This window comes from Watersipora subatra, chromosome 8, assembly GCF_963576615.1.
Source record: "Watersipora subatra chromosome 8, tzWatSuba1.1, whole genome shotgun sequence".
Lineage (NCBI taxonomy): Eukaryota > Metazoa > Bryozoa > Gymnolaemata > Cheilostomatida > Watersiporidae > Watersipora > Watersipora subatra.
In genome coordinates this window covers 54,843,354-54,915,442 of record NC_088715.1, presented here as the reverse complement: position 1 = coordinate 54,915,442, position 72,089 = coordinate 54,843,354, and the positions used below count along the sequence as shown (strand labels likewise).

Genomic DNA, 72,089 nt, shown 5'->3' with positions numbered 1-72,089 from the left:
CTTGCTGTAAGACAGCAACCATACGAGGGGTCATTAACCTATTACATGCAATATTTCTACACACAACAGTGTGTAATGGTTGTAGATAATGGAATGACTTTATATCCAACAGTTCATAATGCAATTAGGTATACTCTGGTGACAACTAGTAGCAGGTGGACAGTAACGGCAGCCAAACTACATTATCAATCGATCAGCCTTGTCATAATGTAATTGCCATATAGGCTATGAACAGTCATGATTCATATACAATATGGAGGGCTGTGACCTCTGTCAAAGATGGCATCCTTGGGAATGATGACTTTAACGTCATGAATTGTCTTTCAACATAAGAAATGTTGTCTAAATAAGTAATTTAATCTTTGTTAGTAAACCTGAGTCTAAAAATAAAGAGTGGCTTTAGGTTAACACAACGATCAGCTCAGATAAATTGCAGCTAACAGTACACTGATTGTTGGATCGTTTCTAATTAATATGTATAAGCCGCTGTACATGCTATCAGTTTAATAAAAACAGGTTGATATACTAAGAGATAAGAAGTACGATCACTGCTGGCCCACACAGACCAAAGGCCAACATCAGCCAACAAAGATCAACAGAAATTAAATCAAAAGGAATGCTGCTTATGATTTTAGAAATAGATTATGTGAAAAAATATTACTATTGGTACAAATATGGGGTTGAGCTTTCCATTAAAAATGATGTTTCAAAGTGGTGGTAATTAGAAACTGCAAACAACCAAATATTCTTCTAAGTAATAAAACCAAAACATTTATCTGCACGTTTGGAAAACTTGCCCATTTAACTGCACATTTCAAAACTGATGTTTTAGAATGTGCAATTAAACAGGCAAACTTTCCAAGCGTGCAGATAAACGTTTTGGTTAATTTAGACAAGGTGAGAAGTTGGGAAAAAAGATTGCGTCATATGTCATTTAAACGCTGGACATTCAGTACAGCATATGGAAAAGCAAACAACTGAGCCAATTATCCCTTATTAGCAGAATACTTGTGTATGTAGTTATTACACCTGACTTTCTGTCACTCTCTGTCACTTTACTAGTACCCTGGCACTTAACTTAACTGCCAGGGTACTAGTAAAGAATAATGGGCTGGTGATACAGTCATGACCAGCTTGGTTAACCCTTTCTAATTGTAATTTCAAAACTGAGGTTTTGCAAGTCTAGAATCAATGCTATCAATGGCTCTAAAAAGATCGCTACAGCCATCGCTTCAGCAATTGTGATCACATAGGTTCTGGCTACTTACAAAAGCTATTCAAAGCTTTTGAAGTGAGCATATACCCCCAAAAACAACTTCACAGATGTGAAGTGAGCTCATGCAGTTTATACAATTATATTCAGTTATTTTATGTATGATGGTTGGCATTTCCATGTTTCACATTCTGCATTTTCATTGAATTGGTATTTATGGATTAAAATGGAGTCAATATTTTTTCGAGGTTTGGCATATTGTCTAATCTAATGGTAGCTTCAATTGTAGCTAGTTGAACCAAATTGAGCTTATCTGAAGTCAATCAGTTGAACAGTTTCATATTTCAGTTAGTTTCGCTGCTTCACCAAATGGAAGCTTTCAAAATTTGGCCTTTTACTTGGGTTGTCATGTACATATTCTTTTAAGCCTGGTTTCCATGTGATCGTGCGCAATGCATTTCTTGGGCTGCGACACAGTGTTTCCATAGCGCTTAGGCGCCATGCTTGCAATGGACAGGGTGGGTAATTTCCTTACTTTTTTGTACAGGAGATCGATTTCTTCGGAAAACAGCCCTCTGTTGCGACCTTGCGATGTCATAGGGAAACCAGACTTACTCTTTCGTACGGGCGACCGATTTCTTCGAAAAACCCCGCTTTCCGTTTGAATTGTGGGATAAGTTGGAAAGGTCGAGCGGTGTATTGTGGGATACCTCATCACGCGCACCCGTCGCAAGAATCCATTCTGTTGGATCCTTGCGATCAGCGTAAGCACGTCGCGTGATCGTCGTGCGTTGACGTTTCCACATCACAACTGGCCTACGCATGATGTTGTGTGCCTTTTTACACGCCATGCGCTTTCATGTAGAAACCAGGCTTCAGGCTGAGACGCCATGTAGCTGTACTGCCATAGATCAGCTCACAACGCGTGCTTCAATCATATTGACATTTACCAAATTAACTTTCCTGTGGTCATGGACCATCACTATGTTTCCATGACGGGCGCATGATGCCAGAGTTTGAGCCAATCCGCAGGTTGATCACATCATGGAAACGGCATAAATCCGCAAGCTAAGAGATTCTTGCAATTTGCAAAACTGTTTTGAATTTATCGTGCTTGCAAATAATGGAACCAACAGTTGGAAATGGTGCGCATTAAAATACGGTGACAGCTATTCAGTTTTAAACATTTTCAATACTTTTGTCGTCTTTCTCGATCGAGTTTCATGTATTGGCGTTGCTAAAGCATACGCCGCTAACTGCGTTGCTAATTATTAGCTTATAGCGTACAATTCCTTACCTTTTTTGACAAGGCGCCAATATCAATCCGCATCATGTGAATGTCCATAAAAGCACTTAATTCCCACGGTAACGCTACTTAACCAATGATAGTGAATAGCATGAATTGTCTTTTAATATCTGTGTTCAAGCTCTCTGTCGTTGACACTGTACACTACATACATGTATTAGTTTTAGTTACCAACTTAGCGTGGTGGCTGAGGAGCAAGAAACAAAGAAGAAGGTGATCATCTATGTCAACATGTCAGCTGAAGGTCTTGTTTCACTTCCTTCTTATCTAAATATGATTGTATGAACAGCCTATTATTCTTTACTAGTACCCTGGCAATTGAGTTAATTGGGCAGTGAAAGATAGTCAAGTATAGTAACTATACATACAATCATGCTTAAATGCCATGAGGGACAATTGGTGTGGTTGTTTGCTTGTCTGTATACTGTACTGAATGTCTCGAGTTTGAATGATGTATGACACAATCTTTTTTCCCAAATTCTAACTTAGTCTTCAGACAGAGGGACGCGGATTTTACTATGGTAACGATTGCATGATGTACAACAGGTATAGCATCTATCACTGCGTTTCTATGACACACAAACAGGTATAGCATCTATCACTGCGTTTCTATGACACACAAACAGGTATAGCATCTATCACTGCGTTTCTATGACACACAAACAGGTATAGCATCTATCACTGCATTTCTATGACACACAAATAGGTATAGCATCTATCACTGCATTTCTATGACACACAAACAGGTATAGCATTTATCACTGCGTTTCTATGACACACAAACAGGTATAGCATCTATCACTGCGTTTCTATGACACACAAACAGGTATAGCATCTATCACTGCGTTTCTATGACACACAAACAGGTATAGCATCTATCACTGCGTTTCTATGACACACAAATAGGTATAGCATCTATCACTGCGTTTCTATGACACACAAACAGGTATAGCATTTATCACTGCGTTTCTATGACACACAAACAGGTATAGCATCTATCACTGCGTTTCTATGACACACAAACAGGTATAGCATCTATCACTGCGTTTCTATGACACACAAACAGGTATAGCATCTATCACTGCGTTTCTATGACACACAAACAGGTATAGCATCTATCACTGCGTTTCTATGACACCCAAATAGGTATAGCATCTATCAATGCGTTTCTATGACACACAAACAGGTATAGCATTTATCACTGCGTTTCTATGACACACAAACAGGTATAGCATCTATCACTGCGTTTCTATGACACACAAACAGGTATAGCATCTATCACTGCGTTTCTATGACACACATGATGCGTAAGTTTGAGCCAACCCACACAATATCCACAACATGGAAACAGCACAAATCTGCGAGTCAAGCGAGATTGGTTTCTTGCATATCTTTATCGAATGTTTTATGCTTGTAAGTTATAAAAACAGCTTTTTGAATATGATGTGCGAGAAAACCTGCGGCCGCTTGCCAATTTTAACATTTTCTACACATCCGTTCTTCCTGTTTCGATTTGAACTGCTCCATGTATTCTAAACCAGAAGGTAGCTTATACTAAAGAGTTTTTTTTTGTCATACAGATAGGAAGCTTATCCATTTGTTTGTAGCTTTTCTGTTTTTAAACATTTAGCTGTTTTGGTTGCCATAATTGAAAAGTTCCTGTCAATACATTGTTTTTTTTCTGATCGTAATACTAACTATAAAACATAGCATCATAATAAGTATGCGACAAAAATGTATTGCTGCATTCATGTTGCCAAGAAATCCTGCTGTTAAACGTGACAATACTGCATAACTAAATACTGACCTCTGGGATAGAGTTCCTTAACCTTTTTAACAATTCACATTAATCCCCTTAATCCCCGCCATTAATCCCCCATCATGTGAATGCCGCATGACAATCATGTGAACTTATCGCATGACAATGCAATACGTGCTCAACTTCAAATTCGCGTCATGCAGGTCATGGAAACATAGTGTATTTTCCATCAAAATCTGTCTCTGTTTTAAAGGAAATGTTATTATGACACTAAATTGGCTGAAAAATTATTCATTTAAAAGTGATTATTGAACTAAAAAACTTGAAAGTTCTTTTAAAAAGCACAAATTTGCATGCAAAAGTCTACATAGTATCTAGCATAGTTTTGCTAAAGTTTAACTCTTTGCTGCGAATTTTGCTCTGTATGATAAAGAGGCAAGTAAATTTAATCTACTTTCAAGTTCACAAACCTCAACATATTTATTAGATGTCTACTATACTGAGTAGGTGATACACATTCAGATTTCAGCTATGTAGTGGATAGTCAAAGGTATTCACTGTTCACTATCGCCTAGTTCTGTTTAGTACTTGATTGCTTAACAATATACATGTCAAGCTTCCTTCCTGGAATAATCAGCTGCCACTGCAAAATTTATTATCACTTAAAAGCTGGTACACATCCTAACACGACGTATTGGCAGTAATTTCACTCCATAGCTTCGTTCACAAAAGCTTCTTCTATCACAAACCTATCTACGTTTAAATCAGCAAATAGTTTGCAGCACATCATTCTCATTACACAATGCAGTCGCTAAAATGATATCGTACTAGTTCGACAGCAACTGTTATGAAGGGAAATATAGATTAGCCAATCTGCTACAGCTACACACCATTGCTAACGTAGTGCAAATTGTACAGCCTTTTGCAGATGCACTGCAAAATATTGACAAAGTTTGGCAGCTGCAGTGTTTCCCCGCCACATTGAAGTTGCCTTAGTGATGGCATACGGTGTACATCGTCAGCAAATAATTGCTGAGAGGACAATTCCAACACTGATACTGTCTGTACCACCCATTAGTGAAAGATTAGATTAATACATCGATGTGATCAATAGAGTGATAGAACCAGTGAATTATTAGAATTCCTATTTACTTATAAGGACAGGGGAGAAGCAGATATCAGCTTACAAATCATCTGTGTAGGCTGGTTCATACTGTATTGCTGTTAGTCAGCGTTGAACCGATGGCATCGACCAAGCATAGCAGACACATCGGGTTAAAACAAGTTGGTCCAAGTCAAGCTGAGAAACCAGATTTACAACCTAAATATAATGGCAACTACAGACAATTGATTTTATTCAACTCTTTCTCTGTCAGACAATAAACGGTTTTTTATAATGTTTTACATGATTTTTCTATTATTTTAGCAGAAGTAATGGCTGGCTTATGTCAAAACTGATAATTCAATTTATGTAGAAAAGTGGTACTTGAAGCTACTCTTAGAGTTAGGATTACTTCGGTGATTGTACAAAAGTGCTTATTTTTAATCATGATGGAGGAAAGCAGGCTTTGATCAGCAAAGAAACAAACATCGGAAGTCGCTTTGTGCAATTAGAAAACAAGTTTTTGTATATTAATAACACTCTCATTAGTCCTTGAAATATAGCAGTGATTGTCATCTTGAAATATCTGCCTAATTTGCTCAGCTCTCCAGAAGTAGTAGTGCTGGGCACGAGTAATAAAACTGTTGAACTCGCGGGTTTATCTTCTCTCCAGACTTGGGTAATAGAAATTTTGAGCATTTCGATATTGTGGGTTCGGATTTTTACAGGCGAGTTCAGGTTTTGGTACACGAATTTGTCGAATAAAGTGGACAAAAAATTTATCTAATGCGCCCTGCGCTCTGCAGGGCATTTAACAGCAGTGTTAACAAGTAGTGTTTAACAACCTGACTGTTAAAGCTGCGAGCTTTTCTATTTTCAATCCAATATCGGTCAATAGAGAATAGAAAAAAATAATAAATAAATTGCATAGAATTATAACTGCATTGTAAATATTAAGATATGTCTAATGTTTAAAAATTTTAAGCATAAAACCCATATCAACAAACCTGATACCCAAAAAGATTGTTGGCCAAGAAGTACTCAAGCAAAGCAATACCAGGGACCCGATTTTGCTAAAAACTTGAACGGAACCGGGGTGACTCTAAAATTGTTGGCCAAGAAGTACTCGCGCCCAGCACTAGTATGTAGCACTCAATCCATCAGGATAATGTAGTTGTTTAGTTAAATACGCAGAAGCACGAAGGAAGGAAGCTGACTCATTGCGATATCCTAATTATTATCTATTTAGGCCGACAGCCAGCTTTATCTTCAACTAGGTGAATGCCTGGCATTGCCTGGGTAATAAAACAATCATTAAACAGAAAATTTATTTTTATTTAACGTATACAACATTTACCATTTTAACTTCAAACTTCATGTTATGAGAAAAGAGTTTTTGTACAGTTCAAATGAATTAAGAGAAAAAACCACTGAAAAAGGTTTTCACACTTTTTCAAACAATTAGCTTTCAAATTTCATATCATGAAAGAAGTGTTTTGTTGAAATAAATTAGAAGAAAAAATAAAACTGTAAAGGTGTTTACATGTAAATGTGAAATCATTAGCAAGGAATAGCTAAATATAGTCTGTTTTGCTACGATTACAATGAAAATTATTTGGTATTCGATTATATGATTTTAGTTTGTTTCTGTGTTGAAATCATTAGGCGAAAATATTGTATAGATGTATAGTGGTAGAGAAACTCATATTAATTATTTAATGCAATCACTGCCTGGTGAAAACCATCAAAATCATCATCATTAAAAATATTAATAAAACAATATGTTAACCTTAGTAACTATAGTTACCTACAATAACTTCAGTGCATTTTGTGGTTATGATCTGCAAAAAAATGTAACACTACAATGTACTACATGCCAAGTTCTTACCTTCAAGACAGACATGTAACAAAAACACTGAATCCAGCTTATATGAATTCAGTAAAAACATGAATTTACTAAAAACATACTTGAAGGAAGTTTTAGTATGCATTTTAGTAAACTTTTAATCAAAAAATTATCGCTTATTTGTTTGCGAACCCGTTTTTCCCATAACAGATGCCGCTGAACTGAGATGCGTTCACCAAATTTCAATTTCGAGATAAATTACTGTTGATATTGTTTTGCAGAAAACAAATTAGCCTTAACACAGCAAAGAAAAAAGCATGGTGTTTCATAGAGTTAATAGAGTTTATAGAGTTTCGATTAATACGTCATTTAGTGTGTGAAATCGGGAAAATGGTGTAGGCCGATACAGTATATAGTAACAGCCTTGAAATGTAAAAACCTTTCTTAGACTCGTGGTTAGACAAATGGATTACAAACCTGTGGTCTCAATCTACTTGAGTTCAAATCCAGTAGGATGTGAGATTTTAAATCTGAGATAACATTTCAATAGCTATAGCCGAACATTCTGAAGACACACAAACTTTGAAATTTATATACATGTATATTGAAAGTTATGCTAAGTGATTGTAAGCTTTCAACAGCTAGCCTATAGTCCACAGCTGATCATTAAAATATTCATTAAAAGATTCAACATACTCACGTCTTAGTTTGTAGAAGTGGGAGGTATTTTTAGAAAATAATCTGAAACTAGCAAGACGATTTGCAGTCAAACCTCTTCCTCTAGTCTGGCCACGTTTTGATTCACTAAACATTGAGTCTGTGAAGTTCACAGGAGATCGTCTCTAACACTGTATAGCAAAAGCTTTTCTCCCAAATACTACTATGGGTTAATACTAACACTTCCCTTGCTAACCTTCGCAGGTTAGTGGCTAGTTTGCGTGATTAATGTTTGTTCACTCGGCCAAGAGTCTCCAGCCAATCAGCAGTTCCATTGTTTCCTATCTCAATATCTTAATGCTTTTGTTCTTCGCTTGAGTGAGTTTCACTCTTACACATCTCGCTTAGCAAGGGATCCCATAACGTTCTCTTAAATAGGGTCTTACACAAAATTTTAGTAGATTTCATCAGAAAGTATCGGTATTTTTTTAGCATTTGTGATTTTTTTATGTTTGAGTTGACCTGACTGCCAGGATGTTTCAAGATTACAACTGACAATGCTTGATCACAGTCAAAACTCTCAGAAGATAAGTGCGTGCGAAATGACATCGCCAGTTGTTATCGTTGCGATAGTTGATATCAGCTATTGCGTTGAAAATGCGTGCAAAACATTTTTACTCTGTTGGCCTCTTTCCAGCTATCGATATCATAATCGCATTTTTGTTTGATCTGAGCATTTATCTGCGATCAAGTTTTGTTTATTTTAATCGTAAAAACTTCTGGCAGTCAGATCGCCTCAAACATTGAAAGCAATCACACATAAAAAATAACAAAGATTTCTGATGAAGTTGACTAAAGTTGGTCATAAGTTCATTTTTAAGGCCGATAGCCAATGCATTTAGTATTTACTGAATGAATACTGAAGACTGAATTTTCAGTATTTCACTGCTCATCACCGATGGATAAACTGGAAACTGCTACTTAACAATTTTTTTCTGGCATTCTCATCTACTCAACACCTTTTTAGACAGTAGATTTAACCTGATTAGAAAGAATTTGAGAGTTATCTACTCAGAGAGCCTGCAAAAACTGCAGCAACTAATCGTGTTGTTAGATTCTCTTCACAATCGTGGGTTTACGTAATTTGGTTCAAGTGAAGCATTTGGGTTCCAATCACTCACTTTATATAATTTTTGCAAAAATGGAGTTGTTTGTGTTGTTTCGGGTGCACAATGGTGTATGATAACTGAGTTTTCAAAGGTCTGATGACAGTGGAGCAGCCCATGCAAGGTGATGCATCAGGGAAAGCCTTGTCCCAAGATCTTTGTAAGTATTTAAATCTGTTTAGAGTAAGATATCTGAAAGTTTGCTTTATGTAAACTGTTTTCTAAGATTTATTCTTGGATCACCAGAAAGTACAGCTACCACGCTGGTTGTGCATTGCTGAAAGCAGTATTGACATAACTCTCAGATTATTATATAACCTTAGAACTAAACAAATTGTTATCGGATACCAATTTCAATATTCCCATTAATCTTGATTTCAACCATGTTTGCTCTAGCCATAGATATATAAACCTATGGTATATAGGCCTATATATATCTATGGCTCTAGCATATACAAGTCAAATTGAAAGAGGTCGTAAAATTTTCAGTTAAAACGTTACCTGGAAACTAAGTTGGTGTTACCATTGCAATATTTATTGTTATTCACTATTGCAAAAGTTCATTAGCAGTCAAGGCCTAATATTAAATCAAGTTATTTTGACAGGATTGGGCTACCATATTGTTTTTGAAAGTAGCCTGAGTTCTTTAATGTCATGCCTAAGTTCATTAATTGTCTATTCTACATGATTCTATAGCTAAATTCATCACAATTATGCATTGTTGTATAACACATAAATCTCTCTAATGGCACCACAGAAAGTATCTTAATTAATACCCCACTCAAATTCTTCTGATTAGTGCAAAAACTTTAATCATAAGGGCAGACAATGTTTTTGTAATAAAAAACCTCTTCCATATGCAGTCAGAGGCGTTAGAATTTGATAGATATGAACTATGATCTTATTAGCCAATGTCGGTTAGAGTAAATTATACCATAAGAAAAAAACAAAAATAGTAAAGTAAAATTATAGATAATAAGGAAAGTTCTTTTAGATAACGCTGTTCTATAGTGTGTATTAGCAAGGTGTTGGTATCTGGTGTAGTAGATTTTCTGGTAAAGTGGGAGTGCAATTGATGGTCAGGCAGACTAAAGATGCAATCTGAGTATTTTAGGTAGCTCTAATTTAATAACACAGACATCTTATCAGCGTCAAGGGCATTTAGATGCTGGTTATAAAGGTCAATATTAGATAGCATTGCCGTAAAACATAATTTTTAAAAGCATTTTAATTTTCCTTTATTAATCTTTGATATAAAAGGATTCCAGCTTAGATGAGTATATGACAGAATAGACAATAAATAATTCTGTTGAAAGAGCGATAAGCTTTTTGGCTTCGATTTTCTGTCACTATAGTCCCAAGCAACAGTAGTTACTACCAACTAGAAGCAATAAAGGCTTGTCACAGACTAATGGTTTGCACTCAAAGCTACTCTCAGTGCTGAGGAAAAACACTGTTTGCTCAAGTTATCTAGCTAAGGATAAGTGCACTTGCTTTTGTTTGAACAAATATCAGCGTTTGTAGTGTGATGTCCTTACTCGCTTCCTTATAACACACATTTGCTAAGTACTGACACAGATTAGTGACAGAGAAAAAGTTAGCTCTAAGATAATGCTTTAGAACAGAAATGAAAGTCATATTATTGTTTTCATAGGCATTCTTTGAATATTCTTACTTGTACAGCCTTCAGGCGATTTGGTTTTCAAATAATTGCTAACCATAACAACTAAGTTTTTTAAAGGACCTTTTGAAAAAAAAGAGTTGTCTACGCTGCCCAAAAATAATTATATTCATTAAGGTCTCTTTAAATAGAACCAAAATCCAATTGAAGTTTTAGTGACCAAAAAAACGCGTAGCTTGTTCTATTACTGTAAACTGCCACTCTAAAATTACCTTAAAACATCATATTTACATGGCTAAAACTAATTTAACAAAAAAAAACAATTGGAATGTCTTGTGTATTGAAACATCGGTTTATGCAAACTCTGTGAAAGCATTTAGTTGCTTAGCTTCTTCAAATAGTGGAGCATTTTTGCTTCCTATTAATAATTATAATTCTGTTATTTTTGTATATTCTGGTAAACCTGATTATGTATCTGTTAAATGAGCGATTGGTTTTCTTACGCTTAGTGAATACACGATTAGTGCATATGTAAGAGCTCTACTCATGTATCCTTCACAATTTTATAAAGAAAAAAGTATTTTCTTTATTTGGGCGCACAATAACTCTGTCAAGTATGGTTTGTTGACCGCAGGTAAGTGGATGCATAGAATGCACCAGTAAAGGAAGTTTCTCAAATATTTAAATAATCTAATGTTTCAGATTGCAGTAATCAAACATTTGCCTTACAATAAAAAGGTTCTGTATTTGCTGAAATTGGTGTAATTGACTCATTTGCCTGTAATCGCTGTGTTCGTCACACATCACTAAAACTAACATGAAGAAGATAAATCTAAATTTATGAATAGACTTAGGACAAATCAAGTGTCCATCTCACGTTTAACCATAGAATATAACTTTTTAATATTTTTTATGCATGCGTATAAAAAATCCAAAAGCGCCATAAGTTTATTTCAGTAAAAAATAGAAACCATAAAATTGGAAACCAGCAGCAAATAAAGGAGTATATGTTACTTTGGCCCGATGTCAACTAAAGTCTGGTTTACACTATATTGTCGTATGTTAGCGATTTCCTCTCAGCCTTCATCATCCATTACATAGACTGTATACTTGAGGCCTCGACAAAGCAAAACGGACACGGCAGAAAAGTTTGACAGCTTTAAACTTTCCTGATATTTCGCAGAGCATCATTGACAACCTTTACAATGTTACTCATTTCGCCGATAGTGATTCACAGTGACGGATAGCATGATTTATTTATTTCCATTTATGATAGTTGCTGCGAGACTAGTATTTGATTCGAGCACACGAAAACAAAGAAGTTTTTTCACAAAAATTTAAAAGAAAAATGGGAGTGCTTCGGTACACAGTACTTGCAGATGCAATCATGGATGAGTTTGTGATAATGTGAACACTCTTAGCTTCAAGGATCACCGAAGTATTGTGGCATCAACACTGAGATATGGCAATATAGTAGCCTATGACTCAGCCTTTAGAGTTTAGATCGTTATTGTTCTAGTACTAGGTCAAAAAATATCTTATGTCAGCATGGCTATCAGCTGGCATCTCTTTGAGCTAGTACATGTATTACCATATTGCCAAGCAATGTTCAAAGCTCACAGATCAAAAAACATTCAAGTCGATTGATCGCATCAATGATTTAGCATGCCTATTTTATCCAGGGGCATTATGTGGACTATTGCCCTGGGTAAACCGAGGGCTGCATATTCAAAGCGTAATCAATCGTTGTACAATATACTTGGTAATTAGTGTAAGTTTATAAATATAGGGTCTGCTAACAATCACTCAGTGTGAATTCAGTATTGTTAGTATTTCTACCAGATATAACTTCTACTTTTTCACCAAATAAGTTGTCAGTTTGTATTATTTTAACAAAATTTTGGTGTTTCAAAGTTGAAATTTTCTGTCAGAATTAGCAATCAGAGTTTAAGCCTAATGTGGAACTTACAAATGTTCTACCTAGTCTAAATATTACCTGATGAATTTCTATTATAAACTTTGGTATGCGGCTACAGGGATTGTGACAGCATTATGCTGAGTTAGACAATACATTTGCAGCTGTTTTGACCCTTCGACTGTCAAATTATGGGTTTTGGCAAGTTCTACGGTGTTAAAGATATACTTACACAAAACTTCAGTAGATTTTATCAGACATTATTAATATTTTTCTATCATTTGGAATCGTTTTTATGTTTGGGGTGATTTGACTGCCAAGAGGTTTCAAGATTAAACTCGGCAAAACTTGATCATGGTTTAAACGATCCGAAGAAAAATACATGCAAAGAAAAGTACATGCAAAGAAGATACATGCAAAATTGCTATCAATTAGTGATAGCATTCACTAGTTGCTATCATTGCTATAGTTGATGATGGCTTTCGCGATCAAGTTGAAGCTTTACCCTTTTTATTCTATCTCTATTCGATCTCCTTACAGCTACAGTTGTCATAATTGCCCTTTTCATTGATCTAAAAGTTTTAAGCACAACCAAGTTTTGTCGATTTAAATTTTGAAAATTCTTGGCAATCGGATTACCTCAAATAATAAAAACAATTACAAATGATAGAAAAATACTGATACTTTCTGATAAATCTAATAAAACTTTGTTAAAGGTCAACTTTAAATGTATTGATTTCCTGAAAAGATATGAGCCTGCTTTGAAAAACCCTTGACAAAATAGTCTTTTAGCACAGATTTCAGATAAATAACAATACAGATAGTTATTATTATTACCACTTTTTTAAAGCTTTTGCAATCCCAATCTTAGTGAACCACGGAATGTACGTAAACTTTCCTAAAACTTTTCATAATTATGCTGCGTATGGAAACAGCTTTTTGCACTATTTTTGTAATTAACAGTATATTAAAGAAGAACTAGCGAGCTTGCTTAACCTGTATGCTTGCTTCTAGAAAATTCAGTTTAAAACATAACACTGAAGTTAGCTACTAAAATAGGCATGAAGCTAAGGAGCATCTTAATGTGTTGCATAAAGGGAAAGTTTGGTTGCCAAAGTCTATAAATATAATAAGATCTACATCAGTTGAAAAAAATAAAACTTTGTTATTCAAAATGTAGCTGACAGTATTTTAAAATAAATATTTTTTATATTATAACAACTGTGTTATTTAGTTTTTCCATGTTGTTTTTAATGTTAAGAATGCAAAAACCGGTTTTGGAGATAAAAACTCTCAGCATTTGCAATGCAAGCTCCAAAAAGTCGTTTTTAGCAAAACACAGACAGATGAATGTTGATTAGTTTTTTTGCAAGTTAGAAACTTAAGCTGTGAGAGAGCATAGACTGAAGAATAGTACTATTGCAACAAATAGAGTTTGTCTGGTTAAATATGATTCAAATAAAAGTCTCAAAACCTGACAAAAACTTTTTCACTTTTTGCGAACATTTAGAGACTTACGATTATTTGTTGATGGAACTTTTGAACCGTCTTTTCTAAACCTCTGAAAAATTGCTGCCGTCATGCCTGCTTGAGCAATTTGCATCTTGACAGACGCATCCTTTTTTTGTGACTTTTCCGTCCATGTTTCTTTGACTCTCATTGCTTGATTTTTTTCCATCGCTGAGCTGACTTTGGTTAAACCCAAATACAGTGGAGATTAACTCCTGAAAGCCTCAAAGTCAGTCACTGTCAATAGTTGCTACGTTGCTTTTGATCAACACGTAATGGTTCTCGAGAATGCTTCACTGTAGCTCACCGGTAATTGTCCCTTCAAGCGCCCTCAATATATAATTATTCATACATTTATGTAATTATACTAAACTAGGCAACCATTAGGCTGTGGTTTACTGTCTACCAAGGCTATTATTCTCAATGGATATCCTCTCAATTAGCAAACCCGCCTAAAGAAGCTCCTACTTACAGAAAACTGTTACACTGTTGCTCATCCAATTTTTAGTATCGGATGATAAATGATAAACGTTGCAGCTGCCAAGTAAAAAATAAGGCCTAAGTATAATTTTAAATCAAGTTAACAAAAATATTTTAGATAAAGGGAGTGTAATATGTAGTTTGAATATCAATTTTAACGTCGTCCTCTTAGTGCAGATGCTTCACGTGAACCATGCTCGAGCTTCTTCAGTTGACTTAGAAATAATAACAGCTGCCCTCCTCCCAGCTAACGCCGTGTGAGATTCTATAATACTCCTCCCATTCTACTAAAAATTCAGTTTACATACAAGATTGTTGTAAGTACTCTAATCAGAGATTAGCAAGATGTTTGTTTATGTTAGACATATTCTCTCGTTCTGCATGCCAATCAATTCAAATTTGCAGACTCTGTTGGTCCTCTGTATTTAAAATGCATTGGTTGCATGTTGGTGGATTTTTTATTACAGAAGGCTGGTTCACACTATATTGCCGTAAGACGGTGTCGTCTTTTCGGCATTCATCGTAGACAATGTGCACCGTAAACCGATAGCATCGACAAAGCAACACAGATTTGGCGAGTAAATTTGTAGCTTTTAACTTTCCCGGTAGTGTCTGCCCAGCATCATTGACATCCTGTACAATGTGCACGACTTCGAGATAGTAATTCACTGAGGCAAATAGCGTGGCTTATTTATTCCTATTTATGATAGCTGCTGCAAAACTAGTAATTGATTCTAAAGTGTGGCAAAAAAGAGGCTCCTTCAAGAAAAGTTTAAAAAAATAAGGACACTACATGGCAAAGTATTCGCTGTTGCAAAAGCTGATGGGTTTGAGGTAGAGTAAACATTGTTATCACTGATGACCCTCAAAGTATTGTGGCTGTGGTTTTTCTCGATAGGTGCCGTTGCTTTAATGTTTTAGGCTGACTCACTTCATTTAGCTAAGATAAGACAGGATAGTTCTACAAATGGGACATTGTGTAAAAAAGCATCTAATCACTAATAAGGGGCAATAATAATAACAGGTTAAAAAAAGGTTACAGTACCATTTTTCAACAGTTGCATCAACAACAAGATTGGACGATATAGTGTGAACCAGCTCTAACAAATTATTTTGTTAGCAAAAAGACCATCAAAAGCAGAAAAATGTATGACATGTATTTCATCAATAAAGATTCAACACGGCTACAGATTAATAGCAATACAACCATGCACCAACATCATATGAGTAAATATCAACTCAGAGCCATTCGCTAGGAAAGATTGATCTAATTATCCAATTTATCCAATACCATTATTGGAAAATGTTCGGCCCTTTTAATTTGAACAAGTGGCTACGTAGTTGCAGACAGTAAATACGCTCGAAAGCTTTCAGACACACAAGGCTAAGTTATCTATCGTTGTTAGCGACATTGATCCACTGTTCCAACTGACCGCTGCAATTCTCGATTGTGTATGCAGTGCAATAAAATAAGATGTAGTGGATTGCACTAAGCAAACTCAATTTTGCTAGGTGGCAAAGACCAGCTGACAAACATCACTATGGTATATTTTACAGAGGTCAATCTTTGAGAAAATAGAGCAAATGTTAGTCAAGGGTGACTGAAAGCAAGTCTTTAGAAATGACAGTAAACAAAAGTTGTTACCCAAATAATTAGAGACTATTAGTGAGTTCAACAACAATTTTTTCCTGGTGTGTAGATTTTCAGCACAAATAGCTAAATCAACACCGCTTTTACAAAAACATTCCATAAACGCATTTACTGAGGCAATTGTTTTCAATGCACGTGTATGGAAATTATTGAGTTTTTAATCGGCTAGATAGTGGTGGGTTTATATGAAAAATATAAGTTACAAGATTGCCAATTGAGCCCTGCATTACTTGGATTGGCCTGGTTTTCAAATGTAATAAACAGTAGAGAAGCTTCTTATGGCTTTGCAAGTCTGCTCTTATAAATCTGCCTTCATGCAAGAATTGTTTAGCTTCATAGAACTACGTTCTTATTACAACAATGATTATTCATCAAGGCTAGAAGGCAGTCGATCATTTGTACTTAGAAAGTTCTGACCATGGTGGAATCTTGCTTGAAACTGTTGAACTGAAGAAATAATATAGATGGTAATTAAAGTGTTTCAAAAATATTGCTGTGTGTAAGACTCAAACTTATAGCAGTTAGCCTGGTAGACTAACACCATATTTTTTGCATCAATCAGTTGCCTTTTGATATACTTCTCGGCTAGCAGCAAGCCTAGCAACATCGGAAGTTTTTTACTTTTCTATCAGATAACCACCAGGCAAATGTTCACAGAAATCAAGTGGAGTTTTGAGACCAGACTTTTTAGCAGTTTACTAGAAGGTATGAACCACATGCATGTAAAGTTTGAAAGAAATTGGTCAAAGGTTGTGGAAATACATGCCATTTACATGGGCTAACAGACACGCACATGTGCACACGCATATACGCGCACACACACGCACACACGCGCACACACACATACACACGCGCACGCGCACACACGCACACACACGCCCACACACGCATACACACGCACACTTGCACACACGCGCACACGCGCACACACGCCCACGCGCCCACACGCATGCGCACATGGGCACTTTTACACATGCACACATAATGAAAAAGTGGGAGTTAATAATACAGAGAAATTGTTCCAGTAGTCAGTCTGGTAATATAGTTCCTGCGATTTGATCCATTGTAGAGGATCTAGCAATCTAGTAGCAATCTCATTCTATTTTTACTTTTTCCAGTCATTATTATTTGCAAGAATCTAAAATTATCTTGTGTAGGCCTACCAGCTAATGCCAAATTAAACATACACCTTCCGGTGGAGAGGGTTATGCTTCAACCACAAAGAATCCTTAAACTAATTTTCCCTTCCAAATGGCTGAGAGCTGGTCTTAATATAACTTTTTAGAGCTAATTTATGAACCTACTTGATTAGGTCTGTATTTACTAAATACTCCTGAAAATATTGCTGCTTTATCCTAGCATATGTATATCCCGGAAAGATGATGACAAAGTGGTTACTACAGGCTGTTCTGCAACAATTATATTTAAAACATTTTAAACAGATTGTCTGCTAAAGCAATTCCAAATTTCTCAAAACTAAGTCATGTGCTAACTGAAAGCTATAGGTGTAGATTTAATAATTTTTATATAAACCTTTTACAAAAATATTTGCGTTATTATCACAATAGTTTGCATCCTTTTAACCAGTTGACAAACATTTTGTAGTAGAATCTATACTGCAACCTTAGAATTGTATCATTGTGTATAAAGCTATATACGATGATACAATTCTAAGGTTGCAGTAAATATTCTACCTTGCTGCTTTCTACCTTGTATGGCTATTGTGTTATAGTCACTTGTGTACTTATATTTCCTAATTCAACAGATTCCTTACCTTATCGTCTGTTAAGGTAATCATTTGTGTGCTAATATTTTAGTTACTGCATATGTAAGGTTTATCAATTGACTCATCTTTACTCTAAACAAAGTACTTATCAACTAATGATAAGCACTCTCCCATACTTGCCTACATAGAGGTTAAAACATGTAAGTGGTAGACTAGAGGCTTATCAAACAATGTTACTTTTGTGATATCTAATAAGCTCTCTGTGCCTGTAAAGGTATGTGTAAAGTGTCAGGTCAGGTAGTACCGTTTCCTATGTACTCACAAATTACAGTTCATTGTAATGTCTATAGTTTGATGCCACTACCGGGCCACACAGGAAACACATTAACCTTGCCGAAACACATTGAAATTTTCATTATGCCATAATTACACTGCTTATTAAAACATGCTCATGCTGAGGCACTGGAAGCAGTGGAAGTCATTTATCTAAATGACTTCCACTGGTTTCCTTAATGGTGACATTGTGGGTGCTGACCCACATTTCTTTTTACCTATATATGTTTCAGATTAGTCAGACATTAGCAGTTGTTAGTGCTGTGGACAGCATGTAACCCAGCACAGAAAGTTTTATTATCAATAAGTGACAAATTTATACAGAGACTAGCAGGCCTACGGAGACAAAATGTCAGTTTTATTATTATACCTATATGTATTTTAATTGACTAAATTGAATGCTTTTGTTTTAATGTGATTTTTATGTCAATTGTATAATGTTTGTTCTACATTATTATGCTCATTAGTGTAGTTTCATTGTGACATGTGCTATTGTAGACTTCACGGTCTATTCTGGCTATCAGTAAAGATAAACAATTATATCTACCAGAATGCGATCAGTTCAATTTAAACCACTGCAAAATCTGCTGTCACTTTGATCCTTGGCATTGTCTCTACAGGTAAGGTTGCCAAAATATACATGTCTCATATTATAGGAGTTATCCATCCTTAATCTTGAATACACAAATCCTCAAATACTGTTTGCATAAAAAAATTTGTTCAAATCTACATTTGTTGAAGTAAGCATTATTTTGAAAATCTTTGGCACAGTTAAATCTTAGTAGAAAAGAATGAGATTCTACCACATCTTTACAAAAAAGAGAAAGCAAAGGGGTAGGTAGAAAGAAAGGCTGGGAGAGAAGTGGGAGAGAGAAATAGAAGGAGAGAGAAAGAGAGAGAGAGAGAGAGAGAGAGAGAGAGTGAGAGAGAGAGAGAGAGAGAGAGAGAGGAGAGAGAGAGAGATGGAGAGAGATAGAGAGAGAGAAAGAGAGAGAGAGAGGAGAGAGAGAGAGAGAGAGAGAGAGAGAGAGAGAGAGAAAGAGATGGAGAGAGAGTGAGAGAGAGAGATAGAGAGAGAGAGAGAGAGAGAGAGAGAGAGAGAGAGAGAGAGAGTAATAATAGAAAGGAAAAAGAGGAAAGGAATGGAAACAAAGAGGGGGATAGCAAAGCAGGGAGAAGAAAGGGGAGGACAGAAAGCAAAGAAAAAAGAGTGGGAGATAAAGGGAAGAGATTGAGAACAGATGTTTTTGGTATCTAATACTAATTTTTTCAGATGTTCAAAAAATTAAGTGGAAAGTAAATGATCTCAATTTAGAGATTGACAGACATTAAATCAATGAGTGGATAAGAAAGCTAAAAGCAAAAAAAACATGCTTATACTAACTGCCATGTTGGCAAGAGAGCATTTTTCAAAAACTGTCAGCATAGCCTTTATAGAGTTACCTTAACTTGATCATTGTGAGCACAACTCTTTAGAACACATTCAATTTTCTTACATTGTGATTTTCTCAAATCAGCATTATTCTTTTTTTCCAGTAGTTGTATTCGCTTTCCTTTGTTTTGCATTATTTTATTTGGATTTGAACAACATATAGCTAATGGCGTCAATGATGAAATAATTTATATATAGATATATAGATTGTTCATAGAAATATATATTTTTATAGATATATATATTTCTCAAACATTGTGTGTGGGTACGTGATTATGTGTGCAGTTCCAGCTATAGTTATTAAAACCTTGGAATAAAACGTCTGTATCGCAGCAGATTCGATCTCAGACCTTCCATTGTACCATTCCGACACCCTCCCAACTTATCCACTCAAGCTTAATAGATTTGCTAAGTGATGTATGTCGCTATATAGGAGCAAATACGCTATGCTTTTGTTTGTTTGTTTGTTTTATTTCATCAAAAAGTATGAAAACAGAAAAAAAAGAAAAAGAAAAGAAATAATGATGAGGCCCAAACTGCGCAGTAGCATTGCTAGTCAAGGCGCTGGGCCACAAGTTAACAGCAAGCAGCCAGAAACTATTTATTCACCGCTCAACAGGTACAGCTTGAGGGCACGTCTAAAAGTGGGCATACTCACAACCCTACGCAGTTCATCAGGCAGAGCGTTCCATTGTGCTGACTGCTGGTATGACATTCTGCGATGACCCGAAGCAGATTTAGAGGGAGGTAGCTTTAGATTTAAGGAAGAGCAGCGAGTGGGATATTGATGAATGCGATGTGATTTAAGGCTGTAGAATAATTGATGAGACGCGATGAGAGTTCGAAATTTATAGAGTTTATTCACAGTCAGTATTGAAGATTTTTGAAAAAGTGGGCGGGTGTGTTCTAATTTAGGTTTTTTATGTAAAATTCGGAGAACTCGTTTTTGTAGAAGTTGAAGTTTGTTTAAGTATTTACCTGGGGCGTTCCCCCAAGCCTCAATACAGTAACTGAATTTAGAATGAATAAATGCGTAAGCTTTTGGTAAGCTTATTCAAATGATTCAAATTCTTATTAATAAGCTTTTTCAAATGATCCATTGGCAATGTGCCAGGCTAATAACAAGTGGCAAGCAACTCTTATTACCTCTCATTGTTTATATACTGACTTTTAATATTCGGGCAACGCCGCGTAGCACAGCTAGTATATCTAGAATTGGTCAAATTTCTACTATTGGCATTTTCCACTATACAACCACCATGACTCCTATTTTCAAATCTTGTAGAATTTCTTCTCAAAATCTGACTATTGGCTAATAAATAGTAATGGCCTCAGCAAAAGATCTAGAAGGATAACAAAAAACGAGAGACAGTATTTTTGAACCAAAGCCACTGGTTATAGTGGTAGCCAATCAGTGAACATAAAAGTTATCCTTGGTTTTTGATTCAGTGGCATTTTTTCCTACATTCATTAACGAGTCAATGAGCATTATTTGCGTTTGTATTATTTGCTATGTTCATTGTTTTTTTAAACAACTAAAATTAAAACGATTACTAAAAAATATTAGGGCCTATGTAGTTTGCATAATCTGGTTAGTCGTCTCTAATATGCTCTGGTCGAGAAACCAACCAACTAATTGGGCTTTTTTATTGAATTGTTTTACTATTTGAGTTACTTCACAGGTGAAGTAAAAACACTTAATGAGAAGTTGCTTACTCATAACAACTTATTCAAGGCTTTGCTCAGTGAACTGTCTTCTGTTTCAGACAAGCTCTACCAGTCATCATATTCCATGCAGCATGAATTGAATACTATGAGCTACCTACTAATAGGATTCTGATGAACATAGCTAATTTGCATAAATATAAGTGAAGTTTTAAATAGCATTTAAACATTATATTATGTAATCCATTTGGATCTTTGTCAAAAAGTACAAAAATTGCACATCATTGAGCAATTTATACCATTTCAAATGAATGTAAGAAAGTAACATATTTATATTTTTTGCAATGTAATTTTAGGGAGCACAAAGCCAAGCTGTATTATATTGTGAACACTAAAACAGATGCTTCAAACTCATGTGTGTTCTTTAACTTTAACCAATATTGACTTAGATGACACAAAAATTGTGTTCCTATCAAACCCTTGATTTCTTAGGAGATCACAGCTTTTCTAAATCTGTTTACATATTAACAACAAGAAGGATGTCTTTATTAATTTTACTGCTGTAACCAGATGTTTTTAAGCCACTCGCTAAACATTCAGTGTTATGCGAGGATATATCTGTTTTTGGCCAAAACCATTTTCAATCCAAAGCACTAATGTCAACATTTTTGGATATGTGCTCCCACAAAACTTACTGGAAGAAGTTGATACAGTATAAATATATGCTTGAAAATTTAAAGCTATTAAAAGTTAAATGGGCATGATTTGGCATGAAAAATCATCATGAACAATTTTTCAAACAAACCCTTCAATGTAAGACTCCCATGTGCACTGATGTACACAATTGCCAACATTAGCAGCACAAAAACCCAGCAACTGACATCAGAAAAACATGGCGGTTCTGTGTGCTGTACAACTGCAATAGATAGTCTTTAATGAAGATAATATGTTAACTGCATCTTTTGTCATCTCTTGTCATTCAGAGCTCAAGTAATAAGAAGGTTTTGAGGAAGTGCTAGAAATCCCAACCATAATTATATTGAGCTTGGGCTTCATATCCTCCTCCCGCTCTGCCACTTGAGTAATTCCCATCGAAGGCGAACATGTCTGTATCGGTGAACTTTGTAACATCATTGTCTCTCGATCGTCCTTCAGCGTCTCCATTCACTGGTGAAACTCGTTTTAAATTTGCCATATTTTCCTTCTTTTTAGCGATGCAACCACACATCGCAGTTAAACAGCAGAAGAGAGCAATGAATAAGGGTATTCCTGGAAAATAATCAACTCTTCTGTCAAACTTTGGTGAGTGTCGTGACATGAAAGTCTTCAAAAGTGGCTATAATGAACATGGAGGCTGCAAGGATCTGCTATCAAGGCTAGTTTACACTATATCGTCATGTGTTGGTGTTAATTCCACAATACGTCATTGATCGTTAGTGATAACAATGTTGACACTATCACAGACAAATCTGTGTTTACATCAGCAAACAGCCCACAGAATAGCATTGTCATTATGCAACACTGGCGCAAAAATGATGAAATACATTGCAATTCTGCGACAACTGTCCTAAAAGAAAACATGGAAGGCTTGATATGCCAAACACTGGCGTATTAAGTCTTTGAAGGTATGGCTAAGATTTTGTTTGTGATGCACAAAATAATGTCATTTTTGTTTTCTTCACAGAGCATTATGTTTCTTTGTTTTCTCACAAACGGTTGAACAAATTGCTAACTTCGGCAGCCTTATGTTTTGCAAAATGTTAATCCTAAAGTGCTAAAAATGGTTTCATCTCTTTTAGAAGTTAGATTAAAATTAAAAAAACATTAGTTAGAGTGAGTTGTAACTTTTGCTTTTATATTCAAATGCTAGTTTTAGCGGTTTATAATTTTTACGTACTCCTACTAAATTATCTTACATTTTAAAATGAGTTATGGTTGTCTCTACAATATTTTCTAAAACCTTGCAGCTTGTGAACATTAAGAATATTAATGTTGGCAAATATGCCAGCATGATATTTAATTAGAATTAATTAATAAAAATTGAAATTCACACCGAACTTGGCAGCAAGAACGACGAAGATCGGTGACTCACCTACTAAAATGGCCACTGGTATTATAATGAAGAACACTCTGCCAGGATTCGGGGGGAGGGTAGTGGTAGACTGTGTAGAGACAACAAGAGTTGTGTTGAGAACGAGCAGTTGTCCAGAGGCTATTAAAACCTGAGTGAGTAGCACTAAGGCCACTGTATGCACCGAAATCATCTCCTCTTCTCTGCAATCTAGCAAACATAGTTATGGGTAGTTTTTAGGTTAATGAAGTACTCATTGATATTCATCAAAAAAATTTAGGCTTTGTTTTAAGCTAAGACTGGATTTCTTTCTATTTCATCTGTTTACACAAAGGTTAGACATATTCTAAAATGTTCTACCATGAATGTAAGCTATTGACCAAAAACTCATATGTTTGCTTTTGCTTTGTTTGAAACTCGTAGCAAAAATTTGCTGAATTTATTCAACATGAGCATTAAACTTCTGTTTGTTTATCATTTAAAAACCACAGGGTAGTAAAAATTAGGAGATCATTTTAAAAAATATACTATATGAGACACAAAAAATAACCAGATATTAAAATAGCACTCACAGCTTTTACGTAATTTCGTTTTGTGTTGCTGTTATAATGTGGAGTTTCCATCAGGTTATTTATTGTATGAATGTATTGACTGATACAAGGCAAGGTAACTACCTAGTTCGCCCACTTGCTTTATACTGATGAGTCATAGAAATAACACCTGGACTACCCATAACATTGCTGCAAGGTCACACATACAGCACATAACAAATGCAATTTCTAGGAGACAATTTCAATTTTGTTGGTACATTTACTACGTTTAGGTTATTTTCTACAGTTTGCAATACGATGGTTAACAGTATTTTTCTTATTTAAGCATCGCTTGGACTTTGGTGTCAAACTGGAATGGCAGCAGATTATAAGGCAGTCAAAGTAACCTATAAGGTAAATGAGAGGTAAGGTTACCTCTATACCTATATAAGGTATAGAGGTAACCATTTCAAGTTATAAGGTATAACAAATAATACGTGAGAGTTGCTAATTCGAAGAGCACTAGTATAATAACTAACACAGAGAATATCTAACTAGATGTTCCCACATCGTTTATTTCTATGCCTTATCCGACAATTTTTATTATAGGCTGTTACACAGGTGTGATGTAGTTTGCTTGGCTACAGACAGTAATTCCATTACTGCTTCAGGACACTTTTAGCTGCTTTAAAAAATATTAAACTTGATTGAAACTTTTACTTAAACAAAGGACTTGTATTTAAATAAATCTTTATCAATATGATATTGTAATTTAGCTCCCCTAAACTCTTACATCAAACTATATAACATATGTTGTTACAAACACTCTCTGTTGTAATTACCATGAAGAGTGTTTGCAGCACCTTGTGTTGCAAACACTTTGTGTTTGCAACACAACGTGCTACACCATAGAGAGTGTTACACTCTCCGTGGTAATCTAACTGATGAACACATCTGTCAGTAATTTGGCAGCTAACTGCTGACAGATGAGTCCATATGTCAGCAGTTGGTTGCCAAACTGAACAATACCTGTGAGTCACTAATTTACACCATTTCGAAAAACATTTTATTTTTGCAGTCATCAATAAAGTACCATATATCTTCCCTTATAAGCCAAGTTTAAAACGAAAAGATGCCTATACCAAGGAGTTGGTTTATACTTGCATAATTCTGATCACACAAAAACGAAATAGCATTACGCTAAAATAATTCTAGCGACTATAAGTCAAACCATGCTACGCAGGCAGCTGCTAACCTGTTACTAACAGTTTTTTTTATGCAGTACCAAGGAATTGTGCTTGAGAAAAATTTGCATGCAAAGGTTCTTGAAAATAAATGTGATAAAGTCGCCACTTTTATGATTTTTTTGGTCCAGATGTTTTCTCTTGATAAGAGCGTACCCGCACACGCCCGAAGCTGTACTCGGTTAGTAATTCTAGGCTATGATGCCAATAACAGTCAGTGATTTGATGATCATACACATGATTTGTTTTTGTTAAACTCGTCACTTACAGCTTAAAATGCAGTTTATTTATATTAATAGTACTGCTAGTACAGTTAAAAAGATTTTGCCATTGTAAAAAGAATAAAAATACAACATATAACAGCTATCATTTTCATTAATTCTTTTCTGCAAACCTTTACTATGATAGGTTCATACAGAGTGTTACGATTTGTAGGGTCGGCTTGAATGCAAACTTTTATAAATTTATTTTAGTGCTGTTGTTTTTCTAACGGCTTATCTGCAAGATTTGCTTATATTTGAGGATATACAGTATTCAAAACCAGTAACTTTTAGCACCCACTAAAACTTGAGGGTTATCAAGTGCCTTTCAATAGGAAAGAAACTTGGTACCAAAGAGTTTAATATTAGGTAGGTCGCCATGTTTATTGTACCAAAAATATACTATACAATGGTAAGTTATTCGCAGCAGCACTGCTCCAAAAATGCTAAGCAACTGGTCAATATAGTGTTTGCTCTCTTGTCACCACAATTAGAGGTATGTAAAAGATCAATACGGTCAATTCATCATGTTCCATTACTGATCAATTTCTCATGAAACTCTATCACTTGTCCAGACTGTCAGCATTGGTACACACAATAATACCGGTGTTTGCTTCTGTACATATTTAATATGAGAAACTTGTTTATCCAGTTTACACTTGTGGCAGTTTTGTTATATTATTGATAGACAAGAAAAGTAACACCTGACAACGGAACGCAGTTGCTGACCTCGATCTAACATCAACCCTAATTGGAAAACAGATTTATACTGGGTGTTAGAGATTCTTTATTTTCTCACTCCTAAAATACTCTATGACTTATGACATTTACAAAGTTGCAAATTTGTTTGGAACTACTTGATGAACTAGAGATTGTATTTGATGTACATGGTATGCATGTTTTAACACATGTGCTTTAATTTGCCTATTAAAATCTGTTAGAAATATTGTTGATAGGAATTGTGCACAAAGTCTAAGAAATAATTTTGTTGTCAACTTGACAAGCATTTGAGAGTAGAGCTTTTAACCAATAATATACAAGGGTCGAGAGTCTGTAACAAGAGTTCATCTTGTGAAAGTTAGCGCAGCACAATGAGGTGTGAATCAACTATCTCTGGTACTTGAACAAGTTAATGCTGCACATTTTCTTATGTGTTTCTATTTTAAATGCCATCAAATATTTCAGGTTCAGTTCAGCGTGATGACTACGGCTTGTGTTTTGCTGAATATTTTTGTGTCACACAATTTGCAGAATTTTAGTCACTTAGACAATAGTTATAAGAACGACGTTTTTGCAACCACTGGTTTTCAATGGCAACTGATTAGTATAAGTGTAACATTTTCAGTTAACTTTCCAGCGCTGTGGGCTATTTACCTAAGTTATGCTGCCGACCTAGTTTGTGTTTTCACGCTGTTAGTGAAATGAATTAAAGGATTCCTTACACATATTATTAGAGAGTAGGACTGGTAAAATGTCAAAAACTAATTTGCTATGGAATAGGATCAATAACAAGTACTAGTTTAGACCTACAAGTATTGGTAAACTTTGAGTTATCCTTTCTACCTTTTTATTATCATTGTTTCATGCAAGCGAATTTAATAAACCATGTTCACCGCGCACCAAATTCATTTGTTTTGTAACACGAAACTACAAAACTATTTTCAAAAGCTCAGACCAAAACTTTTGAAGATGCATGATCACACACAATCGTAACTATTGTACTGTTGATAGACCCTGTCCAACTTGTATACCTCGTACAGCGATCTGCCCAATCAATTCAGAAACTACACTATTTCTCTTCAAATTGTGAGAAGTTACACAATTGGAACCCGAAAGCCTTACATGTACACAACCACACACACTCTACTGATAGGAAATCTAAAAGCAACTTAAAGCCTCATGTTTGAACATAGTCACAGTACTGCGATTTCTGGAAAAAAAATGTACAGTGTAGGCTAATTCCTCTCGGTAATAAGAAAGCTGGCTAGGGGTGTTTAGCTGGAGGCTGTAATTAATCGCTATTACTATCTCCCCTAAAGTTAGAAGTGAACTTGGAACTGATGCTAGTTTACTGGCATCAGCTAATTATAATAGCTATTTTTCATTCAATGACTATATTCGACACCTGAGAATGAAATTTTAGACACACGTAGGGCCTAAGTGACAAAAACTGGTCGATGTCGTTTTCTCACTTTTGCTAATGGAAAAGAGACCTGCTTGTCATAAAGGACTTATCGGATACAGCTCTGCATGACTAATGTGCTTTAATAGCTGTCACTCACTTAATTGCAGTCGTGAGTGTACGATTGAATGCCAACTAGCAGGTGAAGTATCGTGATTATATTGATTTGTTTACCTTGACGACGGCATAGCGACTGCCGATATGCAATGTGTTAATAGCATATCATCGAAGGAAATTGGGCAGCCCCCATAGAATTCTTCTTATTGTTAAAGCTAAATGCAATATTGGAAACCGTTAAGAAGAACCACAGCACACGAAGCAGTTTCTTAGCTCAGCTGAAAAGCCTCGGTAGCGTAATGCTTATGTATTACGTTTTACTTATTATGTATTGGCAACGTATTAAATGCTGCACTAGCGCTCAGTGTACTCTCTTGCTTCTAATCCCTGCCGTCATCTGAATATTGAAGATTGTGTTTAGAAGAAGAGCACATAACATTAAATTACTGTCTCAACCTTCTACATTTATATTTTTGTGATTCTTATACAAGCTAGTTTTATATAAATTTTATGGCTTCTCATCATTGCCTAAGGTTTTGCTGAAACCACATTGAAACTATTCATGCTTTCTCTAACACTTTTGAACCCGGGCCAGAGATAATTTGGAGAAATGATTTTTACCTCGCCCTACACCCGAGTAACCTCGCATTCATAGTTTCACTTTATTTTCTCATACTTCCAGTTTACATAGAATTATGAAGCTTTGGTCGCTTTGTGTAGTGTATGTGTAGACTGAGTTCTTGAGATATTGCCAAAATACCAAATGTCCTCCTCACCAACTTGAAGATGAAAATGGCCACTGTCAGAACATGGGTTCATTTAATACTTCAAGTTTACATAAAAATACGAAATTTTGGTTGCTTTGTGCAATATTTGTGTTAAGCATAATTAGGAATTCTGAAATTAATTGAATTTCAGTTTGTGAGATATTCTCGAAATACCGAGGGCACTTTTAATTGACTGAGAAATAAAAAATGGCTGTTGTTAAAACATTAGTTTCAAATGACATACTAATTGGAATTTTTCCCTACCAATATCAACATTAAACACAACTAAAAAAGTTTTAGCAGCAAGAACTCAACAATAAAACTATGGGTTTTCTATTTATATTTATAAAAAGTAGACACAATCTATGAGGCTCGGCGCATATAAACTAATATGTTTTTTTCTATTCATAACAAATACACACTCTATCAGACTCAGTGTACTGCTACCATTATTATTATTATTATTATTAATATTATTATTAATATGTTTTTTTCAGCTACCTGTAAAACATTACATTTTCGGAAGAGTATGAAAAAATTTTACTATACTTTTTTTTCAATAAGCTGAATACAAGGTTAGGCTTCAAAGTGTGAAAAATTTGACAGAAACAAATATTTTATTTCTGCTTGCAAGGGGTGAAGTTGACCACCAATTTTGAGAATGTCTCAAATCATTTAGCTTCAACTAAAAGTTTACAAGAAATTCATGGCTTACATGCTATTTTTCTAATATTAACTTTTGATGGTATATATGATTCAAATAAAGGTTATGTTTAAAATCTTACATTGAAAGGGCAGAAAAAGGTGGTTTCACTTTAGCTAGCAGCTGGCATCTGTTTTAGAATGTTTACTTTGACAAAAACACATGTGATCAAAAAGCACAACTCCTTGATATGAAAGTAAAAATCCCTTATTTAATGAAGAAAGGAGTAACTTTTAAGGACAGCTTTCATTGCAGCCTTTCAAAGATCACCCATGCTCAAGTGTTTGTTTAGAATTTGTTCAAAGAAGCTTAGGTTAGTACAGTCTTTTAGAAAACTAGCTTTACTATCTCTTTGGTCAGGTGAGTTAGAGGTTGAGCACAGAGTAATATGAATCTGTGTGGTCTAACACAGGTTCATAGGCCTATTACTCTAACAATGTGCCGAGTGCATAAATAACCACATTTTGTCCTATATTTGAAATGGAATAATCATTTCATATTACAAGCAGGTATACTAGCAGTTTATACTCAAAAAATTGCTTAATCATTTGGGAAAGTAATTCAACAGACCGAGAGTCTCTCGATACCTCACACTCATTCATCATATTTGCATTTCGTAGAGAATCTAAAAACTTCTTCTAGCTAATAATGTGACTAAAATCTTGTAATGGTAATGTTTAATAAACAGCTAACAAGAGGTTCAACAGTCTGCTCATTCACGATTCAAATTCATTGTTTGCCTGCACTTTTTAAACTAGAATGCTTGGCTACTTTGCTCCATTCAATGGTACTGGAATACATACAATAAACTGTGTTGGTGCAATGACATAAAATGAGAACTTTCTAACAAATCAGCAACTTAATTAATAAAATTCTTAATAGTCGGATAAACATTTAGACAACATGACTTTTTGATTTTTTATAATATCAAGCCTAAAAGAGTAGAGTAGGTAGATAAAAGGGGGCAGATGCTGTTGAAAGCCTCTTACTAGTTCATGGTGTCAACTACATGCATTTCCCTTCACTTATTGTTCAGAACAATCTGCTCACTTCTCATTTACTAAATCTTTAGTTACCCTTCATGTGCTTTAGAAGGTTAAAGGAAGCGTTGCCTTTTTTCTTTCACGAATAATAATAGGAGAATGAGTCTTAGAATGCGATCTTGGCTACTAACTTGATAGAAAATAAATACCACTGGTGCTGTACTGGAAAACCAAGGCTTTTTACACGACCATGACTAAAACGAAGGAATGTTTGAGTTTTATAACCACCAAGATATTAACATGGTGCATCTAAGTGTACGTTCATAGGCCGTTTTTATTCACATGTGAATGGTAAAATAAAATGACTGCTTGCTTTTATATAAACTCTATGAATAAAATATTTTTTGTATTTTTAATTAAAACACCTCAAGTTAATTTTTTAAGCTTTTAATGCTCTTATAAAAAACAAAAATCCCTACACATTAATTGAGAGGTGATTACATTAAGAGAGAGGTAATTAAATGAGAGGTAATAGGAGGTAATTTACAATTACCTCGCTAAGTGTGATGCAGCTTTCGGCACTCAACGAAATTAGATTTAATACAAGTGAGACTATATATCGACAATTTAAATATTGCAATGCTCTTGCCTAACATGTGGTTAGTTAGTCGACTAGCATCCTGCTATGATGCGTAAATTCAAAGTAAAGGTTTTTAGCATCAGTTCTCATTCTGTACTCAAATTCTAATAATGTGACGAGTGTATAAAACGCCTCATTGTATTTATTACTTGAAATTTAAGTCTTGAATTTATCGATCTCTGGCTATTTCATTATGCCTATTTTTTGTAAGCCTATTTCAGGCCAGTTCACTCTTAATTTAGAATTTAATTTTAGTTTTAGCGATTCTATTTATGATTAGCATAACTGCATAAAGTTTTCCAATAAAAAAAACAACAAAAAATGTTTTGTATGTGTGTTTATATAGGTAGGTTACTGCAAATGATGTACTCTTTCAGTCAATATTTCATTAGTCTTTTTAGCACTGAAGATAGGATTGTGCTTGTCAGAAAGATGGAATTCTATTGACAAGTCCATCATTTCGTGTGTATTTAAATTTTCCCACAAAAACTCATAACAAAACTTTGAATGAGCTAGTCTTTGATACCCGGTGTTTTAATACTTTTGTTTTCAATGTGACAGTTAAAGTCAGAACCTCACATAAAAGGCAGGCGCAGTTTCTTTTTAGCTTTTGTATAACAACTGGTTATTGTTATATAATTATCTCAACATTTGTGCCTTTTTACACAAAAAACCGCTAAACTTATGCAACAAAAATTAGATATATCTTGATTAGGTTATACCAGTGCACCTTGTTACGATAGTGAGCAACTGTAAGCATAGACATCTGCTAGAGCGCATCATATGATGATCATAAAAAGTTGTATGCTTATACAAATATCAGCAAGCGACATGATATACAATGATATATAATGTTATATAATTTTATGTAAAGCTATATAATTTTATATAATGTCATATAATGATAATTAATGATATAGAGTATTCAGGACATATCTAGTACCAATGTGCATCTCGTTATGGTTGAAAACAACAAGTTTTCTGAAAGCTACAAGTAATGACTTGACGAGATTGAAAATGAACTTCAAAACTTCAAAACTTGAAAATGTTTCAAAATCGAAATGGAAAAAACTTGAACACAGTTTAAACGCTCAGGTAAAGTAGACGTGTGATTATGACACCTATAGTTGCAAAGAGACCAGCAAAACATTTTCGCATAGTGATGCAGCTTCCACTCCTTAGCCAATGTGAACTGTACTGTCCTTACAGGTTTAAAGAACTGAGTTCAACTGATTCAAGTTCATATTGTTTATTTGGAACCCAAACCGTGAAAACTCTTTGGCCTTCTACCCAGATAAAGCAGTCAAAAGACTTGATCACGCGAATGTCAAGCTATGACTGTTGATAAAGCGTAAATATTAAAAACTACATGCTGCCAACTAGCGGAGTAGCTTGGTATAAATTGGATTATTATAAATCAGTAGAGTTTATATACTGTTGGCTATAACATAAACAAAAATACAATCCATCGTTGTTTTTTACGTCATCGCCCTGTTTGCACATGCGCTCGTCTACAAAAAAGCCGCCATCTTTGTAGAAAACGATAATCTTTCTCTTGATTAATAGTATTTTTCGGTGTTGTTTTGACACTAACATAAAAAATTTGCAAACAAAAGCATTGTTTGCAATAATTAATTGCAGAAGCTTCATGTTTTTAACGATAAAAAGTGTCGATAAAGATGGCAGACAACGATAGAATGACGTCACGGCAAAATGGTAATGCAGGAGCTATGAATCTCTCTGGCTAAATATAAACAAAAAAGGATTAAAGTGTTCAATTTGATTCATAGGCAGCATCAGTGCAATCTACAAGCATAGGTTAAATAAACAAGTATCACTAACTAAGCTATTTTATAGTGTCGTTAATGCAATGATGATCACATGGCTATTCCGTAGGCGCTAGGTGAATGAGAGTTTGTTTACTGCTCTAAAACACCAGCACCGCAATGCAGGGGCCACATTATCTTAGCCTGTGGGCCAGATTGTGGCCCACGGCCGCCTGTTGCACACCCCTGAACTATAGCAATGATAGCAGCTAGTGACGTTATGTTGCACATCTTATTATTCTGAACATTTTAACCGTGATCAAATTTTGTCAATTTTAATCTTAAAACATCCTGGCAACCAGATCATCTCAAACATCAAAAACAATCGCAAATGCTAGAAAAATACCGAAATTTTTTGATAAAATCTACACAAATTTTGCGCAAGTGTGTCTTTAGGTACAAAAGTGATGAAGTCTAAACTGAGCAAAACTGCTGCTTGTGAGCAAACCTTTTACATTGGCATCCAATCACACAAATAGGATTGATGTATATGCAAGTGATCAACACAGCCTTATGAAAAAATGGACAAGTGCGGTGCACCTTATTATGAGTACTTGTGTTCACACTGCAACAGCTTGAGCAAGCAGTAATACTTCAGAAAAACTCATTTGGCTGTACGACCAGCAGTTTGCCATAAACTATGTCTCCGTATTTAAAAATTGTTTATAGATTTCATCTACTTACCTTTCAAGTTGATTCAATCAGAAATCCTATTTTTCTGAGCTCAAGTTCCAAAAACTTTTACTAGCAATATAATATTACTGAGTAGAAATCAGTTTCCTGTGGGAGGCATAACCTAGACAAGCATTAGCCTATACATGTAGCAGACAGCAAAATTCCTTATCCGTCACTTATACCAAATATTTCTCACTCCTGTTGCTGGCTAGAATAAGGAGATGTCATGAATTTATATTCTTAACTAGCCTGTGATCTTACATAATTATCAGAAGAATGGCTTTTAACCCTTGAGCTTTAGAAGTTGCTAAGAAACGGAGTCTAAATAGGGCTGTCTGTCGATGATTATTGATCTTTAACATGCAATATACGCGTTACATTGCCACTTGTTTAATCGATCGAAACCTCAGTTTTAGCATAACAAGTGACAATATACACAAATCCATATCCTATTCTTTGTGTTTGAATCAAAATCAATATAACAATTATTTTCGAGTTATATATTGTCGTTAATTCTCATTTACTTGCCTTCTCCGGCAACAATGGCCAACATGATTTTGTTTGAAATGCTTAATCAATTTCTATGCTTTAGCAATCATTTGTTGTTAGGATTCTTGGTGAGTGCAATTCGTATCTCTGAAGATTAGAAATAATCTTCTCGTGAAACATTATGAGACAACTTGAAAAAAGTATTTTTTGTTTTCTTGAATGCTAAAGCTGCTTTGATGCTCATTGCAAATTTTTATAGCCACATTGTTGAAGGTCTGGATGAATTTTTGTAGCCCAAATTTAAGAAATCAATTATTTAGAACAATTTGCAAGCGTAAATGTAAGAGAAAAGTGAAATGTTTTCTATGACTCACAACAAGATCACCCAAATATTTTTTAGATAGCAGACTTTTTATGCTAAAAGCAATCCAAATAGGATTTTTTGAAGTAGTTTGCAAGTGATGTAAAAAAGCATGACTGGTATATAAAGAATCTCAGTCTATGAATAATATAATTATTGGAAAAAAAACATTTTTTGCTTGTGTCATTGCATGGTCAATCATGTCGAGCTGCAGCAAATGAGTTATTACAAGTAGATTTTTGATAAATCGTAGACATCTACAACCATTAATGGGCTGCAAGTGCTGCTTCAATTGTTCAACCAGATATTAAGTTTATTCATTCACTGGTTGACAAAATTAAAGAAAGTTTCTGTTAACTCTACTTCTGTAGGAGTTATATTGCATAAATATCTTAAGAAAGTAGAATGAAACATTAACCAGCAAGTTCTGATATTTTATAAGTTAATGGAAAAACTCTAGTCACTGCAAAAACTGGCAAAATGTTTTGGGTTATGTATCAAATTAGTAGGCAAAAGTAAAAAATCTTTATGCTCAAAGAATTGACCTACGGTTGACCTTTTTAGTTATAAAAAAGGGTTAAAGTGGTGTTTGTTGCAGTGAATTCTATAGCATTTTGAGCGTAACTCAGTACAATTTTACTTAGATTTGCAAAAAATGTTGAATTAATTTGATTAAACATTGTTACAGCCTGTTTATTGCCAACAGTTACTTCAGCTTGTAAAGTGGCTTATAACAATTTTAATAATAAAATGCTTTGCAAGACTTTTCTATTATATTGAACAGCTCATTGATGAAAAAATTGGTTAGTTGCGTATTGCTTAGATCATTTCTATTTTGAGACAACTTCTCATTGAAAGGATTGTCTCAATCGGTTGCTTTTCAACTTCTCGGTAATTTGCTTTTTATGTTCTGGCAGTTATGCTATAACCTTGAATAATTGTGGGCCAGTAACACTATATGTTGTTATGCAATACCATAGATCTGGAGCACATTTGTGCATGACCTGTATTGCTACGGTGAACTAATTTTGTGGGTTTTCAAGCTCTTTGCTTTCAGTGGATACCCGGCTGGGCACACTTCAAGCGTTCTAATTCTAGTCACATACACTGTGCCATTTGAAAGTAAATTACCATGTCTTCTTGACTTGTCTGTGGCACACCACAGTACACAAAGTTGGTCAGTCAGGACTAGATAAAAGCATGTGTGCCGTGTGATGATGCGTAATTAAAAGCCTTAGCTGAGATCTTCATAAACAGTTTAATGTTTGTAGGCTATGGTGACCAATCACTCTAGGCTAAAAATACTCTGTTGTATTTGTTTCTGACTATTAATGGATTAACAACCCTCTCGTTCACTAACCGCTAGAAGGTTTAGTAGCAAGTGTAGGATTGTACTAATGTTTATTGAGTTTTCCATTATATAATAGATATTTTGTCATTAACGGTGTCCTTTGACTCAAACTGCTTTCAGACATTTTTCATAAGAAAGCCATTAAAAAGCTGTGAATCCCTATGATAATTAGAACTTCCGACATGAACTGAAATTTGTGTATATATTTTACGAGCTCGCTCATTCAGAGTTGACTTTTGTTGTTATTATTGGCCTTGGGTGTTGGTATTCAGCAGACTGACAGACAACTAACAATAACTACGTGGTGGACGGGAATTTCTCGGTTGACCGAGTGCTGCCTCTAAAAAGAGATATTGATGACTTTAGACAAACATACCAGCAGCTATATAGCTGAATCTTCGTGGTTGCTTGAAATACACTCATTTAGATTGTTGGCGACAAGCTTTGGACACTGTTCTGTCTTCTCGAGTGATGTCTAGTTTGTGGAAAGTTGTATTCCTACTGCAATTAAGCATTTTGGGTAAATATATCATTATTGGTTATTATCTTATTATTTCTACTACTCATTTTTATGCATAAGTCAAAAACCTGCATGACTTTTATCATAAAAAATTGTGCAGATGACCTTTTTAATTTTCTAATACTATTGTTGCTGTTCTTGCACTAAAGCTAGGAGACATTCGCTATTGATTCTAACTACAGGATCATTGGGTTATTGAACGGTCATAGCAGGGTCATGCTAAGGTCATGCTGAGTTCAATGACTGTAAATGCAATTTTAAGCAGCTTTCTAATGTAGTTACTGTAAAATTTCTATTTGAATGCCATGGAGCTCTATTTTTGAACCCTTGCCCTATAGCGGCAGTCAAATATAGACTAGTGTCATATTTTTCAAATGGCTTGCCAGACGTTTGGGGAGACAAATTTGGCGCTTTTACGAGTGAAGCGAATGTCGCCTATATTTTCACCTCTCCCTTTTGGCACATTAGCACTTTTGGATGCAATAATTCTGCTAACTTACGTCCAAGTTGGGAAGGATCTCTTAATGAATGTGCATTGGGAAGCTAAAAATATTTCTACCAGTTAAAATCTGTTGCTCACAATTAACTTACGAACATACACGTATTACAGATTGTCCTGATTTGCATTTTCTTGGAGTTTCAATTCTTTATTTCTTTCGATATTTAAAGGCAGACTTTTATTTCATAACTATATTTAACAATGTTTCAAAGAAAGCTTATTTTAACAAAAAAGTTAAAAAGCTTTGGAGTTGGACACCAAAAGCATTAACTGCTATAGATGTAACCGAGTTATTATTACTACCCTTTTGTGGACACTTTTTTACTGACCACTGGCTATTAGGGGTTCATAAAGATCATAGAAAATCGAAGTGGCTATAAAATGGAAGTGTCGTTTAAGTAAATAATGGCGCTCTATCTTTCAACCCTACTCCAATAGTGGCAATCAGAAGTTGCACGGTAACTGCCATTAATAATTAATAGCAATGAAAGCTGTTTACTAACTTTGTGGAACTTGTGCTGTGTAAAACCGATGATCTGGGTGTAAAACCAAAGTTTATGCCTTCCGATGTTGTCGCCAATGGTAATACATCCGCAAGTTACTTTCATGTCTCCTTTATTTGTGTTATAGTTTTAGCAAATTATTTCAGATAACTACTTGAAAAATTATTGTTTTTAAGATATTTTCTTGATTTTATGAGAGATCTCAGCTATAAAGTTTTTACAAATATTTGTCTATTTCTCGGCAATATATGGCAACTGCAACTCAAAAATCAGAGATGTTGATCAAATTACACAGTTGTATTTTTTGATGTTTTCACACAGAGTAATTTTTACTGATGATGCTAGTTTTGATTTATTTTTGCTAACGAAATGTATTTAGAATCATACTAAAAAAATTGATTGGGTCTTCACTCCAGTAAACCAAAAATGGGCAAACATCTGTGTGTGCTTTAAATAATTGTAAATATGTAAGTGACCAGGCAAACATTCTAAATCATTACAATCAGGACATAAAAGAGAAGTCAGGCTGCAGTTTTTACAAATAAAATAGTAGAAAATAGTAGTAGATTAAAGCGAATCCTTAGTAGTAACTTTTCTGTTTCCTAAATTTGCTTCCTAACAGTCAGTATTTCACATTTAATCATTTGAAATGTTGTTTGGTGCATCTTTACTAAACATTTGAGTTTTCTTTAAACAATATCATGGCATAGAAGCTCGCCAGATTTTTAGACCTGATCCTTTTTATCAATCTACTAGTTTAGGCGATAAAAACAGGCTGTCTTGCAATTTTATCCTTAAAACAAGGATGAGTTGGTTAGTATGAAAATCTAGGCAGTCTAAGGATTAAAACTATCAAACGTAATATAATAATTATTAAAGTATAATAAATTATAAGAAAAGTTATAAAATCCTCCTTAGAAACTACCCCTAAAGTGAATATCAGTAAATATATTTACCTTCACCTGAGAAGCTATACTGTCAAGTTTGAAGCTTGTCATGGGATATTAGTCTGAATGCTGGGTTCAAATTAAAAAAATTGTTCGCTTTAGTCTATACATATTATATTTCACAACTCAAAGTTCTCAAGTTCTCAACCCCATTACAATCATCTTCTAAAACAACTTAACTAAAAAGTAAAACCTATACTGCATGACAATATTCAAAAAGTCTGAGCATATAATCATTTGCAATGTCCATTAGCGGTCATATTGGAAAACCTAAATCTCCCTAAAGGGGGGTTTAAAAACAATAATTGGTATTCAAAGTACTCTGATTAGATCAAAACCAGGTGTTGTCAACAGATTAACCTACAAAATAGAAATGGACATGACATTTCAGGGTTTGTTGGAATTGGTGGGAGCAGTTCTCTGTGGACAGTCCCTCACAGTAATCTGTTTACAGATTAGATTATTGATATCGATTTTTTACAAAGCATCCAACAAAATATGGTAGTTTATCACAAGATAACTAATGAACATAATATTATATTAGGTACTCAAGCCTTGATGTGTTGGAACTGTACTACTTCTGACCTCAACTCTGCCTGTGCTACCGGAGATGCTCCCCATGTAGATGACGCAGAAGAAAGAAGCTATGAAACTGAAGACCAAGAACTGGTAAAAATAGTTATTGTAATATAGAAAAGTTTTAAATTTCTTTCGATTAGATTAGATGGAATGCACAAATCTTTATATAACGTCAGGATATCCTCTGAGACCTGTGATCAATTATGATTGTTGTTTATCCAACAGGTTGGTTACAGTTATACACATAATTTACATCATATAATTCACTTTCGGAATGTGAAACATTATTTTTGGTAGAATTGTGCTTGACCTAATTACAATGTAATTTAAAAACTCATCCATGAATTTCCAAAAAATTAAACATGTTATTTGGTGTAAGATGAAGCACTACATCATTCTACATTCTACAGTACACACTTTTCCTTGTCAGGAATCTATTTTAAAAATAATTCTGATACTCTTTTACAGATTAATTGTATAATTGAGCATTTCGGTTTTTAGTTCAGCACATATATTTTAGTGTGTTATCAAATAGTCAGGCATAATATAGCGTTTGAAAGGAGGTTGAGGTGATTACAGTACAGTTAAACGGCAACGCTTAAATTAGCAATAAAGTGTCAGATATAGCATTTGCTGTAACATAGAACAATTACTTGCAATTCTAAGAAACGCACAGGATGTCATAACAAAATCAGCTAATTTGGAATATACCTGCAACGTGATCATTCAGGTAGTATTTTTATCTAATTATATTTTATATATTATTTATGAGTTTTTTCATATTCTTCTCAAATTACAGTTTACCAAGATGACATGCAATAGCAGTCTTGGCACTATGGTTTGTGGAAAAACATTGGCACAGACTGTTGATAAAGTGACATATGTGTCGAGGTGAGTAGAAGCACCTACTGCAGATGTGTTCACACTTGATCAGTATTAAAGTTCTACTACTTGAGGTTGGGGTTGTTAACAAACACAGTTATGCTAAATGAACACCACAAGTCATCTTATGTTATTGTTGAGCAGCAGACTCACTCAACAGCTGTGACAACCAGTAGATTCTAAAACCAACTACTAACATTCTTGCTAGACTTAAGCCATACATAAGACATTAAAACATAACTGTCAAGTGCAACTGTTATCGTATTTACTAGGTAAATTAGACACTGCTGATTCCGCTTTTGCACTCAAAATAAAGATTGGTCCACTAACTTTCAGAGTAATGAAGGCTTTTTTACAGCGTTTTAATATCGGTCTCGAAAACAACATGATCGGCACAACAAGCTCCGCTATAAAATTGTGACGTCGCCTAGCTTTTTAGAAACGAAAGTTAGAGATGTTTAGTCTGGTTTAGAATGATACAGATGGGTGTCCTAAAACCTATTACATGTATTATCTAAATTCAGCTTTTAAAATAATCTCATTCTTCTCCGAAAGGTAGATAAGCTATTTAACATTGCCTATTTAAAAATGAGCTCGAAAAAGCGCGATAGCAACCCTAGCTTGTGATAAAATCGCGTTTTTTTGAGCTCATTTTTCTTGGCGTTCAACCTATTAAACATCAAGTAGCAAGCTACGAGCAATTTTAAATAGTTTATCTACCTTTCATAAAAAACTGAAATTATTTTACAGGCTGAATTTAAATAATAATGGATTTTAAGACACCTATCTCTATCATTCTAAATCGGACTAAACATCCCTAACTTCGGCTCCTAAAAAGCTAGGCTACGCCACATATTTATGAGCAGAGCTTGTTGCGCCGATTGTGTTGTTTTTGAGACAGATATTGAAATGCTTTAAAAAAGCCTTAATGACTTTGAAGGTTAGTGGACCAATCTTTATTTGAGTACAAAATCGGAATCAGCGTGTCTGATTTACTTAGAAAATACGATAAAAGTTGTTTGTGACCGATATGGTTTAACCTAGTCCTTCTATGACGTAGAGCCATGTGGGTTTGTTTTTGGAATAGGCCTTAGCTTGTTTTCAATCATAATAACATAGTGACATTAGTTTGTCTATTTACTTTGGCAAGCAGAAATTCTGTCTTTTAATTGGTCAAAAAAACTGTGTTAGAACCTAAAAAGCTGTGATGCTGACCAATTTTCTTTTATAGTTAGGACAGTCCAGAAGTTCAGGCTGAGCTAGAAACCTATTTGAATCTTGCTCATATTTTCTCACATGGTGTACTTAGCAATCGACTCCAATCTGCCTGTAATTTAACCCTCCGAACCATAACGGCTGTTATTCCAGCATTGCGTAGGGTGTGTCAGAAACTCTAGCGGCCGAAGTACCGACATTCGCATGGCTCTGTTTACATAAGCCGCTTCTAAGTAACGGCATAAACCGATCAAACAAGTTTTTGCACAGAATGTTACACCAGAAATTTTACTTCGATTTGTAACAGTTTTCAAATATCTTTGTCTACTTAATCCTCCGTTATAATAAAAAATTTTGTTAGAACTTTATCGCAAAAAAATTGATATAACTCATTTGTTGGTAGGTCATGGATGATTGTGATGCAAATGAAGAACTTTATAGGGCTAACTATAATTTTCAGTTTATTTTGAGTAATTATATAATGACTAACGTCTGCTCAATGAATATGATACTAAGTACTGTAAATATGTTACAATTTTTTAAAATCGTGCAAGTTTTTATAGTTTCAGCTCGAATAATGGTAAAATAGTGTTATTTTTCTGTTTGCTGTGGGCCACCCAAGTTTTTTATTAGTTTTTTACCAAATATCATTGTATTATGAGCACATTTACATGTAGATATATTGAGTAAAAAGTTTAAAAACTTCAAATAGTTGGACAAATTGCCTGGGGTTACTGACACACATTGACAAGAATGGCCAGAGTTCAAAGGGTTACCAGCCCATTAAGTCACAAAAGGAAGAGCTGCCTATTTTTACTTTTCAAACAAAATTTGTCACCAGCAACTTTGTTGCAAACAAATTGATGGTTATTTTAACAATCTAAATTGGTGAGTACATTTCCTACAGAAATTAAACTTTCTTTCAACCGATGTATGACAAGATTTTCCTTTATTCTTCAATATGCACACAATTTCGTCAAACCATATAGTTTCAAAAATAATTAAATGGAAGGAATAACCCAGCAGTAAAGCGCAAATAAAACCGTTGACACTACCAACTATAAATGGTGACAGAACTGAAAGCTCCTATGGCTAATGTTACTGGGTAGACCCGCCTGTTATGGTAGGTTGCAGGGCAACCAATTTTTATGGCTAGTAATAGAGCAATAAAATAGGCTATAAGACAGCCTGTTATAACGTGTATTTAGTGTTGGCATCAGTGTAGCTAACACTTCTCAGATTACTATCAAAATCAAACATAAAAAGCCTTTTTGCTGGGGATGTTTGGCTTCCACGTCGGAACAGCGCAATATTGTGGCAAAGACCAGCCTATCGACTGACCACAAACAGGCTGACAGCCACCTTCTCTAATAACGAGCCGTATAACTGACTATCTTTCTAGGATACATCAATCTTATTTGGCCATGAAGCTGTGGTTCTAGTCAATGTAAATATGTTATTAGTTTGTGTAACTACTGAACTAGTTGTGTAGCTGTTGTACTAGTTTGTGTAGCTGTTGTACTAATTTATGTAACTACGGTACTACTTTGTGTAGCTACTGTACTAGTTTGTGTAACTATTGCACTAGTTTGCATAACAACAGTACCAGTTTTTCCAACTACTGTAATAGGTTGTGTAGCTGTTGCATTAGTTTGTGTAACTTCTGTACTAGTTTGTGTTACCGCTGTTATAGTTTGCATAACAACAGTACCAGTTTGTCCAACTACTGTAATAGGTTGTCCAACTACTGTAATAGGTTGTGTAACTATTGTACTACTTTGTGTAACTACTGTACTAGTTTGTGTAACTATTGTACAGTTTGTGTAACTACCATACTAATTTTTACAACTAAGGTACTAGTTTGTGAATATATTATTGCCGCTGAGATTGATATGTGACTACACATGATGCCTTGTCTAACCATTAAGCTGGCATACATTTTAGCTACAGTGTGCTGGTTTCTGAAAGCTTTGGCATTGTTTTTATCTCTTCAACTCACTCTTTGCCGGAAATATGTTATTTGAGTTTTGTGCAATTAAAATAGATTTTTAAATTAGTGTCGCAACAAATATTTTTGTTCTTGATGTATGTAAGTTGAAGAATTTATTTGTATTAGTTACCATAAATCAAAGCTTGCAAATCAGGAGATTTTTATTGAGTCATTACTTAGATATTTAGATTACTTAAGTTACTTAGAGCAGGACACTTAGAATAGACTGTAGCACTTCTGTAACATTTTGATTAACTGAACCAAAGTTCTCCGTTTTAGCTGTAAACTGCAGATTTAGAGCCAACTTTTATTTTAAAATGTTGTATTTCTAATGTATATTAATTACTTGACCGTTTTTGCTAATATAATGTCACCGTAATTAAAATAATAATCATAATAATAAAAATTATTATAAACAAACTTTATAATAACATTATACGCTCAAATAAGGTAAGCTCATGCGTAATATGAGCAAATTTCTCCACTGACTAATTTTTTTTAGTAAAAATATTTAAAACTGGCAAAAACAAATAATAAATTTGCATCAGCTTTCGTGTTTACTATTTGACATATTTGCTTTTTTTCAGGGGTTGTAACTATGGTTACAAAAAGGGATGCAGCAAAAACAAGCTACTAGGAAGGGTAGCCATCGTTTGTTTCTGCAAGAAGGACTTTTGCAATTCAGCTTTCATTCATTTTCCTCGGTTTAACCTATTAATCAGTTTTTACTTTGTACGACTTATGTTAATATAAGCTTATAGCTGTTTTCTACCTCACGTTATTGTAGAAGAAATTAAAATTCATAGCTACTTTTGAACAAAGTTTAGATCACAGGCCACGACACAACCTGAATATATTTCAAAAAATTATAAAAAAACACTTAAGAATTTGTATATAGCCTGAGATGCTACTAGTAGTTCATTTTAGTAATATCTTCATACTCTGAACACCCCAACCACTGTAAAATCTATTTGCTAAAAACTTGCGCAAACGACATAAAAAGTCTCTTTGTGTCTAATACAGATACATAAAACCAAGTATATCTTTATAACCATATTATCTCGTTGCATGCTTCTGTGTTTTTGTAAAAATCTTGTCTGTGCACCGAAGAATAATCAGGAATACTGCAAACTGGATTTTTTCTGTGTAATACAGAGATTATATAACTATACATGTATTTCTCTTCCAATAATTTTCAGACAATAAGAGTTGTCCATTCCTACAAAGCAAACTTCTAAGGAGAAGATAAACAGTGATTTAAATATGTGTGTAGTGATAATTAATGTGCCTTACAGATTAGGATTTTACTAAATTGATGCATAGCATATACAATATAAATGTTATTTCACTTGCATTTGTACAGAAATAGATCGAAAATACAAAACCTAGTTTAATTGGCAGGAGCAAAGTCGAAAAGTCGATGGAAAATCAATGACCGACATGAAGTAGAGATTATGAAAATGTGTGTAAATTATACGACATGTGTTGCACACCAGAGTCGCTTGAGCCGCCATCATCGTGATACTTTAAACGTCTAGGCGATCGGCCAACCGGCTCCTCACCGTTCCTTGGCTGATGCTGTCTCCGTGGACTAGTTGTGTCAGTGTAGTATCCATTTTCAGATAAAGAACGATTCGAGAAATGTGAGTTTGGATGATTCATTCGTCGAAAACTATTTGAGTCATACGATCGACCTACATCTAAATCTCGTCTATTGTGTGGTGCAAAATGCTCTTCAGGAACGTTTGAACGACCATTAGCTCTTGGTGATTGAATATAGGGAGGTCGTTGAGAATCATATCTGCGATTCACATCTCTCCTTTCCAAATCATGCTCAGAAGAATTGAGCCGAGCTAGGCTGTCAGGCGTTCTCTGTTGAGGTATTGGAGCCATTCCTCCTCGAGGGGAAAATTCTCGACCTCGGGGATGAGGGTGAGAAAGGCTATGCTGACTCCCTCTATGCTCATTGAGATGCTGCCGAGAGCCAGACCTCGACTGAGAACTGTATGTACTACCACATGTTTCAAAAAGTATGTCATGTTGAAGCTGCAAAGGAGGCTTTGCTGGTTCCTGTGGTACCCCTCTAATGACAAGCCGTTCGCTGTCGGTGTCGGCTTCAGATCGGCAGCCGTTGTCTGTTCGATTATGTTTAGTTAATGAATGTAGGGGTTCTATGACTGTAGCATCACTTTTCTCACTTCTACAAGTAATAGTTTTAAAAAGACATTATTAATGCTCCATTGTACTACCATACCTAGGAAATAAAGATCTAAATGTGGTTATTTACTTCATAGCCACAGCTAAAAGGTTAATATAAATTCCATTTACATTTATATACAGTAATTTCTTGCTACTTTCCGGTTCCCTTTTTGCTGCTTCAGTACTTGTCGGAGTAAAAAATATTCATCAAAAATAGTAAAATAGAGTAAAAAATCCAGAATATCAAATACATAAAATTTATAAGTCTTTTTCATATTCTAACCAAGTGAGGCACCAATGAGCATCATTGTGCTAGCAGCCATTGCAGTTTGCTGTTTTTCCTTTACATTTTTTGTACTTTAAAAGTGCAACGCGCTGGTTATGCCTTTTATCATGTCTCCTAAATGCTTACAGTTCTCAAAACTGTTTGAAGAACAAAAGAAAAAAAAATGCTTACAATTAATGAAAAAACAACTTTATTAAAAGTGGGTTTATTAGTTTCTATTTCGCGGACTTTCACTTATCATAAAGCTCCGGTATCACATAACCACGAGAAGTGATGTACGGTATACTGTATGCTATTACAAAGCATGTCATTTTTACATACTTCTTTTCTTAATCACCTCTTCCAATACTATTGATATCTAGGAAACAACTCCTGAATCATTCTTTTTTACACTTGAGATTTTAGTAGGCAATCACAGTTTTTAGATTCATTTAAAAATCGATGTAAAAAATTAAAATCTCTTCTATTAGCCAATTAGCACAATTTCTAAGCAGACCTTCTCCCAACCAAAAAAATATAAAAAATGCCAGACTCTAAACCTACAAACGCATTCTCATTCTTACCTTTTTTAACTAGGAAAGACAACTTCTGAATTCTGAACAAAACATTTTGAACACATGTTTCAATGATTAAATTGAATTTTGAATAAGCTTTCTGAATTCTGAATAAGTTTCTCAAAATTTAATTGAAAATGATGACAAAAAAGAATAAAAACCTTCCTCATTATTTTTTAGGAAAATAATTGTCGATCGTTTTCTCCGAGCTAGCTCTAAGTACTTTTAACAAAATTAAAATAAACAATATTTTAGAAGTTATATGTTCCCTTTTACGCGCCTTAATCATGGGAAAATTTTTAACTAGGAAATAATGATGGACAAACTTCACTCTAAATCAAACCAAAAAAGAAAGGTTGCTCAATGAAATAAATGTAGAAACTTTGCTATACCTTTCGGAAATCTAGCCAAACTAGCGAGCATAAAGGTACGATTGCACTTTCTTGCAATTAGACTTTCACAATTTCTAAAATTCATCAATTCTATGATTCAACATTGCAAATAAGCAATTCGTTATGTAACATTATTATTATTAAGTAAAAGAAATTTCTAAATTTTTGTTAATACTTTTTTTATATGTTAAGATAAAAAGAAACTGTTTTGTGTACATTTATTTCATGAATGCTCGTGTGCATAGAAGGCCATGAAATGATCTTATTTCAAGACTAGAAAGGCCACCCGCTTTAGTTATAGTATTACTAACTCTGAAAATCATCACGTTAGAGAGAAATCGCTATTACATGATTATATCGCTTATACGATTGGCGATATATCTTTAAATAGTAGTGATTTTCGAATCGTTTACTTTAAAAATGCCCATCAAAAAATCAAATACGCATATTGTGAAGTGCTACTTATTATCCCTGTGACTAACAGAAAGTCAGCAGTCCTGATTCATGTTGTCAATTAGGCGCAAAAACAATCTAATAGCAAACTCACAAGAATTCATTTAAAGCCATTCTCCGCATAGAATTATTCTTGAAATCAGTATTTATTATGGTAATCTGGTTTTTAAATTAATGAAATTCCTTGAAGCAAAGAATATAACTAAAAGGAATAAATTCTAACAGAACATGAAACTGGGTTAGATTATGGGTAGATTATGGCAGAAAGCATGTTTCTAGGATACATGACCTCTGCTTAGGATGGGTAATCAATCAATCAATTAATCAATCAAGAGTTGTGGTAGTTTCCTGTCTCAAAAACCTGTCCGAAGGCAAGATTACCACGTGGATAAAACACTTGAAATCTATACATAGAGAGTTAATCACGTTACTAAAGAGCAAAAACTCTTTCTACCAGGTTGCTATCTCTGCCAATCTAGAATAACACGGTGTTACCTATATAGAAGTAGGCGTCCACCTGCACAACGGTTCATTGTATAATATTCAGTGCATATACCACACATAAGTGTGTACAGTTTGCTAGTGTATAAAATATCCCATAATGTAAATAAGATTATTTAACACTTTCATCACCAAATTATTTTTTTACCCAAACATAAATATTGAGTAAAATCTAATATTTGACAAGGGAGCCCATAAGTTGCCATAATTTTAAAATCACAAGGGTCTGTAAAAAAGAGTTTGTTATCCAATAATTCAGCATAAAATTTTACTATGGCTGATGCCATAAAGCAAGGCTGTAACTCATTCTGTAACACATGTTACAAAATGAGTTACAGCATGTTAACACATGTTACACTCTGTAACATGTGTTACAGAATGAGCTCAGATACCTTTTTCGGCCCCTTCTGCCACTGTTGGTAACAAGTCAGACAAGTTGTCCTATTACTTTAGCTTAGAGCTTTGTTATCACAAAAAATAAAATAATCACCATTGCTCAATAAATAATCATCAAAAGTTTATTGATCTACAATATGTGTAGTCTTTGCAGCAGCAATGCTTCTGACATGAAAGAAAATGTGAAACAAAAATAATGTTTTTTTGCAAAGCCAAGCTTTGCTTAGCATTGGAAGTAAAGTGTTTCTATCGGCTCAACACAAGCAAATGATTGTTGTATCATCTTTAGGCACAAACACAATCCTTCGTTTTTTTGTGACGCCATTTTATCGTTTTTGGCCATCTTTATAGACAATTTTATTGTTAAAAACACAAAGCTTTTGCAATGATAATTTAAAACCGATGTTTTTGTTTGCAATTTTTTTATTATAGTATGAAAACAACACCTAAAAGTACTAGTAAATAAAAGAATAACAATCGTTTTCTACAAATATGGCGGCTTTTTCGTGAACGAGCGCATGTGCAAACGACTTGATGACGTAAAAAAACGATGGATGGGCTACTGAACTAATCACACACTAAAAATAAGCATATTTAAACAAAGCCTACTGAAACCCCCCCCCCTCCCCCGGCTCTTGGCGCTGCGCAAACAATGTGCTGAGCCATACCACGCGGCTCGTGGGACACTATGTTTTGAAGTAAACACACAGACTTATACAGTTTTCAATTTATAGTTTACAGTTGTTGTGTGAGAAAAAGGAAGCAGTAACCTGACATTACTACATTCAGTGCCAGACCTACCTTTCACTAGAAATGCTCGTGTGTCTTTTGTCTACGATGCTGCCTTTGCAGTCACTTTCGTTCGATTTCTCATACAGATGAGTCTCAAGAAGTTTGCTTGTCGGCTGAACTTGACTTTTCTCTAGATCTGTCTTCAATTGTGTTACACTTTCAGCCACAGCTACCGGCTGCAAGATGAATGAGTCTAGATATTCAAATGAATTATACGTTTGTCCACTAAATGAAAAAAAACAATGTGTTTTTTGTGGCAGGATGTATTTATAAAATAATTCCTTAATGGTTAGTTTATATTAATTTGATTTTAAAAATACAGTTTGAATCAATTTGAGAAACTTGCTCTTTGTTTTTGACTTTCACAATTTTTAATATTTGGTCCTGAGACAACATTATGTAACTGAGAGACAGGGCTGGATATAACACAACCACAAACATTACATAGGCATTATGCTTCCTTGATTAACTGAATGGTGATGTTCATTAGAATGGATGTACAATTACTAATTAGAGCTTTTGCACACAACCTGCTCTGCTAAAGAAAAAAGAACAGCAGATTTTTAACCACTCAATCGGACAAACAACTAAATAAATAAAATAATACACTTTAAAGATTGCCTGCTAATATTCACTTTTGTGTGCGGAATCACTACTTGTAGCAGATTTCAGTTTAGCTACATGTATGTGAAAAATGACTGTAAGTGATTTGCCCATCTTGCATTGCAACAAACATATTTTCAAGTGCGATAATATACACTTATTACGCATGTCTATAAGGAAAGAAATCAATTGGATGATGCTGACAATATACTGCTGACTGAGAATTGCTACTGAAGATAAAAGCTAAGCAGCATCTTACTTCATTGATATACTATTAGGGCATTCAGTTTAGCTAGCACCAGACATTCGTCAAGGCTTAGGATAGCAAATCGCATTAAAATAATTACAGCTTTTAGAGATCTGCCTATAGAAAGCGGTGGGAACAGATTGTGAGAAAATAAAAGACCATAAAGAGCACCTGCTTTTGCTTGCTTATAAGCCTTCTCTCAGCTCTTAGTTTGTCTCTCTGGCAGCAAACGATGATCAGCAGGCAGACATTTAGAAACACAAAGGCAGCACCAACACCTGGCAAAAGAAACAAGTGTTAAAATAGTTCCGATAACCAATTAGTGTTCACATATTGTGCTGTGGTATAGAATCGTAAACATATAAATAGAAGAAAAATAGAGAAACATAATCACCTATAAATTGTCTGACAGAAATCTGAACATACGGTAAAAGCAGTAATTGAACGCTGCTTATATTTGAATGCCACTTCTATTTGATCACCACTATTTAACATTCTTGATTTTTAAAAACTCTAATAGTGAGTGATCAGTAAAAAATGGTCTACAAAACCATACTAACAATAACTTTATCACATAAAAAAAACAATTTATTTTTTTGTTAATTTTGTTTTAAAGTCTGCTTTCCAACTCCAAGTTATTTTGTTTTTGGTTGTTAAAACTTTGAAAGCAACACCATAGAAATTATTAGTAACTGTAACAGGTTAATAGTAACTCCTTGTTTAATGCTGTTTTGATAATTTGATGTATGTGAAAGAAGTTTTTACGCATTTGCGATGGAATCTGTGCTACTACAATTTTTGAGACTAAAGTTTTGAGACTATTTCAATTAAATGCTGCTGCTCTTTATTTCCTCGAGTAAAGTAAATTGCATCGTATAAAATTTTTGCTTTACTAAAAAATTGTTTGAATGCTAATATTGTTTAGCTCAGATATGCATAAGAGGAATTGATATCAGAAGACACTTTGAATGGTATTGAACAGCCAGAAGAACTGTTTATAAATGGTTTTAAACAAAGGCAACAATCAGAATACAACTGGCCGAGCAATTAATGCTAATATTTTTGCTTCAAAAACTTTAATTTTGGTTTATGGATGTATTATAAATATGGTTTGTTTTATGACACTTGTTCTTGAACAACTATTTGTAGCATTTGATAGATTATTATATAACTTATAAGCTTGCAAGTTTATAGAATAATATTTGATAGGATTATTGCGGTTATATAAACTCTGCTTCCAATGGACCTTATTTATAACTCTTCTATGGCACATAAAAGGCCAGTTTTGGCAGCAAACTGTAGCAAACATATCAATGCACGCTATGAGCTTTTATGAAGACTTGTTAAATTTAGTTAAAAAATGAAAATATGCTTTCTAATTTAAAATTAAATAAAAAACTTCAAAGCTCCAACAAATTGCAATGCAGGCTATAAGATTGTAGAAGGTAAATTGTAAGCAATAGATATCAACTGGTGAAGACATGTACTAGCTTTCCCATGCATATTTATTTTAAAATCTGCAGCAAATTTGAGGTAAGTTAGCAGATTTCTGGCATCCAAAAGGGTTAATTAATGTTGCTCTGCCCAAAAGGGAGTGCACAATAAAGGCGAAAATCACTTCGGCCGTGAAAGGATTAAATTCATCTTCCAAAAATTCTGACGAGGTGTTTGAAAAATACAAGGCACCCTTTATTTGAACATCTACTCTAATAAACTACCCCTCTGCAGGGTTGGAAATTAGAGCGCCATAGCGTTCCAGTAAAAGTTTTACGTAATGTGCTATGATGTAAATACACAAATAATATTTGTGTATTATATATTATATAAGCGCGAGTCAATGATAGCAGCAGATTGTTACACAAATGCTATAAACTTGATATTTGCACCCAAATAGACTAAATAACTAGGCTCGTCAAATGATACAGTTCATACTGCCTTTCAGTTAAGGGTAAAGCATTAATGCTTGAAGTTGTCAAACAGCGTTACCCGGTAAAGGAAGACAACTCCTACATTATCTAGAGAAAATTTATTTGACAAACCAAAAGTTATAGAGAGTGTTGTAGACAGTTGTACTCCTTCTCTCGACTCCGCCACAGCTGAGCTGACAGTAATATTTCTGTACTTTACAACTTCTACTATCTTGGTAACCACTTTGACTTCTGTTGGCTTTTCGATATAAACATCAGGCTGGATCTTGCCCGCTTCATCTCCTTATGTAGATAAATTAGTAGTTACATATTGACTCATAAATTATCATCCAATATTTACTTTAAATGAATCATGGCATTTTGTTTTCTGGTAGTATGTTTTTGTAACATAGATTGCTGCCAAACCCACTGTGTAGTCAACCATGCAAAAAATATTAAACAGTTTCATTTGCTTACTACAAAAGTATCTAGTCAGAGGTAACTTTCAGTTTGAAGCAAGTACTTAGCATTTGCAAATATTTGTTTTTAAATTACTATTAACAAACCCTAGTATTTTTAATTTCATTTGAATTATACCAACTTGGTGAATGATCATTTCACTGCTAAATGCTGTGTTAAGAGATGAAAAATTATATTAGTTTTTAAAACAGATATTTTAGTTCAAATACTTGATTGAATCTCTTTACAATCTATACTATTATTCCAAAAATGAAGTTAACCATAATAAGTTTTTGGTTGGGTTCGTTTAAACAAGAAAAATATTGTTAGGTAGAAGCTCGTTCCAGTTTTTTAAATAACTGGGAGTAATCTTCTCTACTGCAAGTTAGAGAAGATTACTCCCAATCATTTAAACTAAAAAGAAGGTTGACTTGCAACAAAATTCACATTACAGTTATTTGGTATCAAAAGATTCACTATGTCTTACTCTGCTGTGTTGTAGGTTCAAAATATGTGGAAATGTAATTACAAGCTCTTAAAAGCTCAAAAACGAACAGTTAATCGTCGCTATCACGAGACCGCCGTAGATTAGAATCTCTTTCCTAAGCGGCTTAAATGGGACGTAGTTGTACAAGATGACTTCTGTTTACACTTTTGCGCAACCGCAATCGTCGAAATATTTTCACAAATATACTACACGTATTCAATAAAGCCATGTCTATTGTTCTTAAGCATCTATTTCATCGTCGTTGTAATGCTGTCACATTCCGCACTGTTATCTTATAACCTACGGTGAAAATTCGTTTAACTTTTAACCCTAGCTTGAAGGAGTACATATCATTCTCTGTTAGACATGACGAACCTGTTGATCACCTGTGATAATTGAAAAATGCTGCAGAAATTATTAACGCTTTTTGGCAGGGAGTACGGGTCACATGATCAGATTACGACTAGACGATTAGACCAAGCCGAAACAAAACTGTAAAGTAACGAGCATTTATATTTGATACAGGCTCTTCGAAAAAACCTGAAGTTTTTGTCATAAACTAGTGCTACAAAACGTTTTATATTGAGAATTTCAATTTACGTGAGAACATCACGTGACAAAAAAAAACCAAATGTAATGACTACGTCAGAGAAATAAACTGATTCCGATCTACGGCGGTTTCATGATGGCCGCGATTAACTGTTCGTTTTTGAGCTTTGAAGAGCTTGTAATCACATTTCCACATATTTTGCACCTGCAACACAGCAGAGTAAGACATGGTGAAACTTTTGATACCAAATAACTGTAATGTGAATTTTGTTGCAAGTCAACCTTTAAGATTATATTCATGTATTAATGCTTGATACCTAAATTCACTCACTCTAATAACCAGACAATAACCATATCAACTGAAGTGAACATAACTGAATTTTTTTAAACTGCAAAAGCAGCTACAAAAAGCTGAGCAAAACTAAAAAAATTCATGTCATTACCTTTCTTTCCAGTCGTATAGCCAAAGGAGTTTATTTTTGCATTCCGAACCAAGATTGCATTAACTTCTCGTAAAGTTTATTAACAAGAATATTGCATTTGCTAATAATAAGTTGACCAATCAAACGCTAGCTCTAATCGCAACTAGCAGAACCAAATTAAGCATAAAAATTATCTAAAATTTGAGCTTTGGTCTTTTGGGCTGTTTTAACTCCTGGTAAAACTTTTGATGTCAGAAACATAGGTTTGATTGTCATGTGACCAAGCAATTATCAGGAAAAAAATCAATCAGCACGCATCGAGCGTCAGTAGCTCTTAGATGTATTTAAAGATAAAAATCTAACCTTGAGATGTCTGAGCTGTAGTGGATGAAGGTCGGTAGGGAGGAATCATAGGAGGGGTCGGAGGTTGAGGAGGAACGTGCCGAACTCCCATCTACAAATATATATTGTTTGAAACTCAAAGTTACAATTTAGGTAAATAGAATTGCAAAAGCAAAATCGCCGAATTACAATTATTTAATTTAGCACAAAGCAAGTACCATAAATAAATTGTCCATCAGTAACACTTGCAAATGTTGTATTACAATTTCTCCGGAGATGCTATATAGCTAATAAGTATGCATAGCACTATTTCATAGAAACAACATTGCTAATTATGTTACCTTGCATAATATAAAACTTTTATTAATGTCCAAGCTTGTATTATATTACCCTAGGACACTTATGTATTCGCGGCATCTAACTTTCGCGTTTTCGCGGTGTCATCCTCTCGCGAAAGTTTCGTGTGCGAAACTAAACTATCATAACAAACGAGCGAAAAAGCGAAACTAAATAGCTTTGTTCATTGATACTGTATAATGGAATTTTATAACGACATTTATTTTAACGTTTTTAACGACCACTATAAACATCATTAAAATATAAACCAACAAAATAATTTGACTGTCAAAATTTATCACGTTATTATTTTGCAATTAATTATGATTATTTTCCCATTAGGAATGATTTATAATGATAGGAATTTGATGTCAATGCACATGCATTAGTAGCGTTATCGTTATCGTTTGCTGGGGACATCAATCAATGCAGTGAGCACCGTGTGTTGAAAGAAAAGAAGACACATGCACTGACACTCGCAGTACTACACAAGCAGCATGGCTCTGGAAAGGTTTGGATTCACTACTGACACCTCTTCAATAACTTGTAATTTTTTGAGATTTGTTTTGTTTTAAGTGATGTGACTGATGAGACGTTTTTAAATTAAAATAGACAAAACATGACTGCAGTTAAAACGCTAAGAAAAAAAACATCTTTTTCTTCTGAGCGTTTTAACAAAGATCAATTTTGCGGATTTTATTTTAAGTTCATTCGGAGGCTTTTACGCTTTTGATGGGACATGGCCAAGCGGGTGTTTGATAAAACTTAATCTTTTGCAAACCTTTATAAAAGTCGTTAACAAAAATATTTTGCCTCTGATGATGATAATAATGATGCCTAAGAACTACTAGAAGTTGATGTTTGTCTCTATGGCTTGGAATGAAGTGATATTCTACAGCGATAAAAACCGCGTCCATGGCCGTTGGGCAAATAACTTCGAATAAATGATGGTGAGGTCGAGTTATCTGAAGGAATTTATTATTGCGTTGGAACTGACCAAACAAATCCGTTTGAATTGACCTTGTGTTTGAGATGAAATGTTACATTTTATCTGAGGGCGAGTTATTCGAGTTGGACTGTACTTACTGTAAAAAATTCCCAAAAAGTTGGGGCGGCTCAGCCAGCCAGCTGCCCCAGTGAAAACGGGCTTGTTGATAGTCCAAGAAACAAATGGCAGCAAGCGATCAAATTGCATTATCGACCTTGCCCACACCATTCTACCTGCGGTTCACAATTACAAACTAGTCGCAAATTGAAATTTTTTTATCGGTGAACTGAACCTGAGGATTCTAATTATGGTTGTTCCACTTCATTTATTTTCACATCACTATATTTTCGCACTCATCAGAGCTGCGAAATTAAGTTGCTTCGAAATTTTACTCTGTGAGCTACTCATGAAACTAAATACTAGCGAAATATAAGTGTCCTAGGGTACTCATTTAATTGCCTTTAGTATTTTTTGGAATTGTGTGCTCTGGCAGCTAAAAAAATGTGATACCTCATCTGACCCTAGCTTGTGACTATGAGAAGCCTTAGCAAGCAAAAGATGAACATAGTTTTTTACTTTCAAATAGTGATCTAGAACTTTCTAAAACAATCCATTGCTTCAGTAAATAAAATGTTAACAAAACTAACTTTTAGCAAATGTTAACATATTTTATCTCTGATCTTTGTCTCACCATATTTTGAGAATCAAAAAGTATGTTTTAAATATATTAATACCTGAGTGCTATTAATTGCTAAGACATATTTGTCAAAGAAACAGAAAATGTGGAGGTTGTTTCATAAAAAATGCTGTGCATACAAGTTAGATGTGGAAATTGTTAGCAAAGCTACAACACTTGCTAGCTAAATTATGCAGCAATTTTCTTACGAGTGATGTCAGTATAGGTGAATATTTCGACTACATACATCTTTTGGAGAATTAGTTATCAAGTCATCCCAGTTTGTTCCCTCGGATCCATCTGAAGACGATTCCAAAAGTTTAGGAATGAGCTCAGTCCAGAGTGCCACTCTCTCCCCTCGGTATCGGTGCCTTACGAGTGGTTTTGTACCTGTTAAACATATGGCAGCGTTATCAATTTTAATTATTCTTTATCTAGTTTTGACAGCTCACAAACATGATATGCCCAAAAATATAGGTTTTTAAATTATTATTTTGATAAATATTTTGAGGTTGTAATGGTTGAAACTGTTTATTCTATTAAAATACATGAAAAGCTATTTTTATTAGTATATATGGTAGCTTGAAATTTGAAAAATTGTGAGACAACAGAGTAAAAAGACAACTGGACAGAGAACGTTTTTTTTATTGCTGAGTTTTTTGTTTTTGCTGACAAAACTTGTAGAGTGCAACCATATGAAATTGATGTGATCAATCAGGCAATAGGTTTCTAATAATTGAGTGTTCACAATGGCCAACTTTTACCTGTGGTTACTTCAGTAGAGGTTTCATGACTTCCTTATGTAATATTGAAATGACCAAAAATTGATAAAATTTTGTTTTAGCCATTAGAAAGTTTTACAATTGTACAAAGTTCTCCCAGTATGTGTCACAATAAACATTTCCTTTCAAAAGGATGCAGTATTGCTAACATAGATAAGGAGTTACTCTCTTTTTGAAAAAATGAGATAACTCTTGGTGTGGTCCTTTTTAGGCTTTATGCGGAACATCAGGTTAAGGTGGAATCAAAAATAGTTCATTACCGAGCTGTAAGTACTGTTCTGAGTCAGACTCGTACTGAGGCCAGTAGACATCTAAAAATCTCAAGCTATCTATCCTGATGTCACTCGAAGATCGATCTGAGAAAGGGATGTTTGGGTTTCTAAAACATGAACAACATTTTAAATAGCTCAAAAATGTAGCACCAAAACAGCACAGAGTGATTAAAAATAATGAAAGGTATGAAAATTGTAAAAATTCTTATCAGCCAACTCACAAATCAAACCCGACAAATATCAATCAACAAATTTTTACTTGACGAAATATTTGATAAATGGCATCTGTCATTTCAAGGACCAGTAAACCAGTAGTAGCGGTTGATAGGTAAGAAAGGACACTGTTCACAGCAGTCAGAATGCCAACAATTAGAGGTATGCTATAACCATACACACCCAGATTTGATGAAGTTACCGAAGAACCTTATGACAGCTCTGCCAAGTACTTTCTCATTGTTAGAGTAGGTTCCACCAACAAATGGAGAGATGTTGTTACTAAGTGGCGCCCCGAACACGTATGGCAGATCCTCACCATGATGGCCATTCTATGAAAAATAGAGTCATGATGAAACAGACTACTATATGATGACAATGAAACTGGAAGCTGTTAGTACTGATGCTGTCTCTACCATTCTCTGATCTTTACTCATTGGATTCAGACAGCACCCATGACTTGATAAAAATATTCCTCACTAAAACCACTAAAAAGAGTGATATTGTAAGTTTAACATGACTTTAAAGGGTTTACTTACGCCAAACTTTTAAAGAATAAAAAAATTTGAACATTTTTCATCATTTGAGATTTTGTTTGTCATTTTAGGTTATCAGACTGTCAGGATGTTTCAAGATTGAAATCAGCAAAAGAAATCTGAAAAAGACATCTAAAAAGGATGTCAGTAGTCATGTTTCCTGTTTTTCCATCTCGTTATAACATTGGCTATTCCGTTAAAGTTGCAGTTTTATGAATTTCTATTGTCATATATTTTATTTTACTTTCTATTTGCTCATGATTGTTGGAATAAAATTTCAACAATAGCGTCAGATACATTTCTACGGATGTTTGAAGTAATTTAAAATAGGTTGGTTAAAAATTGGTCCATTTCTTTCCCTACATCCTGTATAAACATATGAGTCCTTGATGCTGATGAGACTGCATATTTATCACATGTAAATGGTGTGCACAACTACTGACATCACTGAAGACATCTAGGCACATCTTTTTTTCTGAGCTTTTTAATCTCCACCAAGTTTTACCAATTTTAATCTTGACTCATTTTGGCAGTCAGATCACCAAAATCAACAACCACAATCATTAATGAAAGAAAATTATCAATACATTATTTATTTGCATTCCAAATAATAGCCTGGTTTCCTTATTTATCGTGTAAGTTTACAACGCCTGCACTGCCCATATATGTTTTAAGCGGTGGATAACTGAAAGCAAGAGCTGAAATTGCTAGCTTACTTGGTACTGAGGAAAATCCTTTTGTCTGCTTGAATGGCTGAACACATAGAAGTATGTCTCTTTGCCTTGTTCCAAGTGATATTGTCCTGTGAGAGCAGCGGGTAGGTTGTACTGCCCATCCCCTAAAAACTCTATCATCTACAATCAAAGGTTAAAATTAAAAGTCATAGCTATGTAACGGCACTAGAGGGTCTGGCTGCATTGAAACGAGAGCTGTCTCCCATCTGTTGACCAAGTAATCATTACCCACGTTCATAAAGGACAAAAGGTTTATGGATTATCATTAAATATTGGAATTTTTACGCATCTGTGGGTATATATAGCATCGGCGGAAAAACACAAAACTAAAGCAAACTGTTTAGAATGTCCTCATCGATTTCAATAGGAGTAGACAAAAAATCTAGCATTGATTGGAGGTGCTGATCTATATAGTGGTTCTATTACAGGTTCATTGTTGTCAACAAGATCTGCATTAGGCTTCTACTCGCACAGCATCACTAAAGTTTGGTTCACACTATTTCTCTGTATTTCGGCGTTGTCCTTTCGGCGTTCTTTTTCATTTCTGTGTACCGAGGACCGATAGCATTGAAGAAGCAACGCGGATACGTCGAGAAGGTTTCCAGCTGTCAAACCTTTTCGATATTACATCAAGCATTGACAACAGCCTGTACAATGTGAACCATTTCGGCGATGGTAAATCATAGTCACGGATAGCAAAATTTGTTTCCATTTATGATAGTTGCTGCGGAAGTAGTATCTGATTTGAACACAAGAAAACAAAGAGGATTCTTCTTGAAAAATTAAAACTAAAAATAAGAGCACTATGTCACGGAGTATTTTCTTACGCAAATGTGAACGGGTTTGTGATAGTGTGAGTATTGTTATCATTGACGATCACCGAAGTATTGTGGAATCATCGCCGAGAAACGGCGATATAGTGTGAACCAGCCTTAAACATGACGTGACCAAAGTTTTTGAGATTGAGTCTGTTTTACGGCATTTCATAAAAAACCTACATGTTATGAAACCCTTTTATAGGTAAAATCAGACCATCAGACTCCTGCCTTTTTCTGCAGAAACAGCTGAATAGTGCAACCAGAAACAGAGAAACCCTAAACCTCTCAAGGTGATAGTAACACTTGACCAAAAGAACTCACAAAATTAAAATATATGTTGCAACAGGTGATGAGTGAAAGTTCATATCGCCCAGAGTACAGAGAGTACTACCATGTATTACGAATGTATACCTTAAAACCTTTAGTAAGGTCAATAGATGGATGATTGTAACTTTCAAGCTTTCATAATTGTAAAAAAGCTAACAATTCTCAATCACTGAAAGGGTAACCTAGATATATAATTGCATAAGAAACACTCAACATGCTGCAAGAGACGCCCAATAACAACCGAGTCTTTGGACAAGAGTTTAATTAATTCTGGCAAGATGCCAATAACCCAAAGCATTTACCTTGTGCTTCAATTGATTTGTGTCATTTCTGTCTTCTCTATAGCTATAAGTGTGATTCAGGATATCATAAATCTTCTGCTGATGCTCCTGGTAGTTGGCCTTGACATATTCGCGCAGAATCTTCCTCTTTTCTTTTTGGGTGACACCTATATGAATGATAAAGCCTCAGGCTTTCCGTGACTAGAATGACTCAACACCTTGGTTTATATTGTGATGAAACGACTGGCAAAAGAAGTGGGCAAGAAAAGCCTCACTTTGTTTTCGCAACGACACAGTTGTGAATTTAACATACTTCTCATGTAGCAGCAAAAAGCACTTATAACATTGTTGCTAGGTTAATTTTCAGTTGCAAAAAACTAACATTATTTTACCGTTATAATTTCCTTTAAGTTTTGTTACTGAAATATCCAAGTTGAGAATTTGTTCATCAGTTTTTTATTTTCAATCTGCTCTAACTGTCCTTTTATAATATACTGCAGCAATGTACATTAATTTATGCTGCTTCAGTATATCATATTATGTATGTTATATTATTATATTATCTATAATTTTAAATCATTATATTACATTAATTTAAATTAATATAATATATTAATTTATTAATTTATTATATTAATTTAGACTGGTCGCATTTAAGTTCACCTTAGTTTTTTAAAAAGTGGTATCTTCTCTCAATAGACTCATCGGATTGAGGAACCAATGGTTTACACAAATTATAAAACCTTCAACGATGAGATTTTTTTAAGCATGACTTCATGAAAGCGTGACTTGAAGCAGAAGATCATGATGTTTCAAAAAGCTTGAACATTATGTTCCACTTTATCAGACAGACTACAATTTTCACCTTCGTCAAGTTGCCTTTGGGAAAGGAGGTGAGAACCTTCAAACTGGGCCACTCCAAACAGCAGCTCTATCTCTGAGAAAAGAGTATCACCGCTCTTCATAAGCTGCTCGGGCTCAGCTTCTAAGATCACCTTGTCTATGACTGGCCCAAAGTCGGTTACAAACTACAAACACAACGCGCAATGCCTAAAGGTTACGGCTGTGTCATACGATGGCCATGTCCCAAGGGCGCTAAGTTGCATCACCTCCCATAAGGATGTCATCAAATGTTTTAATCTGATATGTACTATCAGCGGCACTTTCATATGAAACTAAATCCATAGGGAAATGAGACAGTAACTTTAGACTGTTTGTATAATTGAGACTATTTTTGTAAAGGTCAGAGAAAACACAAATTTAAAGAAAAATGACAAAACTTTTAAAAATATGTCCGGCCGGCCGAAAAATTTTGCTGTCTGAAATATGTCTGAGATATGTTATGAATTTTTTTTATTATTATGTGTAAGCATACACGAATGAAATTGCGATGCAAAATTATTATTGGATGATTTCAAATAGTGGATACTATGATTACTTTGATGACAGCAAGATTCCATGTTTTTAAAAGACAGCGTTTTTAAAATCTTATTATCCGAGCAAAAAAAGTTTACCAAAAAGCTTTCGCTCTGACAACAATGACTAATCACTGTTTTTATAACAAAAATATAAAGCGTTGAGATAAACGCATATTTTTAGCAAAAAAAAAATTATTTATCATTAGTTCAAACAGTATAACAGCTAACCAATAGAGTTATGCAAATAATCTAGTATCTAGGTAAGCCTTCTTACTCCTGGTTACCTTTCAATACTCAAACCTGTTCACTTTTTTAGCAGCAGAAAGTAAAATGGAAAACAGCTTTATTGCAAGTTTTGGCAGAAAAGCTAACAAAAAAAAAAAAATATTACCAATTACCTTATTGGAAGGAGTGTCAGCATTCATAAGGTCATTGTGACTGGCAGCTCTTAAACATACGAGAAGGCCTACTGTGTCAACATCTCCACTTTCTAAGATGCTGACAGGACATCTGACAGCAGTAGCGAGTCGATTTGTTGCCCTCATAGGATTGTCAGCCATTGCCCAAAAACTGAGAGCACTCCCGCTTTGCAGTATAAGACGGTTGAACAGATTTAAACCTACAAGAAAGTCACTATAGATTAAAAACTGTTGGAAATTATAGTATCTTCAAGCCATCACGTTGTTCAATATGATATCTATAAATTTTAATTTTGGTTTGAATGCAAGTGTACAATACTTATGAATTTCATTTATGACGATAACCGCAACACATTTACCACCAAAATCATGCTTTTTATAATTTCAATCTAGTTGGTGATGCAAAAAAACACAATTATTCTAATGCTCTACTCACTAGAAGGCATAAAGCATAAATTAAATGAGAAAAACTATTTCAAGGGTTTTTGAATTGCTAAAAATCAATTCATACGCTAGGTTAAGATCGTAATCCTTAATGATGTCAGATGGACAGAGATGACAAGCTGAAACAACTGAGCCTATGCTAATATCTACTGGTCAGTAAAACCGCTACCTTTGACAAGCTTATGGTCTTACATCATAAGGTAAATACATTTTAAAGCTGGGTATCTATTTCTACATTTCTGCTTACATCTATCACTGTTTGTAAACATAAAATTTTCAATCTCAGTGCTTGACTGGAGTAACACAGATACAAGCATAATTTGGGTTCACGATTTGAAGCTATAATGTTAATTTGTGATCTGAATGGCTGAATAATTTTTATACTTGTCACAATAGCTACAATTAACTTTTAATGTATACCTGCAATATGAAAGACTCATTGCAAGAGTTCCTTATACAATAACATCTAATAGATAAAAGTTTGATGCCAATGAATGCGGGTTGAATCTAATAACATACTGCAGAGAATATATATTTTACCACAGAATGTAGGCATGTTATTATTAGACATCACGTCATCAACGTAAGCTAAAATGGCAAGGGCAGTCATTTTACAGGCAGAATCTGAGCTGGCAAACCAGATGTGAAATCACGCAAAAACACATTATAGAGAACGTAGACATTTTTATAGCCACAGAAACTATATCAAAGGCATAATACTTAAAATGCTTTGCCCATAAACTTGGTTAAAGTAGCTTTATGGAGCACCCAAACTTATCCTAGGGTATTTCTGCTATTGGAGGTACCACCTGTCTACTTCTACTTGGTTTGCCAGAGATTCAAACAGCCCTACTCCATAATCGATTTTCTTGTGGATTTGCAAGACCATCCCCTAATTCTGCATGATTTATGGCTATTGATACCAATGATAGGAGGACTTCAACCGTAATTTCCATATTATTATCTTTTCAGCACACACTAGAGCGAGACCAGGCTGACAAATTGAAGACAAGAGATAATGCAATCACGGCACTCTAAGATTGAGGACAAAAAATGATGCAATACGATGGCGGAGTGTACACCCACACTATCACTACAACTAAGGTTGTGATCTTCACTAATAACAAAAGACAAACGGTGACACAATAAGATGTAGAAATTTACCAAACTTTGTGCGAAACAGTGTAACACCGTCTTTATCCATACCTGGCAATCATTCCATCGATAACACGAATAATAATAAGATTAGCATTGAAGGATTATTAGGGAAACTAGAATATAGAAAGTAAATTTCAGTACCATAAGCGGTTAAACATGATTAATCATGCCATCAGATTCCATATGTGTAGAATCACACGATTGGCTGCAAATGATACAATGGATTCCAATTGCACAATCCTACCAATTTTAGAAAGAAAAGTGGTATTTTTGGCTAGATTTGAATGGCTCATTGTACAAAATAATCGAGCCGGGCAGAATAGATTGGCAGTAAATAGTAAACACTACAACCCAAAAATTTTTATGAATATTTTAATACTTTTAGGCAACGACAACCAAAGGCCTGAATACATGTAGTATTAATTAGGCTGGGTGTTTGCTTAAATTCTTCTATAGATCGGTTCGCAAGTTTTTAATAGCGCAATACAGCGATAATTGCATATTTTTCAGAGTGACATGCATAAAATAACTCTATGTTCATAGATGTGCATACTAAACAAAAAAATGATGATCACATACACTATTTCACAAAATAGTTTTCTTTAGATATTTTGTTAGGGTATGCGTAGGAAAACAGAAGAGTAATCAGATAACATAAAACCTGAATTACTCTAAGTCCATATTACAAGCTAATGCTTTCCCACTTCAGAAAAGTTCAGTTTGTTTTTTAACCGAATTTTATCTACAGAATAAGAGGGAATTAATTTTAAACAGCTGAAAATATTGTGCCACAGCGTTAGGAATGACAGCTAGTCATCAGCAAAAAGCAGCAATCATAACAAAACTTGAAGCAGTTATGCTCAAATATTGCTGCTTCAAGTAAAATCAGTAAATATGTTGAAATAATGACAGCAATCCATTAAGATGCCTGACCTCATTCATAATTCCATGATTTACAATGAAAAGGGAAGCGACTGCTATTGCCCATGGCCTAACTAAGTCAAAATTATTTTTTGGCAAACTAGATCAATACTGGAAAGCAGTTGTTTACCCACCTACGGTTCTTAACTGCACAACATTTTCTGCCCTGACACTCCCTGACTCGGTCTTTTATTTACAACCATTTAACATTTTAGCGCAAACTCCACGGTAACAAACTTACGTCCACTGATGGGAGCCAAAGCTAGGATATTTGCTAAAGCTGCCCCATAGCCTTGACCCATAATGGTCACTTGTGATCTATCTCCTCCAAAGACTGCGATGTTAGCCTTGATCCAATGTACAGCAGCAATGAGGTCAAAAAGCGCATAGTTGCCAGAAGCTTGGCCATCTTCAGTTGAGAGGAACCCTACATACAACATACATAACACTCGCATGCCCACTGTGCCTTTTGATATTTGAAGGTCAAAAGTGAAATTACCAATTTGAAACTGTATCTGCAGACCATAAAAAACTGACTGCTAATTAATTTGGTTTTTAAAAATACCAAAATGAAATAATTTTGAACTGCATACAATGAAGAGCATATGATCGTGCTCCATTCTCTATACTAATGTCTCTATGAAACACTGGTAAAACAAATATTGACAAGCCGCAGGTAAAAGCAGATATTGAGCAATATAATGTATTGATTGTTTTTTGGATGAAAAAAATGAAAAGATTCAGCAAAGACCTGTTTACTGGCAAAACTATTGATATCAAACGCTTACACAAAACCGATTCTTGATATCTTATAACAAGTGTACCAACCTTGGAAGAACTGACTAAACTAGATTCTGAAAAATAATTCCCACAACTAACCTAAAATACAGTTTAAGCAAGTCTATAAAAACTTAGACTGAGTATCATTTATGAGCAGGCTAGTTACAACATCTGCTATCTTACCAAGAGCTCCCAGTCGATAATTGAGAGTGATGACAACAATATCTGCCTGCGATGATAGAACGGATCCATCATATGCATTTCCTGTTCCATAGTCATAAGATTCTCCATGAACGAATACCACAACAGGCGCTGGCCCTTGGCGATCTAAAAGATTTTACAACGCATTGTGAGCCTCTTCCCTTTTGTTGTAATCAGTAGATTTGAGATTTGACTTGAACCCGTATGTAATATTGACACGTCTTAAAGAAGAAATAATTTTCAGGGCGCTTGCATCATGTATTCCAAGAAAAAATAACGGCTTAAATCTTACCAATTTTGAATGGAGCAGCTTATGCAATTAAACTGCATTTCAAAACACACTTCTAAAGCACTTTTATTTTTACCAAGGTAATGTATGTTGCTTATATCATTGAGTACAGAATTTATCACAAACTACATCCTAACTCCAGTACAGAATCTTTCAACTCTAGATTAATTAGCTTTTTAGAGACAATCTTAAAACTAAATAAAAGCTTTTTAGACAATGCTATTTCTTTTAAACTTTATAATTTACCTCTATACTTACTCTCTATATCTAAAACTATCATCCACGACACAGTCAATTTTGATCTATACTTGAATGATGTTATAGTTTTGTAGTTATTTGTTACGTTTCTTGTAAAGACAATAATAAACCACATACTTTGTATGCCATAATATTTGGCAATACTATTTCATCTCTTAATAAATAATTTGCCTTCATATTTAGTTTCTATCTCTCATCCGTTCTTAAAAACAGCCTATTCAATACTTTACATATGTTATAGTTTAATCTTTGTTTGTTTTTGAGCAATATTTTAGGCTTATATCCGCAATATGTTTTAATCAAATTATATGTATTCCAGCCTTTCTGTATCTAAAACAAAGTTAAACATTTGTTGCACAAAATCAGTGCTGCAATTACCTTGTACGATGTCAGAAATATATTAGGCTATCAGCGGTATGTTTATAACAGATCATTATAGAACATATTATATCAGAATGTTTACACGATGTTTTAATCTCTTAATGTGAAAACCGTGCAAAAAAAATTCGAGAAACTCACTATGCATCAGTCATAAATTCTTGATCAACTTCAATGAAAAATGAACATCGTTTCGCATAAAAGCATTGGTATTGAAACAGTTTGCTATAAGCAGCCGATTAGTTATTACTACCGTACATACTTCTATACTCCTGACCTCAGTAAAAAAACGATGAAAAATTTCTACAGCCTTCTGAGATCTCACACATGAATGCAAAATTCTTCAGCAATGTCAGCATTATCATTTTTAAGAATCTTAAGAGATTAACCAAACGTAAACGCCGTCAAATATTCAAGATTGCAGAGAATCACTGCATGCTGCCGTTTAAATTTATTAAAATATTGACCGCTTCAATATTTAAACTGACTATAAAATATTGTGTGAAGCCAAAAATCCAACAGACTTCATCATTTTTCATTGATGGCGGAGGAAGCACCCGACGACAAACAGAATACTTGTTACCAGACAGGCATTAAGCAAGTTTCAACATAACAGTCTCCCAACAACAATGCTATTTCATTCAAACGTGCTGAATCATTCATGGCTGTGCCCTTCAGTTGAACAATATAAACATTACATGAGCCAGAAAAGCTTCTACACTTCGTAGTAATGTGTAACATTAGCCATTGTTTGTTGTAATTAGTGAAAGTGTCATTGTGTTTACTGGTAACTCATCACAATGAGAGAAAACAGAGGCTTTCAAGCTGCTTAGAAAAGTGAGTAACCGCAAAACACACAAATATTGAGACTGAAGTAGTTGGGCAACAGAAGGACTAGCCTTTTTGACTGACAGAAAATGTCTGGTAAAAATACAATAGAGAAACTATTATATATCCAAATGAATGTCAGACCACTTACATAGTAAGAAAAAAGGACAAAACTTTCATAGGAACTCTGGGGTTCAAATTACTGCTCGTTTTCCAAACTCATTTTTATTCTCATCGCAGATTAATCCAAGTTGTTGATGTGGCAAAATACAAGGTTTTTCCAGACATCAGTTCTCAACGAAGTGTTCACACAATAAGTGCCCATTAGGCCTTGGTAAATCCAAGCAAATAGTACAAGCCATTTTTAATTTTAATTAGCACACAATTCGAAAAGTCTGAGATGCAAATCTTTTGGAGTTTTCCCTGTAAAGCATCATTGTTATGAGAACCCAATTGCTCTCACGGTGAGTAGGTAAAACATCGAACAAGAATGTGGCTAAGATCACCATAAGTGGTTTAATTAAATGCTTTGAATAGCGGCATATTTACAAACGTCAAGACAGGGCAAGTAGTTCTCAATGAAAGTTTAACTTGAGCTCAACTCAAGTAGCGGCACCTGTTAATTGCCATACGCTGCTGTAAAGCATCTCAACTGGCTATCAAGATAATTAATCGATGGCACTCCGTTGTACTTGTAACAAAGAGTAGTGATTTGTATAAATGATATAAAATGTGTCTTTTTGTCGAAGGGCATTGTAAGGGGCAACAATTAGCACTTATTTACTCAGTATTGAATGTGATTAGCACTGAGTGTTTACTGATGCTTGGGCTTCTCTTTCGTCAGCAACTCCTCAAGTGTTGTGTTTGCGCACAGTTCGAGCACGGTATTCCGGTGATGATTTGATTGGCGCTTAGAATTCGAAGGAGATCGCTGTCAGATTTCTGTTAAGCGAGGAAGGCAGCTGTCAGAGCCTATCTTTTATTAACAATATACAAACAGACATCGAATGCCATTACTTATACAAGTGGCGTAGGGACATTCTAGCCTACTTTTTACATTCTGACCGACAGAAGAATTTGATCTCTATGCAGTGAGACAAAAAACCAAGTTTTAATATTTGATGGATCATTCATTAGCAAAGGACTGAAAGTTAATCTAAAAGTGAAATGAATTTGGCATTAAGTGTATGAGTGACCGTGTGTAACATTTATGTAAAAAATCTATTTATTTATCAAAAGTGGCAGCTTCATTGTTAAATTATCTTTCAAAAAACCATCATTAACATCATTGATGGCCAAAACCTTTTTGCAAGTAGAAGGGTGAATTTTTGCGCAAAGGTCCTGTATAGCAGCTAATATGCCCTCAGCAAATTTATTAATGCTGGAAAGGCTCAAACAGATCCAGACCTTTCCGGGAGACTTCTTTGCTAGAGTGAAACTCTATGTATATTATAAAAAAGCTATTAATTTGAGCAAGGCAAAGAAGAGCAGCATATCAAAGCTTGGGTCAGTAAAGTTCCTCCACAATATTACAGAAATGGAAAGACCAGACAGAATTGTACAACAGCAAACACAAATAACCAACCTATCTGGTCATGTCTCAGTCTATGTTGAACCATGTCTAAGAAAAGCAAATATTACTGTAGATAGCTATGGCTGTCTAAAACTGTGAGTTCACTGCAGCAGTCTAAACTGAATTAAAACAATAATTAAGCATTGATTAATGCATATTGATTGAAAATGTGCTGATTTAATCTGTGTTAACTTTGGCAACATAAAATATTTGATCATGTGGTTAAATCAAAATATTAGTTATCTGTTACCGATGATAATTGGTTGGCGAACCCCGTACAGACCCATTTCGAGTTGATCAAGGTATATATCATTAATAGCTTTGTATTAACTATTTTAGCACATGTTGTAAACAAATATCAGTAAATTTGTAGGAAACTCCTGGCATAACAAACATTTTTATGCCACTCATTTGTTCTATGACAACTCAATTCAATATAGCACCTTTGAATATATATAATCTATAAAAAACCGCAATGTCAGTTGAACATAACTTTTGATGTGGTTTACTTTGGAGTCTTTTATATTGAAACTAGATCGGTGATGACTTTTTCACACAAATATGTTACAGATGTTAAAAACTCGATGTTGAACAATAGACTGTATTGTACAATTGCTGTCTGTGAAATGTGTGCAATTATATATAATTCATGAAACTGTGGAATGCAATGAATATGTATAAAAAAAAGACAATGATTTTAACAGAAGACCATAGGACAAAGACTAGGGTAGAAATATTTCCATTATGGAACTTTTAAGTGATTATTTTGAAACGCAAAGCTGAATGCTTTATTGGCTGGTTAAACATAGTAGACAATTAGCTAAGTCATGGCATGAATCTCCTCCAATCTCTTCCAATCAATTATTATTGGCAGGACCACAATTACAAAGACCCGATTACGTAAACACAAACAAAATCCTTACATTTAACCATTTATATTAGTATGATGTCATATCATTTTTTTTCAGTCATGCCCCAACCATCATCACTGACACCTTGTCTAAAGCGCAAACAAATAATAGTTTTGTTTGTGGAGAAAAACTCTATTTGTAAATTGGTTATACCCGACAGAGCTTTGTTACACTGCGTGACAAAAAGATATCAACGAACTCGTGTCTCAAAGGAGTTTCATAAAACGCTGACACCTTTCATAGATATGATAACTGATGATCATCAAGAGCTGCCCTAGGTTATTGATCTGCTGACCATAATAAGCCAGACCATCTACACTAGAGTTTAATCTCCACACATGATCTCCTAAATTGGCAGTACAATTGCTGCCACTACGGTTCACCGGAGCTGTTATTCTAGTACCGCATCTGCCAGCATCAGCTGGCTAATCATTTTTGATGAAATTGACAACCACTGCCAAAATAGAATATTTAATTAGTATTATGAAAGCATGAGAGGTTAGGCATGGAGTTGAACCTGTTCCGATTGTGGAAACTGTTTTTGTTCAAGGAATCACAACATTCCAAAATTGGTAGTGACTAGAAGCATGTTAGCCAAATACATTTACTGTTTATTTAAAAATGGTAAGTAAAAAAAATTGCACAAGCGCTTTTATTCTATAAATAATAAAATAAAAAAGATGTCGAATGTCGCAGAAATTTCTAAAACTTGTAAACTAAAACTTTTGCTCCAAAACTAACCTTTGGCTGGAACATAAATGTTAAGAAATAGGCATTCCTCTGATTGATCTTTTGTGAACGCTGATATTTGACGAAGCCTTTCCACACGAGCTGCTGGCATTTCTTTGAGAAGGTTATCAAAGTCCAGTCTTTTTTGAGGGCAAACAGGCCTAAAAATATAATCTTATTTATATCAAAGACTCAGAAATATCGTCTGCTTGAAGACCCATTTACTAGCCGCCCACAGAGTCAGTGAGAGTTGTAAATCAATATTATCTTCACTCAACAACCTTTTCATTGACCAAAAGTTTAGAGTTATCAACAACTTTGAGACATGTTATATTATTGTTACAAATGACTCTTAGACGTCATCATTCTTTTTCCAGTCTCTTATTTCCAGACTTAGCTAAAATGAATAATTAAAATCATTGGAATATTTGCTAACTAAGCATTGAGTAAATGACCCTCTTTCTACAGAGACTCTGTTCAGTCAAGATATTATTGGATTTCTAAAAAGCTAAATGCGTTTGCAAGATGAAATTGTAGATGTGAGCATCATCTTAGTTTTTATTGTCTACCAAAAAATCTGGACAGACCTTTGATAAAAATATTCATTCTATTTTGCTGTTTTTCCGTTTCTTTGGAGGTTTCTTGAGATCTAAGCAAGCGTTGTGCACATTTACAAAATATAGCGTATCTTAACAGCTCTCAAGTCAGTTTACTAAGTGAAAGTCCAATGTCACCAAAATATATGAGTATGTATCTGCATTTTTTTGGACTCAACTTAAGATTATCCTATTTGGAAATATCAAGTTTTTAATTGTGATAGATCAGCTTTAAAACTACCAATGGTTTTCTGCATCAATTTACTAATGTTTGCTGGCAAACATCCAGAATGGCTGCGAGATTTGGAATCAATAGTTCAACTTCTTCAGCAGTGAAAGATGCAAGCACTCTTCTAGACTTTGCTTTTTAAGCAACGTACCGTAGATCAACATTAATCCTTGTTCAACTAAGATGGCTCTAGTGCATAAATTAAATCAGCTACTTTCTTTAGTAAGCGCAGTTGTTGCAAACTAAAACCGATTAGAGATAGTTAAAAATTATCAACAATTTGACAATATTGATTAATGAAACAGTGTTTTAATAAACAGTGAATAATAAAAGAAACCAGTTAAACAAATGTTTACAATGTGTATTCAGAATACCTCATCGCCGACCAAACACAAACAATACCGAACTAAATGACCCTGATGCTGAAACCACAAAATTAATTACCTTTTTATCATTGTTACACCAACAGCTGAGAATACATATCTTTTGAATTACCTGAACACGTTAACAATCTTGACTCCATTCCATTTCTCTGTAGGACTAGTTGGTGGCATAAACCTGAGAGCACCATTGTGTAGAGAAGCATATTGCAATCCGAGATAGGCTTCGACAGACTGAAGCCCAGTGTCACGAAAGTCGATTTGCACCCCTCGAAGTCGACCGGCATCGGTTGTTACTACGCGATCGCTGAGTGTGTCAAATGTTAGGCTCGTGTGACTTAGAGGTACAACGACTAGAAGTAATGAAATTACAAAGTGGATCTCCATGTCTAGGTTTAGGAGTAAGAGAGGGTCTGATTTCAATGATAGTTTTTACACAACTTCGCAGAGTCTGTTGATAGTCCCCGAATCTGCTAATGAAACTTTTGTTGCACTCCTAAAATGACAAGGTAGGTTTAGGAAAAGAAAACACAAGAACATAGAGATAAAATGAAGATGCTCTTAAAAGTGCTTACCTTGGCAAAACAGCAGATGATGAACTAGAAGATATGTATGCTACTGCGCTACGAGACTGCCTAACCACCTTGGTGCTAATGCTGGTCAGTATGTATCAGATCTGATACAAAGTAAACATACCTCATACTCCAGAATAACAGCTAATGAGTTAGAATTAATATTCTAATTAGTGACTAGTCAAATTCCCTCTCTATTTGTGTCAAACGCTCTTTAATATCAGCACGCAAATGTGTGAAGGTTAGCTGGTGCTAAGCATGCACTTCAACTCTTTTGAATAAAACAATTTAGCATATTTCACTTAATACCGTAACAAAAGAATTCCTTTGAGTCTGATATTGACAAAACAAAATAATTTCCTACCCAATTTTGCAGCTATTGTTAAAACGTCAGCCACGTCTGCACACTTTGTAGGGGATGAAAAGCTCTTTTCCCATCTGGTGTCTCGGAATGATCTCTAGGTATATCTGAAGACCACGGTATCGTTGCGCGGAGACTGCTTTGAGTAGAATCTGTCATAATACACTTTCGACCGGGCTGCGATTAGCCAATCACAAAGATTAAACTGATACAGTCAAAGCCTTGACAAATCACAAAACATGGATGCAAATATTTCCTTTTCGCACAGAGCTATATACTTATAATAAGCTTAGCTTAAGTTTTAAGGATGAAAGTAAATAAATTATGTTTAGCATCATTTGAAATTTAATAAATATGCGGTTCTTTAAAAATAGGTACTTCTTATTGGCAATGTCTTTATGCAAAAAACATTAAGTTAAGCAAGTTGAGATGCTTGT

At 34.6% G+C, this 72,089-nt stretch overlaps 2 protein-coding genes across 3 annotated transcripts; one reads left to right on the top strand and one right to left on the bottom strand.

The window, feature by feature from the left end:
- The first annotated feature begins 35,958 nt into the window (after positions 1–35,958).
- Positions 35,959–43,466, top strand: LOC137401759 (uncharacterized). Of its 2 annotated transcripts, none has more exons than XM_068088238.1 (4): positions 35,959–36,040; positions 38,534–38,658; positions 39,368–39,459; positions 43,243–43,466. In XM_068088238.1, the coding sequence occupies exons 1-4, from the start codon at positions 35,992–35,994 to the stop codon at positions 43,406–43,408; spliced, it is 432 nt and encodes a 143-aa protein (XP_067944339.1). In that variant the 5' UTR covers positions 35,959–35,991; the 3' UTR covers positions 43,409–43,466. The 2 variants fall into 2 exon arrangements, with proteins under 2 accessions (XP_067944339.1, XP_067944338.1); XM_068088237.1 differs by having other exon boundaries at positions 35,973–36,058.
- Positions 43,467–43,829: 363 nt separating this feature from the next.
- On the bottom strand, positions 43,830–71,727 carry LOC137401621 (neuroligin-4, X-linked-like). Its single transcript, XM_068088058.1, has 17 exons — positions 71,656–71,727; positions 70,835–71,215; positions 69,527–69,675; positions 64,531–64,674; positions 63,809–63,994; positions 61,024–61,244; positions 60,073–60,235; positions 59,229–59,374; positions 57,764–57,901; positions 56,695–56,843; positions 56,287–56,405; positions 55,492–55,634; positions 53,266–53,356; positions 51,118–51,288; positions 49,250–49,356; positions 48,238–48,404; positions 43,830–44,855 (listed from the first exon to the last, which is right to left on the bottom strand). The coding sequence occupies exons 2-17, from the start codon at positions 71,104–71,106 to the stop codon at positions 44,108–44,110; spliced, it is 3,114 nt and encodes a 1,037-aa protein (XP_067944159.1). The 5' UTR covers positions 71,107–71,215; positions 71,656–71,727; the 3' UTR covers positions 43,830–44,107.
- Positions 71,728–72,089: the final 362 nt, after the last annotated feature.

Bases quoted from the DNA above. Each gene is read 5' to 3' on its own strand.
- LOC137401759 (XM_068088237.1), top strand. From the start codon at position 35,992: ATGTCTAGTTTGTGGAAAGTTGTATTCCTACTGCAATTAAGCATTTTG. The intron at 36,059-38,533 runs GTTATTATCTTA...ATATTATATTAG, and splicing joins GGGTAAATATATCATTATTG to GTACTCAAGCCTTGATGTGT. The intron at 39,460-43,242 runs GTGAGTAGAAGC...GCTTTTTTTCAG, and splicing joins AAAGTGACATATGTGTCGAG to GGGTTGTAACTATGGTTACA.
- LOC137401621 (XM_068088058.1), bottom strand. From the start codon at position 71,106: ATGGAGATCCACTTTGTAATTTCATTACTTCTAGTCGTTGTACCTCTA. The intron at 57,902-59,228 runs GTAAATGCTTTG...CTTTGATTGTAG, and splicing joins CAAATCAATTGAAGCACAAG to ATGATAGAGTTTTTAGGGGA. The intron at 56,406-56,694 runs GTGTGTATGGTT...TTCATGTTTTAG, and splicing joins GGTAACTTCATCAAATCTGG to AAACCCAAACATCCCTTTCT.